This window comes from Magnolia sinica, chromosome 14 (assembly GCF_029962835.1).
Source record: "Magnolia sinica isolate HGM2019 chromosome 14, MsV1, whole genome shotgun sequence".
Classification (NCBI taxonomy): domain Eukaryota; kingdom Viridiplantae; phylum Streptophyta; class Magnoliopsida; order Magnoliales; family Magnoliaceae; genus Magnolia; species Magnolia sinica.
In genome coordinates, this window is record NC_080586.1 from 14,004,483 (window position 1) to 14,065,430 (window position 60,948).

The window sequence follows — 60,948 nt, forward strand, 5'->3', positions numbered from 1 at the left end:
AGCGCTGGATCCTGTCCTGGCAGAACACTGGTTAAATAGAGTAGTTAAGATGATGAGACCGTTGAGTTATATGGACACCTAAAAAGTTACATTGGCTACTTATGCCTTGGAGGGTGAGGCAGATATTTGGTGGGAGAGCATGTTGAGGAGAGTTCCAATTGATTATTGATGGATTAATTAGGCTAAGTTCTAGAGGAGGTTCAATGAAAAATACTTTCTCCATTCTTACCGCAACGAGAAAATAACTCAGTTCCTTAAGTTAGATCATGGAAATATGTTAGTGTCTCAATATGAGGCGTGTTTTAACGAGTTGTCTCGATATATGCCAAAGGTACTTGAGGATGAGATATACAAATTGCAAAAGTTTAAAGAGGGTCTTCAACCTAAAATTCATTCGAGATTATGCACTATGGATTTTGTTGGTTTTGCAGATGTCGTAGACAAAGACATGCGAGTAGAGAAAGATTATGAGCGTATGGTCAGAATGCCTATTCCTATTCGAGGTTCAGTGAGTAGAGTTAGGTCAGCACCCTTCTGCACCTTAGATGCCTAAAAAGAGGGTGAAACTCATATCTCACCCAACCCCCTCTTTAGATCAAGCTAGGCTTTGTAACTATTGTGGGAAGCTGGGTCATTTCTTAAAACAATGTTACAAAAAATTGTGAGATGAGAGAATTTTCCCTTCACAGCAAGAAAATCCTCGGCCACTAATTCAGATTGCTTTAAATATAACTCAAGCCTCGCAGCCTTAAGCAAAGAAACAGGGAGACCATCGCATGTACACTTTGAATATATGCAACTCCGAGAGAGCCCATCAATGTGTGACATTTATGAATTTTTCTCAGTAATAATTAAATAGATTCATATTAATTGAAAGACTGTGAATGGTTTTTAGTGTGACTATAGCAATTAAAATATACCTTTTAAATTTCGAAGGAGATAATTTAAGACGGTAGATAGTAATGACTTGAGTTACATTTAGTATATGTAAAAAAAAAACACTAATCATTATGAAATGGAATGTCTCCTCTTATTACATGATTAAATCATTAAAAAATTTGGGGACAAAATTATTTTTAAGAGGGGTAGACAGTTACACCCTGTACTTTCAATCCTCGGGTGTTACTGACCGTTGATGTTCAAATTTGGAATAATCTGACCACTGGATTAATCAAAATCGATAAAATAGACAAAATTTATATGGTGTGGCCCACCTGAGCTATAGATATGCCCTATCTTTGGATTAATATCCTCTTATGTGCAGTGGGAACCATTGGATGAAGTGGATCTTATGAAACACCATGGTCAAACCGAGTTTGACCCAAGCCCGAAAGAGGAAAGACCTCTTCCTTTCTATGTTTCCTGCCCAATGTGGATTTAAAATGGACAATGTCTATGTGGTCAAGCTGTGGCCCACCATCTTCGATTGTGTAGACGATCTGAACCGTCCATCATGTTCAAAGCATGGTTCTAACCAAAACCTTAATGGTTCTCCACATTTTTGCACACATGTTAGAATACAAATTTGTACGCAAAAAGGGTCGTGTGGAAAGAAAGTTTCGAAAATGGAAGTTTCATTTTCTCTATTAGCTAGCGATCCTTATGTGAAATTTTTTACTAATCTCAACCATTCATCTTGGACAATCTCAGCCCTACATTCAAATTTCAACTTGTTTTAGGGTTTTTGTTGTGGGAGAAAGCGTTGCAGAAAGAATCTCTTCTATTTGAGTGTTGGCACAATTCCAACCATTCTTATACTTTTAGAAACCTCCTTGGGTTTATCCTAGACGTCGAAATTAGGGCGTCAAGAAGTTTTTGTCTGCATTTGATTGAGATCTCGTAAGATAACTCGTAGGGTGTATGAGTTGTGCATAGCTAAAAAACTCAGAACCCATCAAGTTTCTGGGATTGTTTAGGTGATTGGTGGGTCCTATAAGCTTAGAGGGACTAATCTAGTCCATCCATACTCTTTGGATCATAGGAATACCCCTTCAATCAAAATTTTCCATGAACGATGGGTTCATCTCCTCCGTTCATTTAAAAACCGCACTAATGTGCATGGCTCCCATTCTCTTATCACGGATGTCTGTTAGATGGACCAATGTCCCAATAACACATCCATGTTAATTGATTAGGGTCATGCAATTTAAGCAATTCAAAATCAGTGATTATTCTTAACTAAGTTTTTATGTTTAGCATTTGATTTAAGTCGGGGTTGTGCAACTAATCTCTTATTAGCATTCGAAACCTCTAGAGGAGAATTTAGATATTATAAATAGCCTCTTTTTCTCCCAAAGCAATCCATTTTGAAACCCTAAAAACATGGAGAGAGAGAGAGAGAGAGAGAGAGAGTCGTGTCGCACTGTGTGACTCACTCAAGTCGCGTATCTCATTGAATCCAGGTCGAGTCAGGTTTCCTCTTTTGTCCAGAGAGAGAGAGAGAGAGAGAGAGAGAGAGAGAGAGAGAGAGGAAGGTAGGCAATCTAAGATATATTGCCAGGCCAGATTCTCGGTTGTTGAGTCGAGTTCAACTGTTGGAGTGTCTGGACTCATTGAGTCGAGCAATGCTTTAGATCTGGTTTTCTAATGAACTCTGCTAGTTTTCTACAAAGAAAGAGAGGAAAAGGAAATAAAGAAGAAGGAAATGGAGGATGAATGCGGCCATTGTTCTGTTCGAGCTTGAAACCAAGTTAATGCGATCTTGTATCGTCATGAGTTGACTCGGTCAAATCTAGTGGATCCAGCAATTGGGGAGGTATGATTTAACCTTTCTATATAAGCTGATGGCCATGGTTTGGGTTTGTTTGGCTAAGTAATTGCAGTTGAGAAAGTTAGTTTTCAAACCACTAGTTTGAGGTTTGGATTCAAATTCATTCCAATCGAGTTGTTTCCATTTGTTGTGGAATTGACTCAGTGAGTTTCACTAAGTCCTTGAGTGTTAGCACTTAGTTTGGTTCAGTTTGTCATAGCAATAACATGTGATTTAACCTAGACCAAGTTTCCTTCGGGTGCAGTCCATTCTCGATCGAGTTAGACTGGGTTAAGGTAATATCCGATCAACCTAGTGAGTTACTAAGTTCGGGGTTATTTAAGTTGTTTTAAAAATTGAATCCTATGCTATTGTTGTTGTAGCTACTATAGCTGACTTAGAGTTTTAAGTTCTTGATTAAATTGGGTCGGTTGGGTGAAGGTTGGGTTAGAAACCAAACTGGTTGTGGTGAGTCGGCTCCCCAACCTCCTGGTGAGTTTTATTTGAGCATAATCTAGTTTATTAAACATTGGATTTGTTAATTCAATGTAGGTTCAATTCCTTTTCGAATCTCATCTCGAATTTGCACTCAATCAAGTGCAAGCGATTTGAGTCACCCCTTTCGAATTCATAGGTGAGGTTTCCCCTTTAAGCTTCCCTCTTAAGTTCATTAATCTTGTTATATATGATTAAAAATTTCATCTTTTATATTATAATGGTTAATTCCTTGTAGTTAGATTTCTTAAATCTCTTAAACTATACGTTGCAATATTTTAGTATGTTGATCTGATATGAAAAACTCTTGAATTGAATGATGTGATTGTCTCTTCGAATATAGTATGCATAAAAGTAACATATTGTCGCATGATGTCTCTAGTGTAGTCTAACTAAAGTTTAATTCATCTTTTAGATGTTTCTTACATGTTATTGATATCTTAATTGATTGAATTGTGTTTATTCAGGGATGTGTACCACATGATATAATATCTTTAGTGTGGTTGTATTTGAATGTTCCTTAATTTAAGTAATCATTGTAAATAATTATTTATTTGAATGAATTACTTGTGAAATAAGATTGTGATATCACTTGGTATGTTGAAGAACTGATTTGAAAGGGTATGGATACTTTTTCGTGAGTGTTATGAAAACTTATTCATTTTCGTCTCATTAGGCGAAGTTCTTTATAAGTTATAGGTGACGTCAGAATTCACGTGTTGATTTTTTATTCACATTGCGAATTAACTTGTATTTTGATTTTCGGGTGAAGTTGAAGTTCACTTGTGATTTTCTAATTATCTTGCGGAGTTCTATATATTTTTGGGTGATGTTGAAGTTCACTTGTTAATTTTCTTATCACATTCCGAATTTCACATGCGTCGTGATTTTCTAATGAAGTTGAAGATCACATGTTGATTAACTGGTTATCTTAGTATATTTATTTGTATTATGATTTCGACCACATTTTTCTAATGGTGGGATTTTCTTAGTTGGTTCTATTTTTTTGTGTATATGTTTATTTGTTAGAATTTTGTTATTAAACATCATTTTCTATATCTTGTGAGCTATAATTGATTTATGAATGACAGGTGTGTAATCTTACAGAATATTCTTCATTACGATATCTATTGACGCTATCAAAATATATAGTTGGTGTAGGTGTAGATGTAGAATGAGCCAACACCACGCGTTCACCTAGTTGCTAGAGAGGACCATGGTGTTGAAGAGCTATGCGATGATCTAGTGTAGCATGTTGGGCTCCATCTTTAGTTGTTTGTTTTCTATTTCTTCTTTTTGTGAAATGTTGGTATATATTTGATTTGTATAAGTCATTTATAGGCACCACGTTTGATTTTTTGATTTTTTGTACGAGGGGATGGTTTCGAACTTTTACTCAATGTAAAGTATTGATGAAATAATACTTTTAAATTTAAGGTTAACACTCGAATTTTTGAAAAACGAGTACTAAACTCAAGTTATGAAATCCAGGGCGTTCCACCATACTCTTTCACTAAGCACACATTTTATCTTAATAAAGACTAACCTTGTTGGTAAAATTGTGCAAACTTCCCCATGTTGTATATAACGGAGATATATAAGCCACAAATTGAAAGTTTAAAATTGTTCCATAACAAATATCTTTTGGGGCATGGTCCTTCAACAATGGATGTCAACAAGCAAACTAGTGGTTTGGATCAGGAAACCAGGACTTCAATTGTCAAAACCGGTAACACACCTCTACCCTACAAGACTATTATTATTATTATTATACACACACACTACTAAAGAGATCCTAATTTTGCGAATTACCAACATGCATGCACATCCAAATCCTAACTTGTGCATGAGATTAGGCCGGTCGGGGCGTGGATTGTGTCCAACAAAGTACTTATGCACTCTATCAAGTGCTTCCATCGAGTGCCAAAGAAAAAAGTGCCATGTGCTTACATCATGTAGGAAACCCAACTTTGCTTTTTTCTTCGTGTGGGCGTCATGACTGTATGCGTGCACATAATACTTTTTGTTGGCGCTGGACGAAGTGTGTTCAACACCCCGTTCCCTCGAATTCTCATAGAATATTTGTCAATCTTGTATTTGTATTCCAGTTATGTTGATGTATTCGGGCTTTTGCCTCGATTCTAGGCCTATTATATTGGTTCATGTATTTTCTACTATGGTGGTCATGTGGGACACAATATTATACTACAATTATGCTTTTTATTTTAATAAAAAGATGTTATAGAACTCTCTCCAATCCAAGTCTTTCCCAATTCAATAAATTAATATAATTATAGACTAGAATAGCTATTATATTTGGAAAACTATTGTTTTGATTTTATTTTTAAAAATTGTATAAAGTACTAAATCCATGTAAAGCTACTTTCTTTGAAATCCACTTCAATAATGATTCTAATCATCCATGTGTGGTTGGACAATTGTAGCGCATGACAAAGGCCAACCCACCTACCAAAAGGAAAAAAACATTCTTGCATGATTGTAACAGTTTTCCTCATTTTTCTAATAATTTCAAATACGGTCCCAAAAGAAAGCGACATGGTAATGTGACTTGAAATCGTTTTTCATATACTCTAGTTTTAATTCCACTTTTTATTATCCTAAAATGTCATACCCATAGCGAACTTAGGTGGGCCACAAGTGTGCATTTATAGATATTAGGCTTGATGTTCCGCCATTATCGTGGGATGCCCACCTGAATCTTTGATCGAGATTATTTTTGTCATGTATGGTGATGATGATGATGTGGATCAGCAAATGGACGGAGTGGATGCTGCAAAAACAACTGAAGTTGATTGCATCCTGCCACCTCCTTGACGATAATCTGTCCAGATAAGGCTATAGAGGACTCAATGTTATGTATGGGTTTTATCTACTCTGTCTATCCATTTTTGCTAAATTATTTTAGTGCATGAACCAAAAAATGAGGCAAATCCAAGGCTCAGATAAATCACATGGTGGGGATTGAATGCCCACCATTAAAAACTTCTTAGGAGCTGCATAAGTTTCGGATCAAGCTGAAATTTGCGTTGTCCACTCATCCGGGTCTACATGGCCTTTTGAATAATTTAGATAGCAAATAAATATCACGGTAGCCCTTAGGAAGGTTTCAACGGTGAGTGTCATTATCATCCTCGTTTCCTATGGTGTGGTGCACTTGAGTTGTAGTTTTGCCTCCCAAAATGATATGGAAAAATGGATGGACGCATGGATAAAACCCATACATCTCAGTGGGTCCCACACAGCCTTCCTTGGATGAATTATTGTCCAGTTCCAAATACAACATGTTAAGCCCCACCAAGCTCTAGTCTCGTACGCCCTTCTGACAGGTGCTGTAGAGGATTCTGGTCCAAAAATAGTAAAGTGGAGTTGATAGAACGAAACTATGGCTGTTAAAAAAAATAACTGGATTTAGGATGGCTAGGGCTGTCAATGGGTCGGGTTAGGGCTGGGCCAAGCACTATCCAATCTTGCCCGGGCAGTGATAGACCAAAAGTGCCCAGCCCGAATTATTATTACAGGGCTCAGCCGAACCCGGCCGAGCCAAAAGTGACAAAAACCCTGGCACTTGCAAGCGAAAAGAGATGATGAATTTTTGTGATATTTACATACTTGCCAACCAGTAGATGAAAGGTCATTTCATACCCCCATCGTTGCTTTTTCTTCTTCTCTGTCTCCTCTCTGTATAGAGTCGAACCAAATCCTAAATACGAGCCAAACAAAAATCATAGAGTATAAAGAAAACTCAATGAGCAGGCACATGTATAAATGGAAGGTGGTGTGGATAGAGGGTGGTGCGTGCAGAGAAATGGTAGTGCTTTCAATCCTCATACGAGAGAGAGGCTGTTACCCTTACCGTGGAGCCCACCTTGATGTTGGTGTTGTATATTGATGCCAGCCATCCATTTTTTAGACCACTTTAGGATGTATTCCTAAAAATTAAAAAAATCCAAAGCTCAAGCGGACCACACCAAAGGAAACATTGGTTACAAAATGCTACCATTAAAAACTTCCTAGGGCCCACAGTAATGCCCACATAATTTTTCCTCTCCATCTAAACCATTGATGATGAAGGGAAAATATAAAGATCAATTGATTCAAAATTTTTGTGGCCCACAAAAAGCTTTTAATTGTCATTTGTCCACTATTTTCTAGTGGTTTGATCTGATTTGGATATGGTACTAAAACAAAATGACCTGGATATACAAAAGATTCATCAAGGTGGGCCCCACATGGTAAGCGGAACACCCACTAAAGTGTTAGTCGGGGTGGATAGTGAATGGGTTTAAAAGGGAAGCACCTCAATGGTGTGTTGGTACTAGTAAGTAACACGGGGCCCATCCTGATATATGTATTACATCCAAACCGTTCGTACATTTGGCAAGATCATTTTACGGGTTTATCTAAAAAATGAGATAGATCTAAAGCTCAAGTAGACCACGCCAAAGAAAGCAATGGGCAATGGGCATTGACCATCTACCATTGAAAACTTATTGGGCCACAAAAGTTTAGATTAATTTGATATTTGTTTTTTCCCTTCGTTCAGGTCTACGTGACCTTATAAACAGATTGGATAGCAAATAAACATCATGGTGAGCGATAGTAAGGTTTCAATGCTGGGAATGATTGTCGGCAATGGTTGTGGTCCACTTGAGCTTTGGATCTACATCTTTTTTAGCTCAATGGCATGAAATGATCTCTAAAAATGGATAAATGGTGTGGATATAACAAATACATTATGGTGAACTCACAATTATCTCTCAAATGGATGAATGGTGTGGATATAACAAATACATAATGGTGAGCTCACAATTATCTCTCAAAATGGATAATGATGTGGATATAACAAATACATTAGGGTGAGTTCACATAACTTAATGTTGTGAACATACCATGGATCACACGGCATAATCCGCTCCGGTTTAAGAGCGAAGCAGGCGGTGGAAAAGATCAAAAAAAGTATTAAAAATAATTTTAAACTTTTTGGAATTGCGGTCCGACCAGCTCCACGTATCCCCATGTTCGCCGCAACACATCCAGACGTGGTATTATATATCACGTCGGGGCTCTAGCCGTTGGATCTGGGGTAAATTTGCAACGATCCAAACCATTTATGCGATGGAACACATGATGGATGGTTGATCTCAAAAACAATCTTTAAGATTGGAAGAAACAAAAAGCAACGGTCGAAAGAGATATTTTCCACCATTCCAAAGATAAAGATTTAAATTATAAATTTCTAACCGATATTTATATATCACCCATCCATGATGGGTCCCATCATATAAATGGTCTGGATCATTTAAAAACGACCCATGTCTAACATCTACACTGACGACGGAAAAATAGCAAATACATCAGAATGTACCGTAGCCAGCTCGTAGCATCACCACACGATCGTCACATCATTCATGTTCTCATAAAGGAGAAATTTCCTACTGCACGACCCATTTATGGCACATTCTCCTTTTAAGCCCACTTATTTTTAGCTCACAAGGATAAGCCCCAGCTGTACGGCAGCTTTTCTCATGTCGAAAATGCCCCTGCTTTTTCCGTCCAGAAGCGGATCGGCTGGTGCTCGAAGATGAGCGCTGACGCTTCTCCAACTCCACGGTTCAAAAGAGATCAAAGTTACATGGGCCCCACAGTTATGTATTTATTACATCCACAGCGTTCATCCATATTTCGAGATCATTTCCGAGCATTATCCAAAAAAAGGAAATCATATACAAAGATCAACTGGACCACACCACAAAGAGCAGCGGAAAATTGATTTTCACAGTTAAAACTTTTGTAGGGCCCACTATAACATTTATTTTCCATCCAATCTATTCATAATGTCACAAAGACCTGTATGAAAAGGAAAAACAAATTTCATAATGATCCAAAACTTTTGTGACCCCTACAAGGGTTTCAATGGTAGATGTTCAACCGTCCAGCCTTTTACAGTGTGGTCCACTTGATAGCTAGATCTGTCGTATTTTTCATTTCAAGCCTTAATACAAGTTCGCCAAATAGATGATGAGTTTGGATATAACATATACCTCATCATTAGACCTACAAAAAGTGGTGGGATTACAACAGGATTTTTAAAATTTTAAAATAAAATAAAATAAAATAACAGTGAGGAGGGACCCGGTTGACCCGTTGAAATCTAAGGCAACCTATGGCTGCGTATTATAACCATAGCCATAAGCGTAGTGCTATGCACTTCTTCTTTTTTTTTTCTTTTTTTTTTTTTAAAATGGAGAACTTTATTCTACCAACATTTTTCTCTAATACATATTTATATAATATATGTATATATAAGCGTATAAAAAAATTTTCTCTCTTTTTTTGCATTTCTTTCTTTATTCATTTAACAAGAATATCTTATAAACCAAAATTAGTTACTTGTTGTACCACATATGATTTTGGAGTAGGAGAAGCTACTTTGGCCAACCAACCTAGTTATTTTCCAAGATTCCATCAGGTCGATGGTCGAAAATCCATTTCATTCACTTCGTGATCAATTTCATTCACTTTGCGGTTAACTCAATTCACTTCACGATCAATTCCCTTCACTTCACGGTCAATTCCATGCATTTCGCGGCCTTCACTTCATGGTCAATTCCATGCATTTCACGGTCAATTCCAATGATTCCCCTTCACTTCAAGTCAATTCAATTCATTTCATGGTCAATTTCTTTATCTTCACGGTCAATTCGCTTCACTTGACGGTCACTTCCATGCATTCCACAGTCAATTCTGGCGATTCCCCTTCACTTCACAGTCAATTCCATGCATTTCACGATCAATTCCCTTTACTTCACTGTCATTTCCATTCATTTCACGGTCAATTCCCTTAATTCCCCTTCACGTCACGGTCAATTCAATTCATTTCACGGTCAATTCCCTTCACTTCACAGTCAATCCCATGCATTTCACGGTCAATTCGCTTCACTTCACAGTCAATTCCATGCATTTCATGGTCAATTCCGGCGATTCCCCTTCAGTTCATGGTCAATTCCATGCATTTCACAATCAATTCTCTTTACTTCACGGTCAATTCAATGCATTTCACGGTCAATTCCCTCCACTTCACGGTCAATTCCATGCGTTTCACAGTCAATTCCCTACACTTCACGGTCATTTCGATTCATTTCACGGTCAATTCCCTTCACTTCACGATCATTTCCATGCATTTCACAGTCAATTCCCTTCACCTCATGGTCAATTCTGGCGATTCCCCTTCACTTCACAGTCAACTTGATGCATTTCACGGTCATTTCCCTTCACTTCATGGCCATTTTCATGCATTTCACGGTCAATTTCGCTTCACTTCACGGTCAAACTTCACGGTCATTTCTATGCATTTCACGGTCAATTTCTTTTACTTCACGGTCATTTCCATGCATTTCATGGTCAATTCCAACAATTCTATTTCACTTCACGGTCATTTCCATGCATTTCACGGTCAATTCCCTTCACTTCACGGTTATTTCCATGCATTTCATGGTCAATTCCAACGATTCCGCTTCACTTCACGGTCATTTCCATGCATTTCACGGTCAATTCCCTTCACTTTACGGTCATTTCCATGCATTTCACGGTCAAGTGAAAAAGAGAATTCACCAAGAAATGCATGGAAATGACTGTGAAGTGAAGTGGAATCGCGGGAATTGACTATGAAATGCATAGAAATGACCGTGAAGTGAAGGGAATTGACCATGAAATGCATGGAAATGACCATAAAGTGAAGGGAATTAACCATGAAATGCATGAAAATGACTATGAAGAGAAGCGGAATCGCTGGAATTGACCGTGAAATGCATAGAAATGACCGTGAAGTGAAGGGAATTGACTGTGAAATGCATGGAAATGACCGTGAAGTGAAACGAAATCATCGAAATTGACCGTGAAATGCATGGAAGTGACCGTGAAGTAAAGGGAATTGACCGTGAAATGCATGGAATTGGATGTGAAGTGAAGGGGAATTGCCAGAATCGACTGTGAAATGCATGGAATTGACCGTGAAGTGAAGGGAATTGACCTTGAAATGCATGAAATTAACCTCGAAATGCATGGAATTGATCATGTGAAGTGAAGGGAATTGACCTTGAAATGCATGGAATTGATCATGTGAAGTGAAGGGAATTGACCTTGAAATGCATGGAATTGACCGTGAAGTGAAGGGGAATTGCTGGAATTGACCATAAAATGCATGGAATTGACCATGAAGTGAAGAAAGTTGACCTTGAAGAGAAGGGAATTGACCATGAAGTGAAACGGAATCGATAGAATTGACCGTGAAATGCATAGAAATGACCGTGAAATGCGGTCAATTGACTGTGAAATGCATGGAAGTGACTGTGAAGTGAAGGGAATTGATCGTGAAATGCATGGAATTGACTGTGAAGTGAAGAAGAATCGCCGGAATTGACTATGAAATGCATGGAATTGACCGTGAAATGAAGGGGGATTGACCGTGAAATGCATAGAATTGACCATGAGGTGAAGGCAATTGACCATGAAATGCATGGGAATGACCGTGATGTGAAGGGAATTGACTGTGAAATGCATGGAATTGACCGTGAAGCGAAGGGGAATCGTCGGAATTGATCGTGAAATGCATGGAATTGACCATGAACTGAAGGCGAATCACTAGAATTGACCGTGAAATGCATGAATTGACCGTGAAGTGAAGGGGAATCGCCGGAATTGATCATGAAATGCATGGAATTGACCGTGAAGTGAAGGGGAATCACAGAATTGATCGTGAAATGCATGGAATTGATCGTGAAGTGAAGGGAATTGACTGTGAAATGCATTGAATTGACCGTGAAGTGGAGAGAATTGACCGTGAAATGCATGGAATTGACCATGAAGTGAAGGGGAATCGCCAAAATTGACCATGAAATGCATAAAATTGACTGTGAAGTGAAGCGAATTGACCATGAAATGCACAGAATTGACCATGAATTGAAGGGAATTGACCGTGAAATGAATTGAATTGACCGTGAGGTGAAGGGGAATCGCCAGAATTGACCGTGAAATGCATGGAATTGATCGTGAAATGAAGGGAATTAACCATGAAATGAATTGAATTGACCGTAAAGTGAAGGGAATTGACTGTGAAGTGAAGGGGAATCGTCGGAATTGACCATGAATTGCATGGAATTGACCGTGAAATGATGGGAATTGACCGGAATTGAAACTCTTTTAGGGGTCACAGAAGTTTTGGATTATTATGGAATTTAGATAGGCACACTTAACATATATTTGGTTAGATGCTCATTACCAGTGTGCATGTAGCTCATTTCCATGCATTTCACAGTCAATTCCTTTTACTTCATGGTCAATTTCATGCATTTCATGGTCAATTCCGGCGATTCTGCTTCACTTCATGGTCATTTCCATTCATTTTACGGTCATTTCCCTTCACTTCACGGTCATTTCCATGCACTTTACGGTCAATTCTCTTCACTTCACAGTCAATTCCGTGCATTTCACGGTCATTTCCAGCGATTCCGCTTCACTTCACGGTCATGTCCATGCATTTCATGGTCAATTCCCTTCTCTTCACGGTCATTTCCATGCATTTCACGGTCAATGATGATATGCCAATCATATTACAGTATCATAATGCCAATCGAAGAAACAAAGTATCTGGATAAATGAATTTACTTTCCAGTGTTCTGTCCTCTCACCATATTGGAAGATTACGTCCAATTAAACACACTATTAAGTATTTCTCTTGCATAAAGAAGGGAACAAGAGCTCAAGGGACATCTATCAATTATATATGTTTCGCTTCTATTATAGAACATCAAGTGTTTCTAAATTAAGTTATAAACATAATGGCAAAACAAAAGCAAAGTCAAGCAAAGCATTCCACAATACTAAAACAACATATTGGAGGATTTGGAGCACCTTATTTGTCAGATCTCTTATGTCCTTGTCATTGCATGTGCTATGGTGACATTTCTGCACATACAATGAATCACAAACATTGTCAAAAACCCTTTGACTCCTACCAAGGCACGTGGTCCTTGGACTTAATGAGTCTCTTCAGAACATGTCCCTTGTTTGTCTTCTCCATGCGAATGTCTCTCTTGTGTATTCTTCACTGCAGGGAATAATTTTAAAAAATAAAAAATAAAAAATTAAGTCCGTCTTCTTAATCAACAACCAAGTCACTGTCCCACTGAGTCACTGTCATTTTGAAAATACGGCTATCACTTAGCAGGTGTTTTATTAACATGATGGAAGGTGATCATTCCCATTACAAGAACCATAATAATGGGTTTGGTGATTTTTTTTTTTAAATTTTTACAACAATGCTATCAACCCACTTGAGATGTGCCACATTGATATCCTTAATATTTCAATGTTATCAACACTAGATTTGATATTTCACAACTTAGAAACGTTCAAAGAAAAATGAATCTCAAGAAGAATCAGGTCAAATATTTTGTTTTACCTGGCCAACAAGGAGATAAATATTGTAGTTGTAGATCGATGAGAAAAAGGGCTCTAATCACCCATCCTTGTATACTGAAAGCTCAATTCGTTTCTGATTTTTAATTGATTCTTTTTTGTTGCTTGCTCAAACAATCAATAAAACGGGGAATCTTAAAAGGAGTAAATGGCTTGTGATGCTAGAAGAATCCTCACATATTTCCATAACAACTAGGACCTCCAGATATTGGAAACCAAATAGACCATGATGTCCCATTGACCCGGTCGACCCCAACTCGCTGTCCACCCTCCTGCAATCGGTGGGTTGTGGCTATGGTTATGGCTACGGTTATCTACGGTTATAATCCGTAGCCATAGGGAGCCCTATCTTTCAGAAATCAAAAGGCTGAAAAAGCAAGGGCATTTTAAACCTAAGAAAGGACACGGATTGCGTCCTACCCCCGCCCGTCTCTAACCACGAATGGGTAGTTATGTTGGCACGCCCGCTTTGATGTATCGGTTTATCCACACTGTCAATCCCTCCTCTTGGATCATTTTTATGTTACGTGTAAGAAAATAAGGCAGATCCAATGCTCAAGTGGACCACACCACATATGACTGTTGCATTTAATGCGATTGACATTTAATGCTATGTGCATTTAATGCAACCAAGCTTATTATTTGGTGTGGTCCACTTGAGCATTGAATCTGTCTTATTTTTGTTCATGTAACATAAAATGATCCTCGAGGATGAATGGAAGGCATGGATAAACCGATACATCAAAAGCAGGCCCTCCCACAAAACTGCCTGTTCGAGGATAGAGAATTGGGGGGGGGGGGGGGGGTGGGGGCGTAGCTTTTTGGCGTTAAAATCAAGGACCCAAAAATGAGGCAGATCGCCCTTATCAATGTTTTTCTGACCTCATGAACAGGTTAGATGACAAATAAACATTAATGTGAACCCAATAAACAAAATAACTTTTAATGGCGGACGTTTAAGGCCATGATTTCCTGTGATATGGGCCACTTGAGTATTGCATTTGTCTCAATTTTGGACTTAGGCCCTAAAATCTTTTGATAAAATAGATGGACGGTGTGGATATGTCATATACATCACAGTGGGGTCCACAAATGTAATTCAGCTTTTTCGGACTAATTTTCGAGGTGAAAATGCATTTGAAATTTCAAACTGGGGAAAAGATAATAATGACCTTTTTCAAGGGTATTTCCCTGTTCCCTCAAAACCAAACAAGCCCTTCTAAATGGAAATGGATTGTCTACTCCCCCTACACCAGCCAATGGCTGGTGGTTGGTGCTCTATGGGCCCCACCATGATGTATTGTTTCATCCATGCCGTCCATCTATTTTTACAGATAATTTTACGGTACTAGTCCAAAAATAATTTATATCCAATTCTCAAGTGGACCACATTAAAGGAAATAATGTTTAATAAGTCTCAACCATTAAAAACCTTTTGGGGGCATAAAAGTTTTGGATCAAGTTGATATTTGTTTTTTCCCTTCATATGGGACTTTATGACATAATCAACAGATTGGATGTCAAATAAACAGTAAAGTGGGCCTTAGGAGGATTTTAATGGTGGATATCTAATCACTATTGTTTTCATGTGGTGTGGTCCACCTGAGATTTATATCCCTCTCATTTTTGGGATCAAGCCCTAAAATTATCTGCAAAAATTGATGAACGGAATGGATGAAACACATACATCATGGTGGGGCCCACAAAGCACCCGCCACTGGCCGCGGGGCTGATGTCAGGGGGTGTAGCCAATCCGTTTCCCTAAGAAATGGGGCCGTACAGCTGGGGCTTATTATTGGGAGCTCAAGATAAGTGGGCATATTTTTAGGAATGGCCCAGCAGGAAATTTCTCCTCATAAAGGGTAGTTGTATGGTACTCAGCGTTGTATGATGCTTGATACGCAAAGCACTCTGAAATTGTATACATGGAATGGGTTAACTCAAATTAAACCGACAAAAATACGGAACCCATAATAACTAAGTCCCATGCCCAAAATAAAACCATCTAAAGAATTCTGACCTTTGATTTCAGATGACCGTCCGGTAATGTCCCCCAATCCGACGGTCACGCAATAAGAACACCCAAATGTTTGGGTCATGATACATCTTAACTTGGATCCATAATTCGGATAGTTTAATTTGATTGAATTGCTTGTTACTTATGCAATGTCCAATTAATTACTAAGTGCCTGCGTATCATCTATCATACTCCGCCAGAGTATCGATATTTTTCTCTTTATTAATGGTATTCACAGACGAGAGATGACGATAGTCGTCTCTCCACTTCCCACCAGCAGACTACGCACTCGGTCGATCCGTCTCTGACACCATACGGCCCTGCAAACGTCTCTGAGAGAGATGGGGAGCAGCAGCAAGAAAGGAAGGACAGAAATGGAGGTGGGGGAAGATGGTGTAGCTGTCATTACCATCACTAATCCTCCTGTAAATTCAATCTCCCGTGACGGTAAAAGATTTCAACAATCCGTCTCTCTCTCTCTCTCTCTCTCTCTCTCTCTCTCTCACATTTCGATTGAATAGATAGGATTTATGGATTATTTTATTTTATTTTTATTTTTGCAATACCAGTCTTCTGTTTGGATTTGTAATGTTAAAAATAAATAAATGCAATCATGGTTTTGTTTGGGAAAATGCCGAGACCCCATTTCGGATCCCTCTTACTGGTAAAGTCCATCATACGGGCCTAGAAGTCAGTTGAGGTCTGTCTGGTCGACAGGAATTATGCATAGCATCATTAAAGAGTTTATTTAGATGCTTGTAAAATTTTAACTTGTAAATAATTTATATCTGAAATTCGAGGTGTGAAGGATTTAGGGGTCGTTTGGATGTGTGTAAATGATTTGAAGGTGTAAATTATATATATATATATATATAAAAGCTGTAAATGATTGTTTGTGCTTGGATAGCTTGTAAATTATTTAAGTCCTGTAAATGGAGAGCTGTAAATGAAATCCGAACTTTTTGCTTGCAAATGAGATGGGGTAAATGCTGTAATATAAATGATTTAGAGGCAAAAAAGGCCATCCAAAGGCAAGAGCGTAAATGATTTACCTGTAAATCATTTACAACCTGGCCCATTTATAGGCATCCAAACGACTCCTTACGGTGGGCCAGCTTGGCTTTAAGCTGTATTGGGTTTACATCCAGCAAAGTCGCTGCCAGCCTCTCTTCAAGAATTCAAAAAAAAAAAAAGAAGAAAAAGAAGAAAAGAATAAAGAATGAAAAAAGGAAAGAAAAAATACTTGTTGGACCTATAATTGGATTACTTATAATTTGAAATACATCAAAATGACAAGATTCTGGAAGCCGTGTAATTTGGAAAGTGTTTACAGCCCAGCCTCTCTTCAAGAATTCAAAAAAATAAAAATAAAAATAAAAATAAAATTTTTTAGGCTTGTACTCAGATTACTTATAATTTAAAACACAACAAAATGCTAGGATTATAAAAGCCTTGTAACTTGGAAAGTGTTTACAACCTCTCTTCAAGAATTATATATATATATATATATATATATATATATACACACACGGAAACGCTCACCTGCGAACCAGTTCGTACGTACTACATACGAACTTTTTTGAGAACCCATCATACGTGATGTGGATCCAAAATCTGAACCGTTCATGTGAAGTAGCACCTCGTAAAACCACCCAAGACCAAGTTTTACTTTGATCTAAAACTTTGATGGGCCATGAAAAATGAAAACAGTTTCCTCCCTTGATTTGCATTTCTCTTTGCTATGGCCCACCAGAATTTTAGATTAGGGTGAAATTTTGTCACATGGGGTTTCATGGGATTTCGCATCACATGGACCGTTCAGATTAGACACCCATGACACGTGTGCAAAGGTGCGCACGTGCGTAGGTGCGCAGGGGAGCATGACTCTATATATATATATATCTGTTGGCCATGTAGTTGGATTAATTGTAATATGAAACTACAACAAAATGATAGAATTCTAAAAGCCTATGTAATCTAGAAAGTGTTTACAGGCAATCATAGGCATCCAAGCAACCTTGTAATGTCTTTACCTATAAACCCTTAACAATTAAAGGATTCTGCAGGCGTCCAAATAACTAGTGGTGCACACAAGTCAATCGGTTCGATCCGGTTATGGGGTGAAACTAGAACCGAACCGTTCCTAACGGTTCCAGGAAAATCGGAACCGGAACCAAACCATTTGCACCCTAGAACCAAACCAGAACCGGACAATAAAAATCGGTTCGGTTCTACGGTTTTGGGCTTTTTAAGAGAGAGAGAGAGAGAGGAATGGGGGCAACAGGGACGATGTGAAGAGAATAAAGAGATTAGGTTTTTTTTTTTTTAAAAAAAAAAAATAAATTTATTGCTTGGGATGATCCGGTTCCAGGTTCGGTTTCAAGTTTGGTTCCAAGGTTGGCTCCACAGTTCGGTTCTACGGTTCAGTTCACGTTTTGATTCGATTCTACATAACCCAAAACCGAGAACCGAACCAAACTAATCGGTTCTTTGATTTTCGGAACCGGAATCGGAACCGGTGCACTTTAGAACCGGACCAAACTGTGCGGTTTGGTCAGTCCCAGTCCGGTTTACCGGTTCCATGTGCACCCCTACAAATAACCCCTATTGTTATAATTTTTGCCATAGTCTTCTCCCTACTATAATGTTAGGCTCCAAATTCGAAACTCGGGCCATACTACTTCGCAAGTCCTAAACTTAGGTTGTGTTAGCTTCCTGGCCACTTATCAGATTCGACGAATGGGTTAATAAACTTTCCAAACACCAAATTCGGTTCATGGTAGATTTTTTTTTTTTTTTTGGACAGTTAAGTGTGATTAGGCGAGTTACAAGTCACGTACATGGTATCATCGCATACTTCCAAGAGACGGACCCGTCCTTTAAAAATTAAAGGATGGTCACCCAACACAACCATATACATCATCCCATATTTTATATATATATATATATATATATATATATATATATATATATATATATATATATATATTCTTAGTTAACGTACCTATTGGATATATATATATATATATATATATATATATATATATATATATATATATATATATATATATATATAGTGCATCTGCTTAATAACAATGAAGGAAAATAAAAAGCCCCAATAGCTCCTGCATGCACCATGCGGCTGAACACATCCTAAAAAAGATGCAGAATATCAGTATGAGCAAAACGAGACTTAGTAAGTCTACAACATATCGGGAGTAAAGCACGGCTTATCAGGGTGCTCCCATAAAAACATTTAAAACAAGCAGAGGCATATTATCAACCAAGCATTATCAATTATAAGCATGTTGTCATAGCTAGACATATCATCATGGATGTACAGGTTGCATGGATAAGTAGGTTTTCCAAAACGAGCACATTATCATAATTTAGCAGGTTTTCATATATAAGCATGTTACCTTATATGCGCCTGTTATCACAAGTGGACTTGTTACCCCAACATACTTTAGCTGAATGTGTCATCATATATGGGCGGGTACTACAAATAAGCAGGTTTTCTCATATGAACATATTACCAGTACCACAGATATATGTACTACCCTAGTGCAACAAATGAACATGTTATCAATGCTAAGCACACTACTCAAACAAGTGACCATGACTCATGAGAGTGGCAAGTCATCATGTACTAGATAATTAAGTTCTATAATATAGTATGAGGCATGTTATGGAAAAGAAATGACAAAACTACCACATGGTGTAGTCGGGATGGTAGTGTGCGGTTTCGTTAGCCGTGGGGTCAATTATAAGGAACTTCTATCCAAACCAGTCTCATATCTTATTTAGATAGCTAGACTTAATGTGGTAAACTCCTGATCTCATGTTCGTCTCATACCTAATTGAAATCGTAGCCATTGCAAAGGTATACATGATGATTTAGTTGCACACCACCAACCCGAGTGAATAGCGTATGAATGGATGTATGATTCAAATGTTAAACATCCCTCCTCTCAACTAGTACACCTCCAAACTACACAATACATCTCCATAAAAATCACAAACATACCACACAAGTGTAATCCAACATCTTCACACAAGTGCGGGATACATTTCCAAAAGCAAAGTCTTGGGTGCGTCAACCCCTACCATCTAGCCATCGGCTTAATAATGGGGACCCCGATTTGTTTCACTCTACCCGACCTCAATAGTCGGAAAATCACCCCCTTGATCTGTCACATGATGATAAGTTGGCTTGTCACACCTATTCCCTTTCCAGTCCCAGCAGTGGAAATGGCTCTTGCACCTATTATACTGTGCTTACCCTTACTCAACACATGAAGGAAGAGGACCCAATTGGCCAGTCTTAATGGGTTCATTGGAGGGTAGGCATCTCCAATCTCGGGATTTAAGCTCGGGTTGGCAATGACGCACCCTTCTCACACTTCTCCATAACAACATGACCATCTCAAGGCATTAGCATATATCATCCACCAACCACCATGTGACTATCATATAAACCACACCATCAATCACAAAATCATACTAGTCATCATGTGGCCATTATACAACCAGCCCCAAATCCTCTAGATTTCATCTAGGCACAATGACCAACACGAGGTCCCAAATACCGCCATACAAATACCTAACATAATGCATCATATACTAATAATGTCATACCCATATCCCGACTCCTCTACATTTCATCCAGGCACAAGGACCAACACGAGCGCCCATATATCTTGTATCTCTGAAACTCATGTATGCATGCTATGGATGTGCATGGAATCAACCATGTGGCATCCTAATATGAATACTCTACAAAATGCCAAATGAATTAGTTTACTAAGCCTAAGTGTATCTCCAAAATGTGTAACGTAGATGTATAAGAGTAGGTCTACAAGTCATAGAACATCATCCATGGGAATGTCCATCTGGACCCTTAAACTTGTCTTGATATGGGCCAGACCATGGCCCTAATACCCATAAGAAATGGGCCTTAAGTTGGGCCCAACTAAGGTTCAATCATCAATTTATTTTTGGTCCCATGGTACCTACGTTGTGTATAAGCTACACATTTCATGCCATCTTCATCATGTATCAGCTACAAAACACATATCATCAACATTATATGTAAGCTATACATCACACACCATCATTCTTCACCACACATCACATCACATCACATCATACTTCTATCATGCATTATATGCCACCATGCCTTCTCCATACATCTCATAACATCACAGGCTTTACTTATAATACTGCCAATTGGCCAAGTAGATGAGCAAACTAACAATAATCAAAACATCCTTTTTTCCTTGACCATGGAATGGGCTCACTTGGCCTCTCATCGTACGGTTATTTGTAAACAGTTTGCATCCTAAGTTCCATGAGCAAGTGGGCTTTCACAAGCCCAAGGCACTAGCTCCAACTTAAGAATAGCTAATACAATGTTCAGGTTCACAATTTCAAGTATTCACATGCATCATCATTTTATCCTTCAATCACATCTAATTCATCACCATTAATTATATCATCACAAGCTTGTGTGTTTTTCAACGTACATTTGCATGGAATGTTTTCTTACGTACATCTTCATCGTCCGTGTTATTATCATCCATACATCAAGTAAAGCATGGTTATCATATACACGTCATCATCACGACCATCAATACCTGCATGGTTATCAACTTGGACATCAACATCATCATCTATGTAACCAACATTAAGTAAAGCATGGTGACAATATACATATCATCATCATGAGCATTAACACATGCATGATTATCAACTAGGATATCAACATCATAATCCGTGTAACCAACATCAAGTAAAGCATGGTGATCAACTAGCATATTTTTTCGTTATATATATATAAATACACACACACACACACACTATCATCATCATTGGCATGAGTATCATTTCCACTTCATGATTAACATAAGCAATGTCATAACTACCATAAACAATTACTCATCCATCATCAATGCATATGCCATCAATTCACCATCCATTGAATCATCACCATCATCGATATTAACCCTACCATAATCACCATCAATTAGATCATATCCATCATCTCAAACAACAACTCTCCATCATCGTCACCTCAACCATCAATATATGGGTCCCACCAATGTATAACCTCCACATTGACTGTGGACTACGTGCGGGTACTCGTGGTCTAATAAGTCAAGTGTAGGTCTCACTTGGCAAACCACTAAGCTAAGTTTCAATTAGGGTAAACATCTAATCACTAGGCATTCCATGATTTGGATCGAATTCCACAACTAGGTGGGCCCACTAGCTTAAGGTAACATGTGCGTTTCAAGGTTATTCCCATCAAGTACGGCTTGTGGGCTTTCTAAGCATTAGGGTTCTTGTGATATGGCCCACTTAAGATTCAGTTGATTTAGGTAGTGAATGATGGTTCCACACTCTGGCAAGCACATTCATCGTACATATACCTAAGGTGGATTTCATAACATGGTTGAGCCCTACACATTCCACCATCAACTAGAAAGTAATGCGCAATCACAAACATAAGGCCCACATACCAACATGTTACACATCCCACATCATATTAGGCCCACTAGCTACATGCACAAGTAAACCAAGAAAAAGCCTAACTTATACAGCTTATACAATCTAAAATGGGCTTCCCTGGGTATGGTCTAACTGATTAGTGGTAGTGTACAAGGCACGCTGCTCACTAGGCAATGGGCCTACCTAACGGACCTAAGAAATGTCACCATGATGGGCTTCCTACTCCTAAGTGTTTCTCTTACGATTGGGCCTGCTTGGACCTTAGATTTGCTTCATTTAGATGGTCCCAAGGCCTCATATGACTTAGGAGAAACAAATGAGCAGCGTCAAGCTTACACAACATACCATGTGGGCCTCATTAGGCAAGAGTGCCGGCCCACACAAGATTCTGGATCTGCTTCATTTTTGTGCCCAACCCATTAACATTATTTAGAAAGCTAGATGGATGGCTAGGATGTAGAATACATGCATCAAGGTGGGGTCCATGGGGTGGCCCCACATGCTGCCGGCAAGATGGGCAACAGCAATGCACGTTGCTGCACTTGGTGGCAACATGCATGGCTGCCTATTTCCCCCTTCTTTTTTTTTCCCCCTTTTTCATTTGGTAATAATTGCATTTTTTTTTTTCATTTGGTACATTATGGCTTGTCTTGTAGCGCATGGATACCAATTCTACATATTTGATCACACCAATGTTTGATGGTATGGCCCACCTGATCCTTAAATCTGCCTGGTTTCTGGGCTACTGGCCTAAAATTTTGTGAGCCATCTGATGAGCCGGATGGATACACAATACATAAATCAGTGTGGGGTCCCAAATTTTGGCCCCAACCAGCTGCCATTTCCATCAGGCGATGCTTTGCAGATGCATTCAATCGTGTGGCTGCACTTTGTATTATTTTTATTTATTTATTTTATAATATACATGTATATTTATATATAAGAAAAATACAAAAGGACAGAGACCCATCAGCCGTTGGATAAAAAATATAAACATCGTGGATGCCTAAGATGGTTTCAATGGTTGGATGAGGGCCATAGGTGGCCCACTTGAACTTTGGGGTCCACCATGAATTTTGGGTACAAGGACTGGATGGGCCACTGAAGTCTCACACAACTGGTGAACCCCACGGATGTGGGCCGACACAAGTTTTAGCGCAAACAGTAAAGTTTCAGTTAGTTTGAGAAATGAATTTTGGCTGTTTTTGGGCCTGATTTGTGATCACATGGGACCCAAATCTGGCAAAGTAAAATGACCTTCTGTCTTATATATTGGCTTCAAAAAACACAAGGTGAGGCCCACTAAATGTGTGTAAAATTTTTAGCAAAAAGCCAAACTTGGGCTCTTAGAGAAGCAATGCGGGAAGTGCAGTGCAGAAATGGGTCCAGCCCATTTTTGGGCCCATCTCACGATCGAATGGGGCCACCTTTTGACGTGCTGTCAATTACCCCACGTAGTCGTATGTATGGGCTCCAAAAGCCATAAGGTGGGGCCTTCTTAATGTGCATTTATAATACTTGGAGCAATGCCAAGCATGGCTACTCGAAATTTCTGTACAGAACTTTTCTACACAACTTCAGTTGGTCCCATTTTGGGATTTGATTCCCAATCACATTGGCCCATTTTGGCCAAAGTAAAGTATCATTTTTCTATATATATATATATTTTAGAATTTAGAAATTGCAAGTGGTGTCCCCCCACAAATCATGTACTTGAGGCCCATTACGGAGCCCCAAAGTTGGCCCAAAACACAAAAAAAAAAACAGATGCAGTTTCAGAAATGGGGTCTGTCCCAACTTTGGGCCCTCCTCCTAGAAATTTGGGGCTCGGTTTGAAAGAGGTGATGGGACATTCCAGCACTCCGATATGTGTACTAAGCATTTCCCATGGTGGTACCCTTAGCTACAGAGCGTGGGTCCCACCATGAGAGGTCAAAGAGGCCTACTTACAACACAGTTTGGTACCTGGAAGAATTTCAAGAAAACTGAAAATACAAAAGAGAAAGAAGGGGCATATATGACCTACATCTTTGGAATCCGAATTGAGGGTTGAGCTTGAAGGGCTTAGATGACCTTAGGTTGGTGATGGATGGTCCACTGGCTTGTAGGCTTGATGGTGGGCCACACCCTTCCCCCATTCCTCCCCCCCCCCCCCACACACACAAACACACACACAAACACACACACAAAATTTTTATGAATTTTTCTAAATGTAGCAAAAGTATGAGTGTGAGAGAGCCCCTACTCTTTTATAGAGTATGGGGGCTGAGGTGGCATGATGATGTGGCAATTTTGGGAGTCCTGTTGATGCTAAAAGTGAGGTGGAAGGTGGTGTATGGCATGGGTAGTGGATGAATGAGGTGGATGGTGCTAGGCATGCATTGGCCGTGATGGCACTTTTCCCTACATGCATTGGTGTAGAAAGAGGTGAGAGTGAGGTGGCATGATGATGTGGATGGATAAGGTCTAGGATTGGTGGGTGGGTTAATGTGGCAATTTGGATAACATGCATGGATGGATGATGTGGCAATAGGCATGGGTTAGTGTAATGATGAGTTATGAGTGCATGGGGAGCGCCTCCTCCTCACATGTGCTAGAGACTTATTTTGTCGTTTTGTGGTTGTCTCATGTGGAGTGGGCTTTAAAGCTTCTAGAAGTGGTCCTAATCTCACATGGGCCCAATTCGAAGGGTTGCTTGTTCAACAAGGTATGCGATTTGGGTCATGGATTCAACGGGCTGTATCTCACCAATGGAGTGTCGGATTGATGCACGGGTGGCACCTCCGCACTCGTGGTAGCGATGCGGTCGATATACATAGGTCTCGGGCACAACGGGCATCGGTCGTCCGGATGCCTGTCTTCATGCTCAAGTTCTACCGTCTACGGATCGGGCCATTTGGAACACATGTGACTGTGAGGCGATACTAAGGACCGGGGTCCTACGTATTTGTTTTGGATTGAGAATCTTGTTTAGCCAATTATTCCTAAGGCCCGATCCTTGGTAAGTGAACAAATCCCATCTCACTCATGGATAGATGACTTGGCCAAGCCAGAGTTGAGTCGTCCGAGTTGACTACAACTTAGTCAAGTCTTATCCGATTCGACACCATAAGTCAGTATTAAGAACAGAGGGTGACTTGGCTTGACTCACTCCCCATCTCAACTGAGTCATGACTCGACTCAAGGTTGAACAAGTTGGTTAGAGTCACCAAGTCAAGAAACCATGATTTCACTACCTCGACCCAAGTCATTTTAGGCCTTTCTTTCATCATTCTTTTAAGCCCTTCATTCTTAATCAAAGTTCCCCTCCTTTGGTCCTTGTTGCATATGACTAAGACATCCCTATTTGCTCTCCATGATTTTATCTCTAACTGGGATTATGTCCACGTTCCTTTGGATGACCTCACTTTTAATTCTATTCTTCTAGCTTTCCAACACCTATTCTTCTAGTCTTCTCATGCACACATAATTGCCTTTGAAGTGCCTAGCGTAACCCCTAAAAGCCATCAAGTAGTTGTCCTATACAAATTTTACATCATCAAAATAATTTAGTTTGTGTCCCAATTTGAAAGCTCAATATTATCAATGGACTAGTGCTAGGTGGAAAATTTGATGGGTTGGGTTTTGCCGAGCCATGAGGCCCATGTGGTGGATCTAGTCTTGAGTTGTAGGAAATACCTTGCGCCTATTTCTTTTGCTAGAGAATGTGATGGAAAGTGCTTTTCCTTTTCAAATTCTAATATTAGGTTGATGTTAAATAAGAGGGAAACCTCTTTTTTCACCAATTGACTTTTTGAAAGAAAAATGTTTTACTAACTTGTTAAGGGAAGGAAATCGATTTCATTCTCCTTGTGTGTTATTATTATTATTATTATTTTTGTTTCTCGAACAAAGAAATTATCATATCAAAGAAAAATTGTTTTCCTTCCTTACTTTTTCCTCTGTTTACCCTTGTAGACATCTGTGTATAGGCTTGTTGGGCCTTTGGGTTGTGGGCCTTTGGTTCTTGGGTTATTTCTTTTAATTTATTTATGTTTTCCTCTTTTGCTCTCCTTTCTCTCTTTAAGTTCTAAGGGCATATTTGTAATTGAACATCTCCACATTATAAATAAAGGTTGGATGTCCAGCCCTATAGTGCTTTTCTTCTTTCTCAAATTCTTTTCTTCTTTGACATGGTATCAGAGCAAGGATAGCTCCCTCCTTGATCTCCCGTCTTCTTTTAGAGTTCTTCTTATGCTTCTTCTTCTTTTCTTCTCTCTCTCTCTCTCTCTCTCTCTCTCTCGGGAGTTTTGTTTGAGAGTTGTTGCTGCCTATTTCGCGATGTGATATGATTTTTCGAGGGATCTTGCAGCTGCTTCTGATTTTTGTGATGGGTTTCTGATTGTTGGGTTGTTGCTTTTTAGGTTTTTTAATCAAAATTTTGGAGTGTTTTTCTACCAGTTTTCTAAAAAAAAAAAACTGGTTGGGCAAATGAGGTTTGCTGGATTTACAGGTTGGGCATATTTTCATCAAGGTTTCTTCCAGTTTTCTCACAACCTTATTTTTATCGAGTAGGGTTTGCTGAAAACTTCTATTATGGTAGAATTTTTATTTTTTTATTTTATTTTATTTTATTTTTACCCTAACTTTTTAGCAATTAGGTAATTGAGTCTTGTTTTTCTGCTTGAAGATTGTTACGATTTATGAAGAGTAAGATATTGTTAAAATTTATGAAGACTATAAAGCTTTATTAGTTGTAAGATCCCTTTCTCTTCTTCTGTGAACTGTTTTGAAGCTCTTTTGGATTTTTTTAAGGGTTTTGCATGTCATTCTTCTAGCTATAGTTGATTATAGCAGTGACTTGGAATTGGTTAGTGTAAGGCCTTGATAATTATTATTCTTCTATTTGTTTGAGGTTTATTATGGTTGCATCTTCCACATTCTGAAACTGTCGATCCCATCAGCTCCAAAATGGAGAGGTTAGTTATTTATTCTAAGAATCTCGGGTTATAGATTACAACATATAAACTTGAGTCTAGCAATTACTTTTGTGGTCAAAAGTTGTTGAGATGTTTGTTGCAGGAAAACAAAAGTTGGGATATATAACTGACAATATATCAGAAGCACCTAAGACTGATCTCTCATATGGTGATGGAAATTTTATTGATTATATCCCGCTCTTGAATTCTATGGAACCAGAGCTTGATGGAGGTCCTTTTTACGATTCACTACACATGAGATTTGGTTGATGCCTGGTGAATTGTATGCTGATCAGAACAATATGAGCTGCATTTATAATATTTAATCAAGAGATTACTCATTTAAGACAATAAGAGATCGGTGTCTAATTATTATGCCAAGATGCGTGGTTTGCGGTAGGAATTGTTTTTCTTGGATGATGTTCAATTTGAGTGTTCCACAGATGCAGAAGCATATAAAAGAAATATTGAGAAGAAAATGATTTTTTAATTACTTACAAGTCTTAATCTTGAGTTTGAACTTTTCCACGCTCAGATTCTTGGCTCACCCTTTTTATTGTCACTTAATAGTGTATATGCTTTTCTGTTGCGTGGTGAGAAGCATTGGGCTGCTATGAGATCAACTGTGGTTGAAAAATCTTCTCTGATGATAGGATTAAGAAATTTTGATAATGTTGGTGTTGGCCGTGGTAGAGGCACACGAAGAGGAGGTCAAAGTCTAGGTCATGGCCGTAGTAGAGACACATGAAGAGGAGGTCAAGGTCGAGTTTGTGGCCGTGGTCTTGGTTGTGGTTGTAGTATGGATTGATTATGTACTTATTATAGTAGACGTGGACATTCTGTTGATTATTGTTGGGTCATCATGGTTGACCTTTAGGTTGAGCAACTAATTCTGTAGCTTTATATGGCAAGGATTCTCAAATTATTGTTAGGGACACGATACCAAGGTGTCCAAAATTGGTTACATTTTGGCCGTAATGGCCGATACGTAATGGTAATGGCCATACCGTTATGTGATACAGTTAGTGTTTCAAATAACGATAATATCGGCCGATGAACCCTCTTTGTTTAAAAAATGGCTTCGGAAGCCCTTTTACAAGGACACGAATTGGGTATTTCCCCCACCAGGTCTAGTTAGAGACGGACAGTCCTATCAGGGGCTTTATGGGGCCCACCTTGATGTATATGTTTTATCCAATCCGCCAATCTATTCTGGACGGTCATTTTAGGACATGATTCCAAAAATGAGACATATCAAAGGCTAAAGTGGACCACGCCACAGGAAGCAATGCAGATTGAACGCTTACCATTGGAATCTTCTTAGGGCCCACTGTGATGTTTATTTGCCATCCAACATGTTCATAAGGTCACATAGACCTAGATAAAGGTAAAAAGTAAATATCAATTTGATCCAAAACTTTTGTTGTTGCAAAAAAGTTTTCAATGGTATGTGTTCAATCTCCACTGCTTCATGTGGTGTGGTCCACTTAAGCCTTTAATCTGCCTCCTGTTTGGGACCACGCCCTACAATGGCCTGTGAAAATGGATGGATGGCATGGATAAAACATATATAACATGGTGGGCCCCATAGATCCCCTGACAAATCCGTCCATCTCTTGCTACGTCTTGGTGGGGGTAGTACTCAATCAACATCATTTTTATGGGAGCAGATTAGGTGTTACTTGGGTAATGCGGGCTATTACGCTTACGATGGGGCCCACCTTGATGATTTAGTTTATATCCACACCGTCCATCCATTTTTCCAAAAATTAAGCAGATCTAGATCTCAGGTGGACCACATCACATGAAATGGTGGTGATTGAGTGTCTCACCATTCTAAATTCCAAAGGGCCCATCGTAGGGTTTTCATAATGTTTATTTGCAATCCAACATGTTGATAATGTCAAGAAGATCGGGAAGAAGGGAAAACACAAAGATCATCTTGATCCTAAACTTTTGTGACCCAAAAAAAGTTTTTAATGGTCATTCATCTCTGTTTCTAGTGGTATGGTCCACTTGAGATTTGGATCTTCTTAAGGCTTGGGATCGCACTGTAAAATGAGATGGAAAAACAGATGAACAACATGGATATACAAAAACTACATCAAGGTGGCCCACACACGGTTAGATTAACATCCACTAAAGTGTTACCCGGGTAACAACTAATCCACTCCTCCTTTTAGGTGTGACTTTTGTGCGAGCAGTCGCAATCTCGAGTCTACATGCTCTGTGGGCCCTACTATGATGTCATGTGTTTTATCCACACCGTCCATCTATTTTGGATGATCAGTTTAGGGCATGTGCTGAAAATTGAGTTAGATCCACATTTCAAGTGAACCACACTAAAAAAACAGTGGTAATTTAATGCTTAACATTAAAAACTTATTTGGCCCATGGTAACATTTATTTGCTATCCAACCACTTTTTAGGGGCCGATGATTTATCACATAAGATTTGGATGAAGAAAAAGCCAAATATCAGCTTGAATGAAACTTTTGTGGCCCCCCAAAAGTTTTTAATGGTGGCCATTGAATGACCATTTTTTTGTGTGGTGTGGTTCGCCTCATATTTGAATTTGCCTCATTTTTTGGCCCATGCCCGAAAATTATTTACCAAAATGAATTGATGGTGTAGATACACCATATTAGATCGAGGTGGCCCCGCGGTTAGGGTCCCACCCAATGCGATGGTCGGCCATGATTAGTGGAAGTAGATTGCGTAGTGGGCTTAGATTTTGGGAAGCCGACTAAACTCTTTGGGGCCCACCTTGATGTATGTGTTGCATATCCATGCTGTCCATTTATTTGGGCTGCTTATTTTATGGCATGGTCCCAAAAATGAAGCAAATACAAGTTTCAAGTGAACCATACTACAAGAAACAGTGGTCAATGATCTCCCACCATTAAAAACTTCCTAGGGTCCATTGTAATGGTTATTAACCATCCAACCTGTTGATAAGTTCATGCAGACTTTGGATGAAAGGAAAAAAACAAATATCAGCTTGATCTAAAAAAATTGTGGCCCACGTCCACCCAAAATTTGTATCTACATATTTTTCTTTTTCTTTGTTGCTTTTGAATAAATTAATTGTGTTTTCATACATGTCTTGATACGTTTATAAGTGTTATGCATTCAATTTGAATATAGTTGCATTAGTTCAATTAGATAACGCATAACTTAGGACCTTATACAAAGTAGACCTATTATATGCACTTCTTTTTCAAGATGTTATGATTTTAAAGTGTATATTAATGTATTTATTAACAATCCTTGAAGTTTCATTGAAAAATTCAACCATTTTCCCAATGTTTCCCCATGTTTCCCAAAAAGTGCGATAAATCACCCGATACAAACGATATGTCCCGTGCGATAACCAATACGTATCTGTATCCCAAGTGTGCAATACATAGCATGATACTGATATTTTGAATACTGGATACAAGGCTGAATCGGTAATGTTTCAAAAATAGAAGCATAATGGCCGTTACCCCCATAACATTTCACCTAAAAAGGAACTTTCCTTCTTCTTCTATCTTCTTAAAATACAAAAAAGAAAAAGAGACGTACTTCTTCTTGGGGACGATTTTTCTTCTTCTTTCTCCTCTTCTCCTTTGCCCACTCTCTCTCTCTCTCTCTCTCTCTCTCTCTCTCTCCCTCTCTCTCCCTCTTAGGGTTTCAAACTCGAAGGGAGAGAGATTTCCATGTGCCTCTCTCTCTCTCCCCGCCCCATTTACGAAGACCCCCCCCAAATTATAAAGCCCAAGGAGGACTTAGATTGCGTGGTTTAGCACGCCTCAGCGAAGTGTTGACATGGTAAAGTTATGTGGCCCCAATGTGATTTATGTGTTGTATCCACACCATTCATCCATTTTTCGAGATCATTTTAGGGCATCAGCCCAAAAATGACTTAGATCCAAAGCTCAAGTCGACCACACTTAAAAATAGTGAGAATTAGATCCCTACCAATGAAAACTTCTTAGGGCCACAAAAGTTTTGGATCAAGCTGATATTTGCGTTTTCTCGCATTTAGGTCTTTGTGACCTTATGAATATGTTGGATGCCAAATAAACATGAAACATCATGGTGGGCCCTAGGAAGGTTTCAACGTTGGGTGTTATTGTCCCCACTACTTTCTGTGGTGTGGACCGTGTGGTCCACTTGATCTTTGGGTCAATGTCTTTTTTTTTTTTTTTGGATCATGACCTAAAATGATTTGGAAAAATGGATGGATGGTGTGGACATAACACATACAACACGTTGGGGCCCATAGAACTTCGCCACGTCACTACACAATTCAAGTCTCCTCTCTCTTTTCATCATTTATGAGGAAAATCCCTTCTTTTCAAGTCAAACCAGGCCAACATGGCTATATATATATATATTATACACACACACACACACACACACACACTATGCGCTCGACCTCACGATAAGCTCCCGTGAGGTCGAGCTGTGTGGGCCCCACTGTGATGCGTGTCGACCATCAACACCGTGCATTTGATGGGTCCCCTCTAAATTATGGGATATCCCAAAAATCAGCCGTATACGGAACTCAGGTGGGCCATACCATCTAAAATCATGTGAAGACATCGTTAAAACATATAAAAGCACTTGGTGGGGCCCACCTGAGTTTTGAATGCTGCTGAAACTTGGTCTGAACCCTCATCCAAGTGGGACACACATAATGGATGGGCTGGATTTGCAAACCACATCTCGGTGGGCCCAAAAAATGATTATGAATGTTTTAATGGTGCACGGCCCCTCCCCACTTTTGTATGTGGTGTGGCCCACACAAGTCACGGATTGACTTGATTTTTGAGACCTAGGCCCACGATGGAATGGTGCATCTGACTGATGGGGTAGATTTTCGACACTCATCACGGTGGGCCCCACACAGCTCGACCTCATGGGACGTTCCCATTAGCTCGAGCACATGGTACTTTTTCCCTATATATATATATATATATATATATATATATATATATATATATATATATATATATATATATATATATAGGTTGATTGATCCAAAACGTTGTTGGTCCGAAGAAGTTTTTAATGGTGGGAATTCAATCACTACTATGTGGCCCACCTGAGAGTTGGATCTACCTCAAGTTTAGGACCATGCCTAAAATGAGTTGGCAAAACGGATGGACGGAATGGGTATACAACACATACATTGAGGTGGGCCTCACATTCAGGGTTCTAAAAATTATACATGAGGCATGTATTAACTTAAAATTAACCAATTAAATTATGGGACCGTTGTTGCCAAGTCATAATCCCAAAATCAAATTGTTTGAACAATTTTAACCATTAATTTGCAGATACTTGTTTTCTGAAATAGAATCATTTGATGTTTTTCATTCTTCACCGTCCAATAAATGTCCATCGATCCATTAGTGGGATTAATTGTTAATAGACTGCATAAATTTTAGGCTGATTTGGGGTATTGAGTGGCCCGCCAAATCAATGATACTATTCACTTGAATTTAAATTTAATTTTTTCTTTAGATCTATTGGAGAAAATGATATTAGATTGTTAGGTATAAGAATTACATGATAGGACATAAAAGTTTTTGGACTTTTCATGTTAAAATAAAATGTACGTGAGTCACGAGGTATGTAATACACCAATATTGTAAATAATTGTAAAACCTGTAAACGTGAGATGTTTTGGCATTATATTCATTTTAACAAATTTATCATTGATATTATGTAGTTCGAAAATTAAATATAGAAGTTTTGCAGTCAATCCTAGGTTTTCATGTTCATAATTTCATTAGACAACTCAATACAACATTCTCACAAAAGAGCGGACTGTTACATCACCATAAACATGTTCAAAACAAAAAACGAATACATGTTTGGAATATTTAGATTATGCTAGACAGAGATGGGGAACTCCTTGATGATCCTCACATGTGCTAGTGCTTGGTTTGCGGTTGATATATTTGACTATTATCTACCTGGATCTCCTGCAGTGAGTTTGATTAGTCAGTTCGTGCATGCTCCTCATTTTGGACACCTTCAAGTAATTCATCGCATTTTATACTATATTAAATCCTCTGGGATGCAGCATCCTATTTAGTTCTCATAATAATCTTGATATTTTAGGATATTCTAATGCAAATTGGGTGGGATCACTAGATGATTGACGCTCTACAATAGGTTATTGTACTTTTTTGGAGGTAATTTAGTTACCTAGAAGACTTAAAGGCAAATAGTTATTGTTCGGTCCAGTGCCAAGGGAGAGTATTGTGCTATGGCGAATACTGTATGTGAAATTATGTGGTTGAAAAGTTTTATAATTGAATTGGGAATTCCTATGAAGACACTTGTGCTTATGTATTGTGACAATCAAGCTACCGTATATATAGCTTCTAATCCTGTTTTTCATGAGTGGACAGTATATTAAATTGATTGTTACTTTATTCATGAGAAGATTGTTGTTAGCATTATTTCAACTCTGTTGTTTCGTCTTCTGCTAAATTAGTGGATATCTTCACTAAGACTCTTAGGGCCTGTTTGTTAACGCTGAATTTTTGCACTTAACGGGGAATTGGGAAAATGTTCCGTGATAGGAGTCTGGCTTAATGGTGAATGCGGAATGCGCTCCGTGAATTTTTCATTAAACAAAAATTTTTGCTTCCAAAATTACCCCTTTTCAAGTTGCTATGGCAATTTCTTCTCTTTAAATTGTTTACGCAATACAAAATCAACTTTTAACTGTGAAACTTCTTTATGCCCCACCATGATGTATGTGTTTCATCCATTCCAGTCATCCATTTTTAAAGATCATTTTAGGCCTTGATACCAAAAATGAGAGGAATATAAATCTCGGGTGGGCCATACCACGGGAAAACAATAGTGATTGGATATCCACCATTAAAATTCTCCTAAGGCCCAATGTACTGTTTATTTGACATCCAATCTGTTGATTAGGTCATATAGACCTAGATGAATGGACAAAGCAAAGATTAGCTTGATCTAAAACTTTTATAGCCCCCAAAAAGTTTTTAATGGTCGATGTTCATTCAACACCGTTTTCCTGTAATGTGGTCCACTTGAGATTGTGATATACCTCATTTTTGGTCTCATACCATAAAATGATCTAGAAACATAGATGGACGGCATGGATGAAACACATACATCATGGTGGGGCCCACATAGCACTGACCATCAGCCATTGGCTGGTGGCAAGGGAGTAGCCCATCTGTTTCCACGGACGCGGATTGGATATTGACAGGTTGAGTAGCGACACTCGCTTACTGAAGTTACGTCACCAAGTTATGTGGGCCCCATGATGACGTATTTTTTGTATCCACACCGTCCATCCATTTGGAAATATAATTTTAGGTAAAGATCCAAAGAGTGAGTCAAATCCAAAGCTCCAGTGGACCTCACCACAGAAAACAGTGAGGAGAGTGACGCCCACCATTAAAAACTTAAATAGGCCACAAAAGTTTTTGATCAAGCTGATATTTGTTTTTTTTCCCTTCTTTCATGTCTGTGTTAACTTGTGAACAGGTTGGATTTCAAATAAAAATCAACGGTAGGCATCAGTCTCGCCACTATTTTTTATGGTGGGGTCAACTACATATTTGGATCTGCCTCATTCTTCAACTCATGCTCTAAAATTAAATCTCCAAATAGATGGACGGTGTAGATAAAGCACATACATCATAGTGGGCCCATGGAACTTGATGACGTCACTTCGGTAGCGAATCTCGCTATTCAACCTGTCAGTAGCTAATCCGCGTCCAAATAGGATGCAGATCGGTTGGTGTACCTCACACTAGCCATATGGCTGCTGTATTGACGTCAGCAAGTTTTGTGGGCCCCATCATGAGGTATGTGTTATATCCAAACCATCCATCCATTTGGCGAGCTCTTATTAAAGCTTGAGACGAAAAATAAGCTGCAAAAAGCAGCAGGGGATTGAATGTCTACCATTGAAACCCTTTTTAGGGTCACGGAAGTTTTGGATCAATATGATTTTTCCCCCCCTCTTTATATAGGTATTTGTGACCTTATGAACATATTGGATGGAAAATAAACTTAAATAGGCCATAAAAGTTTTGGATCAATATGTTTTCACTTCATCCAATTGGGAATGACCTCATAAATGGTTTGGATAGCATATAAATATAAAGTGGGCCTTATTTGAAGGTTTTGTTGCTACTGGTGTTCAATCCTATACAACACAAAGCAATCTTCCCGCTAAGAGGAATTGAGGGCCGTATGATGATATTTTAGTTTTTTATTAAGTATTTTAGTTTATTTGAATTAAATATATTGATTTTATTTTCATTTAATAAAAAATAATTTCTTTATAATGTAAAACATTTCCAAACGAGAGATGGCGGCAAATGTTTCAAATTAACATATTTCAGACATTTAAGATGTTTGTTACAAACAATTTGTTTCAGATTCAGTACTTAATTTTTAGACTTCAGCCATAATTATCAAACAAGTTTTTTTACTTTAGATTTCAAATTCAGGCTTTAGATTTCAGATTCAGGCTTCAGATTTCAGATTCGGTCTTTAGGCTTCAGATTTAACAAACGGGGCCTTACTGCGGAAGTTGGATAACATATTCTTGGCCAGCTGGGTATGATTAATATCGATGCCTCAGCTTAAGGGGGAATGTAGACATCTATATATGGGTCTTTGGGTTATTTCTCTTTTAGTTATTTATGTTTTCTTCTTTTGCCCCCCTCCCTTTTTTTCTCTTTTAAGTGCTAAAGGCATTTTGTAATTTAACATTTCCACATATTATAAATAAGGTTTGGAAGTCCAGTGCTACAGTGTTTTTTCTTCTTTCTCAAATTCTTTACTTCTCTGACAAAGTACTAGGGTACATTTTTAATTGAACATCTCCACTTATTATAAATAAGAGTTGGATGTCCAGCCCTATGGTGCCTTTCTTCTTTCTCAAATTCTTTTATTCTTTGGCAACCCTCAATCTAAACAGGTCCTTATGGAAAGCGGCTTCCTATGCTTCCAAGAGATGTTTGACTGCATTGCTCCTACAAACATTTTTACTACATGCACTCCTGCATGAACGAATTAAAAAAATGTTAGAAATAAACAATCAATATCATTTCATAATTTTCCATATTTTTAAATTGTTTTTAACACTATTTTATTAATAAATATTTAATTCACTAATATATTTCCGAAATTATATAATATATCAACATATAATGCACTAATTTATACTGTTATGATATGTACTTCAGTGCTTTTTGTTAAAAAATAATTTTGAAACCAATATATTTTTTTAAAACTTTTGTTTTCGAAAAAGAAAAGAGTGTGGCCAATCAATAGATCAGCCTATACTCATCAAAATACATATAGATCATCCAATTTTTCTGATAGTCATATTTCAAAAAAAGATTTTTTCATCATTATTTTACCATTATTAATTAAAAAGTATTTTTTTCTGAAAATTTGAGAAATTGTGGTTAATCCATAGATTGGGTGTTATATGATTTTGGACACTCTACTTGCATTCTAAATGGGTGAAATTTGAAGATTTTTGGATTTCTTGATATAGGATAAAGTCAGGGACAATCTCATGGATGGATGGGATTGAAAGAAATTAGGCCAGAAAGTTTGATCCAGGATCTAGCTAACATTATTGCTTTGCCACAACTTGCAACCGGTTATTTGTTTCGCATGTACAATATGTGGTTGGAAAGCTCTACATCCTGCCTAATACCAAAGCCCATTGGCCCCTAAACGGTTTCACAAAATTCAATCATTTTGGGGTCAAATCTGAGTTTTAAGTCAAAATTTATTGTTTTTAGTAACTTGCAGTTTTTGCTATTTTAGTAGTTTTAGGGTTTGATGAATCCTGAAATCACTTAAGGTCTTTGTATCAAGTCTTCTAGGAGAGTTTGAGTGGGATTAGAAGAATTTACTATTTTTAGTAAGTTACTATTTTAGGCAAGTATACTATTTTGGGATGATATAAACTTAGGGCTTATATGAGTCATATTAATGGCATCGTAAATGGACTTCATTCATTACTATCAATTTTATTTTCTTTTTAGAGGTTTTTAACCTTGTGGATTCGAGGTTCATGTTAGAGGAAGAAGAGGTTCATCTCTTCCTACCCCTTTCCACCATGCACCCGCTGCGCCATTTTCCTAATTTCATCCCCCCTTTTTTTGAAAATTCAATTTCTTCCATTTCCACCCTTCAATTTGAAAATGCTAGTCTAAAACCTATGTCAATGTATGCAAAACATCCATAGATATGAATTTCTAACTTGTTTATACCCAAGCTGTATCAAAGAAATGAAAATAAAGAAGCAAAACCAAAATTTCTCACCAAATGAGTTCCAGCCCGTTTTTGCTCTTTGATTGCATTTTCTCCCAAAACAACTCAAATGGAGTTGCCGAACTCCTCCCATGGACAATTCTTCCAAAAGATTTGAGGAAAAGAGTTTTTTTTTGTGTGTGTGTGTGTGTGTGTGTGTGTGTGTAGGTTTTATGATTTTTTCTATTCTCCCCCTCTTGTGCTACCCTCTATCGTTGATATGTATCAATGTTATTGACGATACGGGGGAATATGCATAGAGGTTCTTGGCCAATATTATTGATTTTTAAAGATGTTCTAGGTGAATTTTCAAATTCCCCTTATACCTTGTATTTTTTTGTTTGGGGGGGGGGGGGGGGTTTGGGGGAAGAATATAATTTTGTTTTGCTGATGTTACTGATACAGAGAACACTGGTTGGGCCTGCTTCTTCCCTGCTTCATGCATCTTGTTTCTAGATTGGCAATTATACTAAGTCTTATATCATAAAAATGCATGTTATAATTTTCTTCATGGAAGGTACATTGGTCAATTATTTGCTATACTTTTTATTCTTTTTAGTGTTACAAAGCTTACAAGAGAATTACGAGCAAGCTCTACGAAGAGATGATGTGAAAGCAGTTGTTCTTACAGGTAAATCAAAGAATTTTGTATCCTTTCATCTTTTGTAAGGAAGAAGGTAATTATCTCAGGTGTGAAGCTTACAGCTTGAGTCAATTGAGCAGGTTCGAAGGAAAAATTTTCTGGAGGTGCGGATCTCACCACTTTTGTTGGAGAAAGTGGAAAGGGTATGAATATATTTCATGTGCTTCAAATTCTACAACGTGTTGCTACAATTTCTCATCAAATTTTTATATGTGTATCCCACAGGGAATCAACAAAAGATTGGTTATTTATCAATAGATGTTTTAACCGACACTTTTGAAGGTACTTGGTTTTCATCTTCATTCTCCCTATCAGTAATTATTTGGTTAGTACTGGAGCAGATATGTGTTGACCATCTCCATGGTTGTTTACTTCTCAGCTGCAAGAAAGCCTTCAGTGGCAGCAATTGATGGTTTTGCATTTGGTGGTGGACTGGAGGTTGCAATGGTATATACTGTGACTCTGTTGTATTTATTATTTCTCTGTTATGTACCGTGACCTATGGTCTAACTGAAACTATGGCCCTTGCTAGAATGGAATGACGGAAAAGGATTAATGTAGCTGACCCCAATTGTTTGGGATAAGGCTTAATGCTGATGATGTTGATGATTGAGATGTCTTTGTTTGAGGTGATGGTTCTTACCATAACAGGTTTGCCATGCACGTATTTCTACCTCTAATGCTCAACTAGGCCAGACCGAGCTTCACTTTGGACTTATTCCTGCACTTGGAGGTATGGCTGTATGAAGTATTCAGTATTAAAGTTTAGTATAATGGATCTTTTTTTCTTTTTTCTTTCTTTGTTTATTTATTGTTGACATGTTATTATGGACAGGACATATCCGTATTTGGCAGATGATAGGGTATGTCAGTATGTTGTTTCCATGTTCTGCACCACATATTTCAACAATGTACAATATTTCTGTGACAGTTGAATCCAACCAACACCATCATCAAAGCGCCTCTTGGGTTTTGAATACTGTACCTATCTTTAGAGAGTATTCCAAACGATTCCCCCTTATAATTAAAGACAACTTCATAATCTGAGCCTTACCCTAACTCTGCCAGTGGGAATTATTGTGTGCTCATTGCCGGTCCCAGGCCTAGATAAAGGAGGGTTGTGTCAAGTGACTCAAGTTGGCTGCTGGCATCAAACTTCCACAACAGCTTTTTCTCATGAATCCTGACAATCTGACCATCTTTTCCTGAAATTTCAGAAATCTTAGAGTATTATTGGGTAGTGGAGATTAATGCTGTAAAAAAAATGAAATCTCTATAAGAGTTTTTGCTAAAATGGCAATCCACTTACATTGTTATTGGCTCATTTAAGACCTTTCTTTTTCTTTTTCTTTGGTGGCTATGACATGAAGTTTGATCCTGTGAATCCAGAGACCCTTATGGTCACTGCCCAGCTGCTGATTATTGATAAGCTTTATCTGTCCCGTTTAAACTTTCTGATGTAAATGCATTTGTTAGTGTCATTTGGCAAGTCTTCAAGGCGCAAAGATGCCCATTTGTTGGCATTCTACCATTCTAGATCAGAAAGCACACTTAAACAATTTTGATGAATACGACCTAACTTCATAGACACATTTAAATGAACGAGACACTTTTACAAGGCCGAACACTGCACTTCATTACTAGTTCACCATAACACGTACCTCCTATGCATCAAGCATCTGAAGTATAAAAAAATTCTTTCATTTCCCTTGAGGTTTATATTTCTAACATATAAAAGTAAAGGTGTGAAATTATGAACTCCTCCAAAGATGTTCAGTTTGCCAATTATTTCTAATTTTGAAACCAAACATGCTGTTGTTACTAACATCCAAAAACTTTTTTTTTTGGGCAAGTAACATACAAAGATAAGTTGATTTACTTGACTGATTTTTTTCCTGGATGGCAAATCTCAGGATTTTATTTAAACAAGGCAAAGGAGAAAGAAAAAAAATGAAGGACAGGTGCCTAACCAAAATCCTATCCCCCAGAAGATAGAAAAACAATACACGTGACTCCTAGGGCCCCTATCCAATTGATATACTCAACCTAAAACATTTGGAGCATGGCAATAAAATTTATTCATCTAAGTGGCTTCACAATCAATATCTTTGAATGGTACCTCATCATTGAATATTTTATATTATCCTCAACCCAGTTTTTTTGTTAGACAACCTTCTAAAAACACTCAGCTGAAAGAAATAAATTTGGCCCTGGATGACATTGAACCTTTGTTTTGCTTTATCCATAATGACTGAAAGCCCAATCGTCATTGGGTTCTTCCTCTTGGATGAAATAGGAATTCGACCTATATTTTTTCCTAGTCAGGTTGAAAAAATTTCGTACATGAAACTTCTATAGTCACCAGAAAAGTTCCATTCATTAGAATATGCTTAGACTCAGCCATAGAGGTTTTCTTTACAGAGCTCCGAGGGCACATAGGGTCACTTTTTCTTCAATTATTCACTCTAGATGACTGGAGGGTTTTAGGTATTCTATATCTTCCATCAATAGTTTTTAAGTGTCAGGGCTGTTTTAGTCATTTTACATGTCATTGTGTTTTAAGCATGCATGTTCCTATTTGTAGCACCCCAAACTTTTCAATACCCGAGTATTAAAAGTTCTCGAGCGTTACCATAAGATTCCACCTATTATGTACATGTGTACGGTACCAATCTAGTTAACCTAACCTTACATCTACTTCCCAACGTGAATCTAACCATTGGGAATAGCCTCTATTCACAGATCGAGCCATCTGACCATTGATTTTAAGACAAGACCAACCACCATGTGATTTGACGTACGTGCCTTCCCATAAACATAATTGGCAAAATACTCTTTATCCGTGATGACTTAGATATAAGTTCGTTTGTGAGAAATGCCTAGAAAGGTGCATTCAAACTTATAGAACCATTATATTTTACAAAACTCTTGGATCAGTAATAATTATGAAAATGTCATTAACATAGACTGTAAATTCTAAATCACATGGTTCTCCTAAACCGTTTCATGCAAAACTTCATATCAAGCCTAATTATCATAAATTAACCGTACATATAAAATTTCGGCCATTGGATCAGCAAGATCAATGGTTAAAATGAATATTCACTTGAGGGTGGCCCACTTGAACTTTGGACCTGCCCGATCTCTGACTAGGGGTCCCATTTTGACCCTAATATGGGCTGACAAAATGAATGGACGGAGTAGATTTCTCAAAAACATCACTGTGGGCCCCACAATCAACCTCGAGCATACATGGCATAGGTGCACCGGCAGTGCACTGGACTGAAAATCGGGTCAAACCGTGTTTGACCCGATAAATCTCCAAAGGAGTCGTCCTCCTTCCTGCTTCCCGCCTTAGGGTGTTTTAAACGCACGACGTCCGTCTGGACGTGATTGAACCCACCATCAAAGACCCACCTTGATGATCTGAACCGTCCATCAGATAGAGCTGATGGACCCAACCAAAACCATGTAGGTCCCACAGGTGTATGCACACAGGTGTGCGCACCACTCCTCGCAACTTCACCTTCTATTCAAGATTCCCGCATGCGGGATTTGAATTTGATTGCATAAAAAACATGCAGTGGGACCCACCACCATGAAGCTATGAATGGATCCAAGCTATTCATCGTCACCCATCATCAGTCCTCACCCACCATCACTGATCACGGTGGAACGACTGTTTCACATAGGAAAAGAAAGAAAGATTGCGGCCACGTCCGGCAACCACGCGAATCGCGCGGTGCGTAAATCCTTCCACCTTGAATCACGACTCCCGCAAACAGTGGAGGAGTGATCGGATCTGTTACAAGCATGAAAGAAGAGAAAAACTTCCTAACTTCACCGACTTTCACGACCGTCTCCACCGGTTTCACGCCGCTGTGCGGAAGAATCATCCTCGCAGCAATCTCCGGATCTTGCACCGACCGTAGATCCAATGGGCTAGAGAACATCCCACGGTCAATCCGACCCACCTGTAGAAGTCCAAATATGAAGGAAACACACCGATATCAGTCCACCATTGAAATCGACGGTAATTCTCCACCTAACTGGACCGTTCGATCAGTAGTCCGAAGACAATCTACTGATGGGCCATTGGACGTCCAGTAGCTAGATAGATCGGAAAGGAAGGAGATCCGAAAAGAAAGGAAGATCCCAGCCACGCTGCTCTACGTAAACCGGATCTGCCCTTCCACTCTACGCAACCAGAGCTACGTAAGAAGTTTCCAGAATCAGTCAGCATAAGGAAATACGGATTCGGACCGGCTATAAAAAGCCCTGTTCGTTCCACGAGAAAGAAAAACAGGAAAGAAAAAGAGAGAAATAAGTTGTGGGAGAGAAGAAAGAAGAGAAATCGTTGTTCGATTTCAAGGAAGAGAGAGAGAAAGGGAGATAAGTGTAGGAGCGAGAAGAGGGACCACCATAAGCTCTATACGACCAGGTGAGGACTACCATAAGCTCTACATGATTAGGTGAATTCCCGTACGTCTAAAATTGGTACAGACAGTTACCCTAAAGAAATTCAACATAACCTAGATGAAATTGTATTTTTCTCACTACTGAACTTAGTTGATATTCAACTTAATCCAGGTGAACTAGAACAGGATCTGACCATAAAGAAAGTCCTAGAATATCAGCAAACTAAAGGTGAGAATCCTTCCTTTAAATTTTGCAATATGATTGATTCTGCCTCTTTTATCTATTTCAAAGGTAGTTTATTGTTTATAGCCTCCATTTGGAGCATCACCATAGAAATTCATATCATTTTGTTGTCCTGCAAGTGTCGTGTCGGGCATCCCATCTCAGACAATCATCATAAATTTGTGGGCGTAATGCGTTACGGGTAATGGCCCTCTTGGTCTGCACATAATTCCGTGGGTGGGTTGGCGTGGTGCACAATCGATGTAAGTAAAATGTCATGCGTGTTACATCACTTCTCGGGATTGGATGTCGCAAATAGTCTCTCCATGAACACATCGTGTTACGTAAATCCCCCAACTGCGTCGTTGTGTCACCTTGAGGCATTCGCATAAAGCCACGATAACGTGGGACACGCCGGTGAATCTCCATAGTGTGAGAATGCGGGGCGAGTCAGATGTATTGAGTTGCCTTCCACATTGTGATTATGATTGCTGAGTGTGATGGATCGCATATATTTTGTTAGGCATGCATCCCATATAGAACACTGCACATATCGATGCCCTTGTATATGTGGAGTATGAGGTGTATCGATGCCCCTTTCATCCTTATGATTCATGTTAACTGCATTGTAAATTGTAAAGGAGTGACCATTACTATGAGTAGGGCATTGACCCTCTCCAACCGTATAGATGATGCAGGTGACGTACAGATTGAAGACCTAGAGGACCATCTCCCTATGGAAGATTATGCTGAAAGAATAAGAAGATAGTTTTATGATTTAATTTTATACTTCCACTGCGAACTCGATAAATGTAATAAGTTCCCATTGAGAGGGCATTTGATTATTTACTGAATTCTTTTACTCTGATGAAATAATCAATACAGTCGATTTTATTCTCGTGAATGTTACCTTCATGAATGCACTTGAATGTGATCTAAATGAAAAAAATAAAATAAAAAATGAGGTGCGATTTTTAAAGCATCTAATTTATACATTATTAACAACTGGTTTTCTTGAGCATGAGTATAAACTCTGGCCGTGAAAATTCGGGATGTTACACTATTGAACTGACAATGGGAGAATATATGATTTTTTTTTTAAAGGTAGTTTTCAAGTTGGCTATGTTGGGTTTGATGAATTTTCTCTCTGGAGTTCAAATTTTGACTTTTCATTTTTCGTACTCCTTCAAACTGGCCATCTTGTCTCATCTCAGGAACTCAGCGGCTACCACGCCTTGTGGGTCTTTCTAAGGCCCTGGAAATGATCTTGGTATGCTTTCATGATTATAGCATATACTCAAATATTTTCATATTTTCTTAGATTGATTCACCTTTTTTAATGAAAATAAGTCATAAATTTATCACATAAGCCCTCCTCTGTACAGATGTCAAAGCGAATAAAAGGAAAGGAAGCTCATGCCTTAGGTCTTGTGGATGACATAGCTTCACCAAATGAATTAGTAATGACGGCTCGTCGCTGGGCTTTGGATATTCTTGAGCGTAGAAGACCATGGGTTTTAAGTCTTTACAGAAATGACAAGTTAGAGCCTATTGGGGAGGCTAGGGAAATCCTCAAGTTTGCAAGGGCCCAGGTCCAAAAACAATCTCCCAATCTTCACCACCCATTGGTTTGCATTGACATCATTGAAGAGGGTATTGTTTCAGGCCCCCGTGCTGGACTTTGGAAGGCATGTATAGCTTCAGCTCTCTCTTCCAAGCTACATCTTACAGCTAACGTTAATTTGCGGGCTTGGTATAATTTGTCTGGCTTGGCAGGAGGTGGTGGAATTTCCAAAAATTGTTGCCTCTGATACATGCAAGAGCTTGCTCAACATCTTCTTTGCACAACGTGCAACCTCAAAGGTTTGAATGAATTTGTAGTAGATATTTGTCTGCATGTGAGTATCTGCATGCATGTGTGCTTGTCACGTGCTTGTGAATGCATGCTCATATGCATATACGTCTGGAAAGAAAATAAAGCCATCTTAATTTGATGAAATCTCATCATCTTATTGTTGTCGTCGTCATCCGTATGAATGTTTTTTTTTTCCCTCTTTGGTAAGTGAACATATTTGGTATGTGCACTGTTAATGGGCACTGTACTTGTTTCAGAAACTTTTGTATTACAGGTAATGTAGGAATGTAGGAAAGCAACCTCTTCAAGGTATATCATGTTTTAGACCTCATCGTTTTTTGTTTTTTTTTCCTTGGATGCTGAATTTCCTTGAAATCATACTGCGTGTTAAAATATTGTTGATTTTCTAAAAAAAGGGATCGATGGATACAATTCAGCAACATTTTTGGAAAGAATAACAGCAGGAGAGAGCTCAACCAGCTTAAATTTATACCATTTGTGAGATTTGTGTTATTCTCATGAAATAATTAGCAACCCCGAGCAATGTCACCTAAAAGGGGAAAATCTCCCGCATTTTACGTTCCAAAACGAGTGCCAGATTATGGGTCATTTTCTATCTAGATCACTATTTTTAGCGACCCAAATTAGTGCTTGTTAAGCTTGCTAGTGATTAAGTTAGTGCAAATTTATATTTACATAGTAGAGATTTATTCCTTTATTTATTTAGTTATAATATAACACTAACCATATGGGGTCTATAACAATAAATTTCATCATTTCATAAACAAATTGCAATATGAGTTCGTATATAAAACTATGTTGCATACACTGTATTGGAGTGATGCAGATGATCCTACCCATAGCATACCATGTATTGGAGGAAGTAGCATGTTGCATACCCATTCCCATACCACATACTAAAGCGACACATGATCTAGGTAACATTTACACCGAGCTTTGCCATTGTATTATTGATGAAACCAACGACTCTGTTGCCACCGTAGAGATAAATATCCTTCTGCATTGGTCTGAAAAAGAAAATTTCTTGCATGACTACACATTTCTAAAACGCACTTTCATCAGTCTTAATTTTGCAGGGTTATTTATTTATTTATTTATTTATGTCCTCATTTGAATATTGTGGTCCTCTGTGTGTGTACGTGCGTGTGTAAACACATGCTAACAGAAATACACATCTATTTATTCGCCTCTGTATTCATCAGTTTTTTGTTTCATCCTGTGTTACCTACAACAGGTTCCAGGGATCACTGACCTGGGTTTGTTGCCACGGAAAATAAATAAAATTGCCATTCTGGGTGGAGGATTGATGGGTTCTGGAATAGCAACCGCATTGATACTAAGCAACTATCCTGTGATCCTCAAAGAAGTAAATGAGAAGTTCCTAGAGGCCGGAATTGGTAGAATCAAAGGTGAGCATTGCATTACTGTTGCATTACGGTCATTTCATATGCATCCACATATTTGCAAGCCCTTGGAACCTAGATTATTTTTGGAAGCCACTATGTACACCATCCCCAATTGATAGATGCACCTTTTCTTTCTACTTTCAGTAATACATAGTACAACTTTGTACGATTGTATTTCCAAAAAAATAGAAATTAAAAAGGTGCATTTATCTGCCAGGGTGGGTACTGTAGATACCAATTCCTTTTTTTACTGCTGAAATTTGTATGCATGCAATGCTTACCTCTTTTGCAGCCAATTTGCAAAGTCGAGTCAAGAAAGGGAAATTGACTCAAGAGAAGTTTGAGAGAACTCTCTCTCTTCTCAAGGGTGCTCTTGACTATGAAAGCTTTAGAGATGTGGACATGGTCATCGAGGTTGATGCAAATAATGCTTCTATGTAGTTTTCTTACTTGTCCGAATTTTATTTATTGATCTTGGTTGTGTGGTGTGTTTGGGTACTCATTCTTGAAACAGGCTGTTATTGAAAACGTCTCTCTGAAGCAACAAATATTTGCAGATCTTGAAAAGTGTTGCCCTCCACATTGCATACTTGCTAGTAATACTTCTACAATTGACTTGAATTTAGTTGGTAAAAGGACAAAGTCTCATGATCGAATTGTTGGGGCACATTTCTTTAGGTACATATGATTCTAAGAGTTTACTGTGAATATGATCCAGACCATTTATTCAGCAGGTCCAACCATGAATTGGTCATAGACCCAAATTCAAAATGATTGGATGATCCTAACCTCTTGATTGCTGGCATTCGAATGGACAGTAAAGACAACTTGGTTATATATCACGTGAAATGAGGAAAAGTTCATTGATTGGAGGGTTAGGGTCATCCATACAAAGCAAATTTGGGTTTGTGGAGGAGCAATGGTGAGGCACACAGGACGGTTGGTTTGGATCATCTTACATGCGGTGTTCTTTGTTCCCTTCAATTTTGATCCAACTGATGTTTCCCTCTGTTTCAGTCCTGCTCATGTTATGCCACTCTTGGAAATAGTTCGTACAGAAAAGACATCTCCTCAAGTGATCGTTGACTTGCTAGATGTTGGGAAAAAGATCCATAAAACAGCTGTCGTGGTCAGAAATTGCACGGGTTTCGCTGTCAGTCGGATGTTTTTTCCTTGCTCACAATCAGCATTCTTATTGGTTTATCATGGTTTAGATGTCTATCAAATTGATCGTGCAGTTACCAAATTTGGAATGCCAATGGGCCCATTCAGGTATTTAGAAATCAAATCTTCAATTCAATGATCTAAAAATCATCCCTCTGCAATATCTAGAATATGATGCCTGGTCAGTAAGTCTATGGGGTTAGAATGTTTCCATACCATTCTTGGAAAATTCCATGGAGGAAAAAAAAATGAAAAGAAGAAGAAAAAGAAGAAGATGAATGCTTCCTAAGGAATATTTGTCTAAAGAGAAGTGTTTTTAGGATGGAGCAACACTTGGCAAAAATGTAACATGCTTAAGACTGTTCATCTGGTGGGCCACCATTTGGATGACCTGTAGTCTACTAATTATAGTTGTTGGACTACCCCGACGATCCAGTTGTGAGTTTGTGGATCACTGCTTATCCTTTGGAGCCAACAGTCCTTTTTCAGGCAACTGTTTGGATGGCTACCTTATTCCAATCACCTAGCTGTTTTAGATGTGCCCCATCCATACGGTAGCTCATGAAATCAATGGTCCTGCTCCCTATAAACACATACCATTTAAACAACAGTGATGTTTTAGAATGAACTTCTTAGATCCATGAAGTGCCCATTTCACAAGTAGCCATTCCTCTGCATTGATGAACTATGATCTTCCCTGCATTTGTGCAGAAGGGTCGATCTGGTTGGTTTTGGGGTAGCAATAGCAACCGCTATACAGTTCATTGAGAATTTTCCTGAAAGATGTTACAAATCGGTGCTAATTCCAATAATGTTTGAGGATAAGAGGGCAGGTAAGGGCAAATATGCCATTGCACATATTTAAAACTAGCAATTACTGTAACCCTTTCTTCTATTACAGTCATGTTGTCACTGTCTGTCATCTCCTCTAGACCCATTAAAGTTCTTATTGTTAAATAGTTACCCATTTCTGTGGCACTTTTCTCAGGTGAAGCTACTCGCAAAGGTTTCTATGTATATGATGATAAACGCAAGTCTAGTCCAGACCCTGAAGTAAAAAAATACATTGAGAAGTCAAGGAGCATTGTTGGTATTACTGTTGATCCCAAGGTCTCACCTCTCTCTCTCTCTCTCATCATCATTACCATCGTCGTCGTCATCATTACCATCATCGTCATTGTTACAGACCATAACTCATCCCATTACTATGTGTTTAGCTCTCTTTACCTAGCCTATTTTACATAAGTTTAGTTGTAGGACATGTTGGGTATTTTTACTTTTGTTAGTAATGGCATTATTGTAGAGTTACTTCAAATAAAACGAGTGAGGGATGTCTAGATACGCACCCCCCCCCCCCCAACCACACACACACACACACTCTCTCTCTCTCTCTCTCTCTCTCTCAAATGTATAGTGATGCAGGACATGAAAATTAAATATGATATGCAAGATTTCAGGCTTTGGATTATACTAATTTAGAAACAATCACATAAAAATTTCACATCCCATATAAAGTCAAGCATTCAACAAGGGAAATTTACGAGGGTCCAAGCCTACACATGTTAGGGCTAGATCAATTAAAAATTATAGACCAAACAATGCTCAAAGGAGAGTAAATTCATTCACACATGCAAATGATTATTTCCCCAATCCAAGGGATTCACATGTTTCAATTCGGGAAACCTAGGGTGGCAAAAGTGGAATGGAACATGGGATTTAGGATTATCTAGGGTTAGGGAAATAAGGTGAGAGATGAGTGAAATAGAAGAGAGAGACAAACTCGAGATGTTCCATACGTGTGGACAACGGCTGGGTCCAGACGCACATGCATGAGATCCTGCAAGCACGTGTGTGGGGCTCACGAACCTAAAAAAGGCAAGCTTGAGTCTGGTCGGCTAGGGGTGGGCCACACACACCAAATTTTAGGCTGATCCAACGTCCAGTCTGTGCACGGTGCTCTGCCAAAGTTTCAGCCCTCCTACAGGGCCTGATTCTGCAAATCTGCTGTAGAGGAAGGATTAGCTGAAAAAATGGATGGATTTGGAGATGGGATGGCTGTGGGCGAAGATGAATATTGAGGGTAGGAGATGGGGACGATTTAGGATGGGTGTGGCTTCGCACCACGGTAGTTAGCCCTTCGAAGAAGGGAGGGTTTCGTACTCAATTAGATTTTCACAACTCAGAGAATTAGAGAAGCAGGAAAACGCAGAATTTTATTCATAATCTTCAATGAGAAAAAACCTGCAAGGGGTTGCCTATTTATAAGAAAACCTTATACCCCAAAAGTCGTGCCATGTGCGCACACTATTACTTAGAGACGAAGTAACAAAAATAACAACTAATCAAAGCAATCTAAATTGTTCATGATGTTCCTAATAACGATAATAAGCAAAACTCAAAGTCCTAAATCATTTAGGGTAGTGGGTCACGATCATGAGATCCAATGGTGGGATTCACATGATGATCAGGTCCACTCCAAGGAACCATAGCACTAACCCTCTAACTAGGAGGCCCTCCATGGATGTCGTCATCGATCCAGATTGATGGTGGGGCCCTACTCCTTGCGTACATGCATAGGGGGGCATGCGTGTGCGCGAGATGTTCCCATCAACTCTCCCCGACTGCGAAGATTTTGCCACTGGCGAAACAAAATTCCTGAATTGCTCCAAGATGTCAGGATCAACTCGTTGAAGCTCCTCCTCAGTGAGTCATATACTATCTGAAGCTGGGTTTGACTTCCACTTAACCAGGTACTTTTGAAACCCGCCGTCCGACGTTGATACTATCTGATGGTCCAAAATATCCTCTATCTTCTCTCTGGGTGTGGGAAGGGTAGATATGAGAGGTAGAGGCTGGGAAGAAGGGTTGGGAAGAGGCCATGGATCAAGGAAAATGTCTGGAGCATCAGGATGGTTAGGTGAAAAGGCCAGACAATGTATCAGAGGTCCCCTGAAATGCAACTAGATCCTCCACATTGAATGTGAAACTAATTCCCATGGAAGGTGGAAGATCTGCCACATATGCATTGAGACCGTTTTGTTTTATAATTTTGAATGGTCCAGCATTATGCGCGTGTAATTTACGAACGACTCCCTGAAGGTACCGACCGCTCTGGCCTGATATGGACCATCACAGTCCCCTACATTGAATTCCTTGAAACGTATATGTTGGTCTTTAGAAAGTTTGTAATGTTCATTACTAGTAGTGATCTTTCGCCTGATTTCTTAATGCAATGCGCAAAGGACTCTGCAGACTCTGATGGCCTATGGGACAGTGACATAGGGACGAGATCAATAGGCTTCCTAGGTTTATAACCAGTAACAACTTCAAAAGGACTTAAACCTGTGGATCTATTGACAGAACTATTAAATGCAAACTCGGCTATAGGTAGTGTGTTGTCCCACGTCATGGTGTGCTCCCCCACTAAACATCTGAGCAAACTCCTAAGGCTCCTATTGACCACCTCAGTCTGACCATCGGTCTGAGGGTAGTAGGCAGAAGAAAATTGGAGCCTAATATTCATCATGTGCCATGGTGTCTTCCAAAAATAACTCATGAATCGCACGTCACGGTCAGACACTATGGTTTTTGGTAACCCATGAAGTTGGACGACCTCACTAAAGAACATCTTGACAACATGAGATGTGTCGGAGGTCTTAGAACAAGGAATGAAGTAGGCCATTTTAGAAAAACGGTCCAGGACAACAAATATGAAATCGTGTTTCTGAATAGTCTTGGGGAGCCCAAGCACGAAGTCCATAATGATGTCCTGCCAAGGGATGAATGGAACTGGCAAAGGTGTGTATAGTCCCGTATTTTGCTTTTTTTGTTTTGTCAGTTGACAAGTACGACATTGCCCTATAATTTCAGCCATTTCTCGTTTGAGGCTTGGCCAATAAAACCTATCATCCACTAGGGCAATGGTCTTGTCTCGACCAAAATGACCCGTGACCCCTCCTGAATGCAACTCCCAGACAAGAAAATCGCGGAGGGAGGTGCGCGGTATGCATAAGCGATCACCCCTAAACAAATACTCCCAGACAAGAAAATCGCGAAGGCCTCTTGATATGAAAACAAGACAAATTCATTGGGGGGCTGATCTATACAAATCTCTCATCCCACCATATGGTGGGTTGCATACTCGTGTTTCATGAAGGTGTGTGATGCCTTCTTTCACCTAAATCCATTGTGATAGATAAAAGTAAGGTATCGTATGCACGTAGCCAGATTTATGGTCAGATTTGAAGAAGTTTCATATGCGTTTGATCGTGGGTATGACAATTGTTGAAGAGGCAATGTGCATGTCAAGGTTTTGAGGGAGGCAAGCAATGGTGTCGAACCATTGTGTTTGTTGGTTGGTGTACATTGGATTCTAATATACTTGTTGTGTAAGTTCAAATAAAATATGCTTCTCTTAGTATTTATTTCATTCCCCTAAACTTATGGATACAAAGAATGAAACCAAGTCAAGTATTTTATCTCCATCTGAGTCGATGAACTTCCAGATTACATCAACCAAACTCAGTGGATCAAATTACCTTCAATTGGCTACATCAATGGAGGTATTTCTCACAGGGAAAAGAAAGCTGAAATATTTGACTTCCCCAAATATGTAGATTGGGTAGCTGAGGCTGCACAAATTAGAGCTCTACTTTGAAATAGTATGAAGCCACAGATCAGTGCAAATGTTATCTTTTTCAAAACTGCGAAGGAAGTATGGGAAAATCCGAGAGAAATGTATTCGGGTGAAAAGAACTTAACACGAATCTATGAGTTGTTTCAAAACATAGTTGCCCTATTCAGCCTTGAGAGGCATGTGAGAAGAATTAAATGTATACCAGCCCTTGACCACTGATTGTAATACTATGAGATGACAGTGAGGAATTTCGCGTTGCTAATTCCTCTCTGGACTTCATCCCGAGTTTGAGCCTGTCCGTGCTTAGATTTGTGAAAGTAGAGAGATCCCCTCTATTACTGAGACATTTGCTTGTGTTCAGCTAGCAATTAGTGTACAGAGTTTGTCTCCTTCATATGTTCAGTCCTTGTTTCTATGTCTGGCACAGTGTTGTCAAAATCCTATGATTTATGATTTGAGTCGAATCTTAAGAAAAACAATTTGAATACCACCTTTGAATCCCTTTCATATGAATCCCACGATTTTATGATTTGAATCCTATGATTTACGATTTAAATCCCAATTTATGATTCAAATTGTACTTGTTTTCTTTTATTTTAAGATTCATTCGACTTTCATTTTATGTTTTTAAATTGGTAGGGGCTTTAAGAATCATTTAGAAAAGAAAACTTTCAAAAAAAAAAAAAAAAAGAGTCGTTTAAAAAAGGTCAATTATTTTACTTTGTTCTTTATAAGAGATTAAATTATATATATTCTCTTCGATGTTAAATATTAGGGCTTTTTTTTTCTTACTTCTTAACTGGTTGAAGCACCAAATTGATGTATGAGTTATCTAGAATGTTTTTATGGATGGTTACGATCATGTTGACTTATGTATTGTGCATGATAGATAGAATCCAAATATTTTTTTTCATTGGTCTATGGAATCAAATGCTGCTTTTCGAATGCGATTCTACATTCAAGAAAGGTAACAAGAACATAAATTATTAAAGATCCTTGTATGTTTTTTAAGGAAAAATTCTTGAAAGACAACCAAAAAGGAAAGATAAGAATCATTTAACTTTTAAGTAATACCATGTCATGATAGCATTAAAGTTTTTTACTTTTCTAATTTATTATATTTTTCATATTTTCAAGAAAATCATTAAAAAAATCTTATGATTTGTGATTCGATACTATTCAACCGCCATTACGATATGTGATACGATAACAATTTTGACAACATTGGTCCGGCAGAGGCGATGGGGGAAGTCGAGGTCGTTGATGCAGTGGTTCAAATGCTAATTTGTACCAACATGTGCACTGGATCCCATCAAAACCTTGCAGTTGCTTTTGGTTGGGTGAGACTACTCATGGGGAAGTCCTGTTGTCGCACCCCTTTCTGTGTTCTGATACAAGGCTATGATGATGATGATGATGATGATTTAAAATATTATTCAAATACGTAGTCATTTTCTTTGAGTCTAAACAGCCATGCTGTATATCAAGTTGAGTCAGCTGCTTGGGTTTTTAAACCATGGAATAAAAGGAAACTGCAATTTCTTTGGGAGTCGATCTTAGTACTCTCTAGGCTTACAACTCAATGGTTTACTACTGTGTGAAGTGGGTTGATCAAAGTTACCTCTTTTAACTTGGCTGTATAGTGTATATGATTTTTGTGCATTGCTGCAATAGTTTTCTTCTTCTATCTTTTTGAAAACCGGGAGGAGCTGAAAGCTTTTATGTATTTGAGACAACCCAAAGGGGTTGAATATATAGAGATTACAGTAATCTATACAAGGAAAATAATAAAATCAGAATCCTCTACATATGGAAACGAACCATACAAGGTATACTAGCTATATAAGGTATGTGAGCCTGTCTAACATCCCCCCTCAAACTAATGCGAGTCATTGACAAGTAATAGTTTGCCAACTAGAAATGAGTGACGTGCAGAAGTGAGGGACTTGATGAAAATGTCTGCAATCTGATCATGGGATGCAAAATGTGGAAGAAAAAGAGCCCAAACTGAAATTTATCGTGGATAAAGTGACAATCAATTTCAATATGCTTCGTCTGTTCATGAAAACCGGTTAGAGGCAATCTGAATAGCACTTAGATTATCGACATGGAGTGGAGTAGCTTTCTGTAAAGGAATGCCCAAGTCGGAAAGAAGTCCACGTAATCAGACAAGCTCATTACATGCAGCGGACATCGCCCGATACTCGGCTTCTGTGCTCGATTTGGAAACAGTGGCCTGCTTCTTACACTTCCAAGAGATGAGAGAAGTGTCAGGAAAAACACAGTAGCCAATGGTAGATCTTTGTGTAAGAGTGCAACTGGCCCAATCAGCATCTGAATAAGCACGAAGGTCCAGAGTTGCCGTGGAGGAGAAGAACAGTGCTCGATTTAGAGTTCCACGTAGGTACTGTAGGATGCGCAACACTGCAGTCATATGAAGAGTTCGAGGAGCAGAAACAAACTGACTAACGACTTGAACAGTGTAGGCAATATCAGGGCGAGTCATAGTTAAGTAAACCAGACTCCCAACCAAATGGCGGTATAAGTCGGGCTGTGCAAGGAGATCACCATCGTCACGGCCATATTGAACGTTAAGTTCTAAGGGAGTCTGAACTATCTTCTGATTCGTCAATGATGCCAAGGCGAGAAGATCCTTGTTATATTTACACTGGCTGACCAAGATCCCACATTTAGAACGTGAAATTTCAAGCCCAAAAAAGTATGTGAGATGGCCGAGGTCTTTCATCTTGAAGGATGATTGCAGAACTTCCTTTAAAGCCGAGATGCCAGTAGCATCGCTACCAGTCAGAAGTAGGTCATCAACATAGACGAGAACAATGACAATTTCGCGAGCAGTGGTGCGCAAAAATAAAGATGGGTCACGACTACTTTGAGTAAAGCCAGCACCTGCGTTGGAACTATGCCCGAGGTGCCTATTTGAGGCCATACAAGGCTTTCTTTAGGCGACATACTTTATTTTCAGGGATTAAAGAGCCAGGAGCAGGTTTCAAATATACGGTTTCTTGGAGGTCTCCATGAAGAAAAACATTTTTCATATCCATCTGAGCAAGTGGCCAAGAGCGAACGGAAGATATTGTCAGAAGAGTACGGATAGTTTTCATCTTGGCCAGGGGAGCGAATGTCTCATCATAATCAATTTTGTATTCCTATTTGTATCCCTGAGCGACAAGTCGAGCCTTATATCGATCCAATGATCTATCAGACTTGAGCTTGACAGAATAAATCCATTTGCTACTAATTAGCTGTTGGTCAGCGGGCCGAGTGACAATGTCCCACGTATGATTTTCATCTAATGCCGCAAGTTCTTCTGTCATAGCATTCTTCCAACAATCATGAGTGGCTGTCTGAGAGTATGAAGTAGGAATAGAAATAGTATCTAGAGTAGCAGTCATGGCAGACAGAGCATATCAAGCGATCAGGCGCTCGATGTATACGATCGGAACGACGTATCGAGGTAGGTTCAGGATCTGCAATAGGTACAGTAGGTTCGGGTTGAGTAATAGGTGGTGGAGCTGTGTGTGGTCGACGTGAGTAAACCTGCAATGGACGAGAGAGAGTACTCGAGGCAAAACGAATATCAGGAAAGGTGGTTAGACCAGGAGAATTTGAGGTGTGCGGAGGACGAAGAGATGAATGAAAGGCAATATGTTCAAGAAAAACAACATGTCGTGAAACCCGAACACGACGAGAAACCGGATCATAATATCGAAAACCCTTCTGAGTTTCTCCAAATCCCAAGTACATACATTTGATTAATTTTGAAGATAGTTTGTTACGCTCACGTGAAGCCAAGTGAATATAACAGACACAACCAAAAACACGAAATGTGGAATATGCAGGAGGTAAGTCATTGAGAACAAATTATGGAGATTTACTGTTCAGAATGTTGGTTGACATCCGGTTAATCAAGTAGACTGAATGTAACATTGCTTCCGCCAAGAAAGAACGAGGAACACTCGTAGCTGTCTTCCAGGTTTTGGCAGTTTCAACAATATGACGATTTTTGCGTTCAGTCACCCCGTTCTGTTGTGGAGTATCAGAATAGGTGGTCTGATGAATAATCCCATGATCCTGAAGAAATGTACGAAAATCTGTTGAGAGATATTCCCCCCGAGTCAGAGTGGAGAGTTTGAACTGGAACCCGAAATTGAGTCTCCACCATAGAGTGAAATATCTTGAATTTTTCAAAAACCTGTGATTTGGAGTGCAAAAAGTAAATCTAGGTGTAACGTGTGAAATCATCAATAAATATAACATAGTATCGTAACCCAGAGAGAGACATAATTGGTGAAGGACCCCAGACATCTGTATGGACTAGTTCAAACATAGAAGATGATTTTGTAGTACTTAGAGGAAAAAGAATACACTTACTTTTTCAAAGACAACAAGATGAACAAGAATAATCCAAATCTTTTTTTATTAAGAGAAACGTTCCCTAACATGCCAGAAGAAAATAACTGAATTAACCAATCGGAATGTGGATGACTTAAGTGAAAGTGCCACAGTTTCCACAATTTATTTGCCGAACAAATATCTGATGAAGATGGAGAAAAGAAACAATGAGCTGGAGTGACAGATGGATCAAAGTCCAGCATGTTCAAAAGACCATGCCGCCTATCCATCCCAAGTACCTTCTCCGTTGTCAAATTCTGCACAAAACAATAGTTGGGAAGAAATATGACTAAGCAGTTATTAGATGTGAGTTGACCAACGGAAATTAAATTGGAGGAGAGGTTAGGGACATGAAACACATCACGAAGGGTGAACTGTCGATGAGCAGAAGGGGAGAAAGTCAATGATCCAACGGACTGAATAGGTAGTCTAGTGCCATCCACAGTAGAAATAGACTGATTTTCGGTGTAGGGACGAATGTCACGAAGATGGGATACATCACCAGTTATATGATTGGAAGCACCCGAATCGAAGAAACATGTAGAAGATGGGGATATACCTGACATACCGGCCGCAGAAAGGGCCTGAATGATTTGTTGGAGCATTGTAGGAGTCAAAGGTGATGAATGACCTTCAACAGAAACAGTAGATGCAGAATACTAACAGACAGTGCAGAAGAAATAGTGGCAGCAGTAGCAGAAAGAACACGACCACAGCCAAAACCATGACCACCACGTCCACGGCCGAAAGAAGATGCATAGGCACATGTTTGGCAGTCCTGAATTCCATGACCAGTCCGTCGACAATAAGCGCATCATTCTTTGCATTAAGCAACAACATGACCCACCTTGTTGCAGCTGTGACAAGTCAAAGGAGTGGAATCACGTGTTGGTGTAGTGGTGGATACAACAAACACCATATCAGAGGATCCCGGAGTTGAGGAAGGAAGAGAGAACTTTCAGTCGTTGTTCCACAACCAATAAATCATTAATAACCGAATTCAATGAGGGAGTAGGGCTACGGTTCCAGAGAGTAGCCCGATAATGCTCAAATTCCGGACGCAGCTTCATAAGAAATTGTCGAACTTGCGCACTCTCGCGCATAGTTTAAAATATCTTAAAGTCATGAGGAAATGTTGGATCCATCATAGCCATCTCTGTCCAAATTGTGACAATTTTGGAGTAAAATGATTGAATACTGTCGTCACCATGAGTAAGGTTAACAAGATCCTGTTCCAAGCAGTATAACCGGGCTGCATTACTCTGTTGATAAATTGTCTGGAGATGCTCTTACATTGCCTTAGCAGTGCGATGAGGTGTGAGGCCAACAACAATGGACCGATCGACCGGATCGAGAATCCAGGTAATAATTCGTCCATTGTTCATTTCCCAATCAGCTAATTAGTCGACATCTGTGGAAGTGGGGATAGTAACAAATCCATCAATTAGTCCCCACAAACCACGACCCTTGAGGAAGTTCTGAAAATGGATGGCCCATAGACGATAGTTGGTACCATCAAAACTACAACGCGGGGCCTCTGTACGTGATGAGTCCTTGTCCGTTAATCTGAAGGAATGTAAAGCACGTAAATAGTTGCAGCAGAAGAAGGTTTTAGATGTACCGTATAACAGGAGATACCCAAGGGTTTGTAGTTTCTGGATCTGGCGAAATAACAACAACAACAGGAGCTCTGGATCTGGAAAATCTAGATCTGGAGCAACAGGGGTGCTGGATCTGGAACAGAACGGAGAGCAGAGGGATCTGGAAAATCTAGATCTGGAGCAAGAGGGGCGCTGGATCTGGAACAGAGCGGAGAGCAGAGGGATCTAGAAAATACAGATCTGGAGCAACAGGGGCGCTAGATCTGGATCTGGAAGACGCAGGAGCGCTGGATGTGCAAGAGGGGTGGTCAGACGAGCAGGGGCGACGCTGTAGGGTGGTTGGAAGATGCTGTAGGGTGGCCGGATGATGTAGGGGTGGTCGGACGAGCAGGGATGGTCAGATCTGACAGGTGGTGCCGGTTTTTAAATCAGTGAAGCTCTGATACCATGAAAACCGGGAGGAGCTGAAAGCTTTTGTATATTTGAGACAACCCAAAGGGGTTGAATATATAGAGATTATAGTCATCTATACGAGGAAAATAATAAAATCAGAATCCTCTACTTATGGAAACGAACTATATAAGGTATACTAACTATACAAGGTATGTGAGCCTGTCTAACACTTTTATCAGCAGATGAATAGTCTTTGAGCTGTTTTGGATATTCAAAATCTTTCACCTTCAATGTTTAGTGTAAAATGATGAAATGCTCAAATGTTATATCCATGTCAAGAAAAACTCATGGGTTTTCTCATCCAAGATTTGTTACTTGTTGATCAACTAAGTTACAAAATCCTATGGGTTTATTTTGCTTACATGGGCTTGAATGCAGCTGATGAAGTCATCAGATGAAGATATAGTGGAGATGATCTTCTTCCCGGTCGTTAATGAGGCCTGCCGTATCCTTGCTGAGGGAATTGCTGCCAAGTCATCGGATCTCGACATTGCTTCTGTCATGGGCATGGGATTCCCTCCATACAGGTCTGTAATTTTCCTTCCAAGAAAATACTATTCTCCACTGTTTGGATTTGTGGAAAGCATGGGCAAATAAACAATGTTTCTTGGAAAATCTTATTTGCAGGAAAGTGGGGTCAAAAAATCATTGATTCCCTGTTTGTTTTTCAGTAATGTTCCTAGAAGATGGGGTCTGTTTTCAAATATGCTGTTTGGGAAACTGTTCCTAGTAGTTATTGGCATGTGCCACATTGGCAAATGTGGCATGTTGGCACACTGGCGTTGAAATTGAACGGTGGCACATGTGGCACAAGTGGGGTGCAGGTGAAGATGGATGGTGGCACATGTGCACGTCAGCAAAAATGAATTGTAGCACATGCATGTACCACAATGGCACATGGGGCACTTGAAGCTATACTATAGCACATGTGGCATATTGGCACATGTGAAAGGAGTATTTGAAGATGGACATTGGCACGTGCTGCATGTGTGTGCAAGCCAAGATGAACGGTGGCACAAGTGGTTTTAAACTGTGAGAAACCCATTTTTCTTTTGTTTGAAAATGCCTTTCAGTCTGGCACTTTTGTGTTCAGGGGAGGGGTTATGTTTTGGGCTGATTCCTATGGATCCAAGTACATCTGTTCGAGGCTCGATGCATGGACAAAGACATATGGTGATTTCTTTAAGCCATGTGCCTACTTGGCTGAAAGAGCTGCCCAAGGCACTTCTCTGGTGAGAAAAAAAAAACATTTTTCTTTCTTCTTCTTCTTTTTTTTTTTCACTGGGTTTTCACTTATATAATGTGAGAAATGCTAATATGGCATGCATAACACAGATGTGACATGATTGGATTTAAAATCCTGACCACCTGTTTGTAGATGGGCCACAGTCCAAAATCACATTTGTCTGATGATGCCAATCACCTAAATGGAGGACTATCTTCCATTGAGCCATTGGTGCACTCATTCTAGTGGCCCATTTTCAAATTGCTAGGATCTTCTAACCTGTGTGCTTTTGTGTTATGGCCCATACTTGATTGGGCTGCTGGATGAACAATTTATATGCCATACATATATTCCAGTAACCCGTGGAGCGTGTGGGATTTGTCCATGATAATAGCATAACAGATGCTAAGGCTATTTGCAGAAGGAGAACTTGAAGAGGCGATTCACAATACATGAGCCAACATGGCACAAGTCTGCAATATCTAGGCCATTCATCACATGGGGGCCAACAGTAGGGGAAAAAAACAAAAGAAGATGATCAGCAGTTGATATTCAATATCCATTTGTGGCCCACATGATGAGTCAGAGAATGTCCATGTTGACCCTACTGATGAGCAGCCTGGATCTGGCACATGCCACTTTGGCATGTCTGCCTTGAGTCACCTCTTCAATCTCTCCATGCGCTAACATATTACAACTGCGTGCATTCCTCTATAACAGTGTATTCAACTTGCTTTCTGATTCTAATTTACTGATGCAGTGTGGCCCGGTGGAGCAGACGAAGTCTCGACTATAAAAACGATCCACTTCCATCCCCCAGGAAGTGTCCCTCTTAACATCCATGCAAGCCAATCTACAGGTGGGCCATTAAGAAGGTAACCATTTAAATGAGATGGGTCGCATGTATCGCGAATGAAGGTGGTGCTAGTTTTTATAGAGGCTGCTAAGAGGCCATTGATATCATGATAGAAATCCTCTATGGACTTGTGTTGTTGTAAACATGTAGCTGATTTAGTGATAAATCTTGTGGAATTATAGTATACATGGCACCCTTTCTTTGCAAAATATAAGTGGGTTTTCTATCCTAACCAGTGGGCCCATCGTTTGTTTTGTAGACCATTGGTCTGTCACTTTCCACTGTGGATGGACTGTGCCCCAAAATACATCCATCCCAGATTGGAAAATCCTCTATGGAAAATCCAAATCCTAGATGGAAGATAGAAAATACACCATCTTTTTGCCTCATGAAGTCAATCCAAGCAAATATGGAGGGCTCAAACAATCTCAGCTGATTATGGGACTGGGTCTTGGTTTCAGTTGGACAGTTGGTATGTC

The 60,948-nt window shown here is 39.1% G+C and overlaps 1 protein-coding gene across 1 annotated transcript; it reads left to right on the forward strand.

The window, feature by feature from the left end:
* Positions 1 to 16,017: 16,017 nt before the first annotated feature.
* LOC131225563 (peroxisomal fatty acid beta-oxidation multifunctional protein MFP2-like) lies at positions 16,018 to 60,653 on the forward strand. The gene is made up of 18 exons (XM_058221113.1): positions 16,018 to 16,205; positions 38,115 to 38,186; positions 38,279 to 38,341; positions 38,424 to 38,480; positions 38,578 to 38,645; positions 38,850 to 38,931; positions 44,054 to 44,109; positions 44,225 to 44,527; positions 44,616 to 44,702; positions 45,950 to 46,124; positions 46,414 to 46,535; positions 46,636 to 46,799; positions 47,139 to 47,393; positions 47,997 to 48,118; positions 48,274 to 48,395; positions 58,767 to 58,915; positions 59,482 to 59,620; positions 60,374 to 60,653. The coding sequence occupies exons 1-18, from the start codon at positions 16,100 to 16,102 to the stop codon at positions 60,407 to 60,409; spliced, it is 2,178 nt and encodes a 725-aa protein (XP_058077096.1). The 5' UTR covers positions 16,018 to 16,099; the 3' UTR covers positions 60,410 to 60,653.
* Positions 60,654 to 60,948: the final 295 nt, after the last annotated feature.

Bases quoted from the DNA above. Each gene is read 5' to 3' on its own strand.
- LOC131225563 (XM_058221113.1), top strand. From the start codon at position 16,100: ATGGGGAGCAGCAGCAAGAAAGGAAGGACAGAAATGGAGGTGGGGGAA. The intron at 38,932-44,053 runs GTATGGCTGTAT...GTCTCATCTCAG, and splicing joins ACTTATTCCTGCACTTGGAG to GAACTCAGCGGCTACCACGC. The intron at 58,916-59,481 runs GTCTGTAATTTT...TTTTGTGTTCAG, and splicing joins ATGGGATTCCCTCCATACAG to GGGAGGGGTTATGTTTTGGG.